We start from the raw sequence: 62,988 nt of genomic DNA, 5'->3' as shown, positions 1-62,988 counted from the left end.
TTTAGAGAGGGAGTTTTACTCTTGTCACACAGGCTGGAATGCAATAATATGATCTTGGCTCACTGCAACCTCTGCCTTCTGGGTTCAAGCTATTCTCCTGCCTCAGCCTCCCGAGTAGTGGGGATTACAGGCACCTGCCACCATGACCACTAATTTTAGTTTTATTCATAGAGATGGGGTTTCACCATGTCGGCCATGCTGGTCTCAAACTCCTGACCTCAGGTGATCCACCCACCTTGGCCTCCCAAAGTGCTGGGATTATAGGCATGAGTCACTGTGCCCAGCCCGTGCTTCAATATTTATCCAACCAATGTTGAACAATTTGATGACACTTACCTGTGAAGTCCAAACCTAGTAGTTAGTGTGTGAATCTACTCGATTAGCTTTAATTCAGTTGTTGGATGTATATTCTGTTGTTGGATTCATATTTTGGGCTGGGGTAGAGTGCCTGGTGTATGATGCTAAGTCTGATGGTAAAAACTGCTGAGGCTATGCTTGCCTACTAGTGAAAGCATTTCAGAGACTGTCAAAGCTGGAAGTGGGCCCGGCCCAGTGGCTTATGCCTGTACTCCCATCACTTTGGGAGGCTGAAGCAGGGAAATCACCTGAGGTCAGGAGTTTGAGATCAGCCTGGCCAATATGGTGAAAACCCATCTCTACTAAAACTCCAAAAATTTATCTGGACATGGTGACGGGCACCTCTAATCCCAGCTACTTGGGAGGCTGATGCGGGAGAATCACTTGAACCTAGGAGGCGAAGTTTGCAGTGAGCCAAGATGGCAACACTGCACTCCGGCCTGGATGACAGAGTGAGACTTCACCTCAAAAAAAAAAAAGAAAACTGGAAGCGGCAGAGAAATTAAGCCATTTTGTTGTTGCTGTTGCTTTGCTTTGTTTTTATTGTTCTGTTTTATAGATGAGAAAGTAAAAACTCAAAAGCTAAGTGCTATATCTTCAATCAACTAGTTAGTGACCACGCTATTTGGCAGCAAAGGTAGAAATGCTACTCAGATATAGTTTAGGGCTTAACCCAATATACCATGAAGCTAGAAACATGAAGGGAAGGAAAGTTAAAGGCTAGTAGCAGGGTTCTAGAAATATAACACAGAACTGCTAAAGTCGTTGTCCTATCTACAACGTCATAAATGGGACCAGGGAAAGATCCCCATATCTGATAACCCTTTTCTCTTATTTTTTTTCTTGGCCTGTCTCATATTTCAAGATTCAGACCTGAAACCATCTCCCTTAGGAGGTCTTTTCTCCTAGATCCATTCACACACAAATATAGTCCAAGCAGTTTTTACCAGGAGACTCAGCAAGGTACATCTGTTAGATGCTCTCCTACATAATCAAATACTGTCTGTATATTTTAATTTTTTGTCTACTTGTCCTCTCCTCCATTAATAATACCTGCTATTAATCATTGAATACCTACCATGTGCTAGACATTTTACCAGGAATTTTATGAGAGATGAGTTGAGTTCTTGAAGACCCCTCCAAATTAGCTATGAGTATTTCTATTTTTACAGGTGAAGAAACTGAGGTTTAGATTAGTGGTTTGACCAAGATCATATCTAGTAAGCAGGAGAACCAAGACAGGGAATTGCATTTGTCAGTCTCCGAATCCCAAGACATTTTTATGTGTTGTACTGAATAAATTTAGGGTCTGATGGCAGTGATAATGGATGCTAGGTTTCTGTCATCATCCATGCCATTTCCCTTCCGACCTAGGGAAGTGAGGTTGAAAAGCCAAAACCCTACATTTCTCAAGGTCTCTTGAATGTAGGATTCTGGGTATGGTATCAGGTCTGCCAAATAGAAACACTTGTGTGAGATTTGGAAGGCGCAGTGAAGTGGCGCCACCCTCCAGCTGGGAAGCAAGGCAGGAAGAGATGTGAGTGTTTAGAGGCAGTTGTGAAGGCCAAGCTCAAAAATCCAGTGTGCAGTCACCAACTTTCAGGTTGAAGAGGCAGCTCGGCAGCGACTTTGGTAGCAGCCACAGATGCTTCCTGACATCTGAAACACAGTTTATGAAGTGCCTCCTTGGACTCACTAGTCCAGGGGCCCCTGAGTAGGTGTTCATCTTGCCATCCCAGTGATTTTACAAGAATACATTCTTGTATTAAATTGCTTGACTTCAAATACCTAATGCTATATTGCCATTTCAGATATCTATCATTATATAATGAACCACTCCAAAATTCTGTGAACCAAAACAAAGGTGATTCTTGGTTTGACTGGAATCAGCAGGACAGTTCTGACTCCCATGAGTTTCTCAGGAATCATTGAGAACCTGGCAGAGACACAACAAAAGAAGAAAATTTTAGGCCAGGTTTTGGTATCAGGATGATGGTGGCCTCATAAAATGAGTTAGGGAGGATTCCCTCTTTTTCTATTGTTTGGAATAGTTTCAGAAGGAACGATACCAGCTCCTCTTTGTGCCTCTGGTAGAATTCGGCTATGAATCCATCTGGTCCTGGACTTTTATTTGGTTGGCAGGCTGTTAATCGCTGCTTCAACTTCAGAACTTGTTATTGGTCTACTCAGGTATTCGACTTCTTCCTTGTTCGGTCTTGGGAAGGTATATGTGTCCAGCAATTTATCTAGTTCTTCTAGATTTTCTAGTTTATTTGCATAGAGGTGTTTATAGTATTCTCTGATGGTAGTTTGTATTTCTGTGGGATCAGTGGTGATATCCCTTTTATCATTTTTTATTGCATCTGTTTGATTCTTCTCTCTTTTCTTCTTTATTAGTCTGGCTAGAAGTCTGTCTATTCTAATAAGTTGAAGAAGTTCTCCTCTATTCCTTGTTTGCTGAGAGTTTTTATCTTGGGGCTTTTCAAATGCCTTTTCTGCATCTGTTGATATGATCATGTGATTTTTCCTCTTTAAGTGGCTGAAGTGATGCTTATATTAATTGATCTTCAAATGTTTAACCAGCCTTGAGATGATAAAATCCTTGGAATAAATCCCACTTGGTCATGGTATATAATTCTTTTTTACATTTGGATTAGATTTTCTAATACTTTGTTGAGAAGTTTTGCATCTATATTAATGAGAGATATTGGTCTGTAGTATTCTTTTCTTGTAATGTCTTTATTTGGTTTTGACATTAGGATAATGTTAGCCTCTAGAATGAGTTAGGTTGTAGTCTCTGCTTCTGTCTTCCAAAAAAAATTTCATAAAATTGGTATAATTCCTTAAATGTTTGACAGAATTCACCAGTAAACACAATTAGGCCTGGCACTCTCAGTTTTGGAAGGTTAATTATTGATTGAATTTCCTTAATATATAGATATATAATATAAAATATAGGCCTATTCAGATTGCCTGTTTCTTCTGGTATAAATTTTGGTAGATATGTCTTTTAGGAAATTGGTCCATTTCATCTTGATTGTCAAATCTGTGGGCCTACAGTTGTTAATAGTATTCCCTTATTACTTTTTAATGTCCACAGGACCTGTAGTGATAGCTCATTTTTCATTTCTATTATTGGTAATTTGTGTCTTCTCTTTTCTCCTCAGTAAGCCTGGCTAAAGACTTACTGGTTCTATCAAAGAACCAGGTTTGGTTTTGTTGATTTTCTCAATTTTTTTTTATTTTTAATTCCATTTATTTAATTTATGGAATTGAATTGTTTTTTAAATTTCTTTTCTTCTAAGTTCATTTGTGCTTCATTTGTTCCTTTTTTTTTTCAGTTTCCTAAGGTGAGACATTAGATTATTAACTTAAAATCTTTTCTATATATTCATTAAATGTTATAAATTGCTCTCTAAGCACTACTTTTACTGCATCCCATGTATTTTGATGTCATATTTTCATTTCAATTTATGCATTCTTTTTAAAAATATGGAACATATATTAAAATTAACAGGTATTTGGGGAAAAAGTAATACACAGATAATCTAAAATATTGCAATCCCATAAAATTTATTGCCTTTTCATAGTACAAAAATACTACAAATCAATAGCAAAGATATAAATTTAAAGTCACCATATGTTTTGAAATTTAGAAATATACTTTTAAATATATTAAAAATCATAATGGAAATTAGAAAATAGGTTGAGCTGATCTATAACATATATACTTTATATAAAACCACATAACATGTCTAAATCAGCACTTTGAAGGAAATTTATATCCTTATATTCTTATGCTAATTAAAAAACCTAAAAATTAGCAAGCTCCATGCCCTTTATAAGAAATTAGAAAATAGTAGCAAAATAAACCCAAAGATAGTAGAAAGTAGATGATAATAAAAATGACAGCACAAATTATTGAAACAGAATACAAACATGCCATGGAGAGACTCAACAAAGGCAAAATGGCTTTTTTAAGAAAAAAAAGGGTAAACCTCTGGGGAGACTGATCAAAACAATAGAAGAGAAGGCACACATAATCAACAGCAGGGTTATAATAAAAGCCTATAGTAGATTATTAGAAGATATAATAAATAGAAAATCACTAATGACCAGCATAAATTTAAAAATTTGGAAGGAAACGTGTTGCAAAGGTAGAAAATTTACATGTCATGGGAAAATTCCTGGAAAAATTTAGATTATTAAAGTTGACACCATATGCAATAGAATATCACAAGGGTTCTATAATCATTAAGGTAAATTGACTGAATCTACTTTTGAAACAATATTTCAGGCCCAGTGACATTTTTGAGCAGTTCTATTTAACACTCAACGAAAAAGTAATTGCAAAATTATAGAAAATCTTCTAAAGAATTGAAAAAGGAGCTACAAACTCCAGCTCACTTTATCAGGCTAGCACAACCTTGAGAGCATATCCCAAAATGATAATATGAGTGAATACAAATTACAGTTCAATCTAACTTATGAATATATGTTAAAAATATTTATGAAATATTAGCAAACATAGCAGAGCCTGAGTCAAAAGTGTTTTTATGTTGGAAACACATAGTTGATATAGCAATTTAAACTCATTTATGCCTAGTGTTCCATTATTGGAAAGTTAAGCATGTGGGAATTATTTATATCCTACTGCTCAAGGTCATCGCCAAGGTCTGATTGCTAAAATTGAAAAAAATTGCAACCTCAGGCATAAATAGGCTAAAATCAATAGTTTTTTTTGTGACTGAATAAAGGAGAAAAAAATAATATAACCAACTCGATACTGTGAAAACATTTGATAAAATATAGATCTCATAATATAAAAACTCTTGCAAACAGAAAAAATGGAAGTTCTTATATCTGAAAAAGGGAATCTATATTTGAACCAACTAGCCACCAACAAAACAACTATTAAAAATACAACCTAATGGTGAATCAGGATTATATTGGGAGAAACAAATTTTACCAAAGTCACTACTAGTTTCATTTAATATTTTTCTTGGCATTCTAAGAGGCATTATATGGCAAAAAACAAACCAAACCAAGCATGTCTATAGGACTTATAAGAGAAGACTAGAAATTGTGATTTACAGAGAATATGATTAAGTAGTTACAAGAGCCAAAAGAATGTACTAATTACTTAATTACCAAATATTAAAATTAATGAGATATTGGCAAGTTTGCTGTATACTTAACATATAAAAATCAATAATAAAATAATAAAAATCAATTAATAATAATATACAGAAATAGAAGCAAAAAGAAAAAGTCCAAAAGATACCATTTGAAGTAGCATAAAAGGCCATGATTAAATCAAAGAAAATTTTAGTTATCTAAGGAGAAAAATATAAAACTTTTAATACCATCTAAATGCATAGAGAAATATGCAATACTTATTGATTAGAAATATCAACATCGTAATGTCAGTTGTCATCAAATTAATTACCAGTTGAAAACCAATAAAAAATGTACTAAACTTTACTTCTCTCGTATAATTTGACTTTTTAAAGGAGCTTGTGCAGTTGTATATATTTTTCCTGATCATGGAGCAATTCCAGCCAAATCCCTCAGTAGCATGAGTGGGGCTCTTCTTCAAGGCCAGCAATGAAGGAAAGGCAAAAAATTGCTGTTAGCATCTAGAATGGGATAGAAGTTATTATCTGAATAGGTCATGCTCCACAGCCTAACTAAGATATATGGTCCAATAGGCCCATTCATTATCTTCAATATGCTTGATATCTTTTCTTATTTCTGCAGTTTAGTTCAAGCCATTTCTCTGGCTTGGAATTTCCTCTAAGCTTATCTCATTTCCAACCATCATTCAAATTGCAGCTCAAGCCATCTTTTCATTTGATGTCTTTGCTGACCATTCCGACAAACACTGCTTATTTACTTGGGGTGGGCATTGGCCCTACTGCTGATTGTCTGAAGCACTCCCTCATTGTGTTAACCTTATAATAAGTGTTGCATCAGATTGAGTAATTTTAGTCTTTGTAGTGGGAATATAATTTCTCTTTGTTTCTCCCACAGCATCCTTATGTATCATCGACTCTATGGAGTAGTTATTGATAGAATATGTATTATTATTGTCAGAGTTTGACTATAACAATTTGAAAATATTTTACTTTGGGAGCTTACTTTATGTATTTTAAAGGCAGAGAAAATAACTTCTATTAATATATACAAAGAAAATCCTATGTCATTCTCATTTATTATGATTAAATAAAGTTGTAAGTTCTTTGAACAAAAAATCGGTATCAGGTACTTATATCTTTAACATAATATTCACAGTGCTGCATGCTGATGCTGTAATGTCTGTCATACAGTGTTTTGCTGATAATGTCTTTAATACCTGGTCTCAATATTTCTGACTGTATTCCCCCTGTAATACTCAAGGAATGAAAATAAAGTGTTTTGAATAATATATTATTAAGATTCGCATATTCTCAAATGGGGCATGTAACATAAAATACATATTTCTCATTATTTATATAATAATATCAAACATAATATTAATAGATGCATAATGTAGTGAACTCAATAAGCAGAAACAATATGAAATATTTATTGAATCCATTCACACAACAGATATTTATTATGAGTCAGGCAATGTTAGGCACTGGAAATTGAAAGTAAGTAAGATAACCACATACCATTCTTTCTTCTGGGATTCATTCTAGTCGAGGGAGGAAGACATTATACAAGGAATTACACAATTGACTATTAGTTACGATTTTGGCAAAGATTGTCAAAGAGAATTATGAAGTGTTATGGGAGTGTATCAGAGTGGGACCTAAACTGGTTTGCTATGGAATCAGGAGTGGCCTGTATCTTTTATTTTGTTTCTTAGGAGTCAGAAATCAGAATTTTTTACCACCTTTGCAAAATATAAACAAAGTTATCATTCAGCTGCAAAAATAGAGACATGGAAAAACTCTATTCCTAATGTTCAGATTTTAGTAATTTAAGAATTATAACCATATCACAGACTTTGAAAATTAAACGAGTAACTCATAGTATGATTTAGATATTTATCAATGTGCTTTAAAATTAAACATTTAAAACACTCTAAAATCGATAGTTTATATATTTAACTGTCAAATACCACAAGTCAGGGATGAGTATACAGAATGATAGTTTTGGAGAAACCATTGCTTCTGACCCTTTACTGCCCAAAATTCAGTTCCAGCAGATATTGCAATTATATGCAAAAAAATATTTTCAGGTATTTAGAACAACAGATCTCAAACCTTCTCCTCTACAATAGATTACTCACTGATACTCTAATTTTGAAACAAGAAAAATTACCAAGTACAAATTTGTCATGAATGAGTGATTTGTGTCTTTGTCCAACCATGTGGCTAGTGACCTCTTTTTGTTAAGGTGCAAGCCATTTGATGGCGTCCTGATGATGTGCTGTAAGTTGTAGTGAAAGAAGTCTTTCATAAAAACCTTATTTGAAACTTTTGTTTTTATGTGTGTATTAATTTTCTGTGGATGTCATACCACAGACTTAATATGGCTTCTAGTTCTAGCTAAAGACAATATCCATTTATTCCCTTTCACTTTGGAGGGTCAGATGTCCACAGCCAGTTTCACTGGGCTAAAACTGTGTTGATGCCTCTTCATCCATGTTCATGATTGGCCGTGTAGCATCTTCAAATTTTTTTTTTTTGCTACATCTTCACATCACTTTCTCCTCCTCCCTGCCTGTCTGAAATCTCCCTCTGCCTATACTTAGAAGAACACCTATGATGTCACTTGGGGACCACCTATATAGCCCATGTTAATAAGGCAGCCTCCACCAGTTCCAGGGAGGATGACACAGATATTTTTTGAGAGAGTGTATTAGTTTGTTCTCACATTGCTATTAGTAACTACCTGAGACTGGGTAGTTTATAAAGAAAAGAGGTTTAATTGACTCACGTTCCAGAGGCTGTACAGGAGTCATGGCTGGGGAGGCCTCAGGGAACTTACAATCATGGCAGAGAGCAAAGGGGAAGCAAGCTCCATCCTCATATGGTGGAGCAGAATAGAGTGAGGTGGAAAGTGCTACACACTTTCAAACAATCAGATCTCATGAGAACCCACTCACATTCACAAGAATTTCACCAGTCTTCAGTTACCTCCTGTGATTGTAAGTTTCCTGTGATTCAGTTACCTCCAACCAGGTCCCTTCCCCAACATTAGAGATTACAATTCAACATGGGATTTAGATGGGGACACAGAATCAAATCATGTCAGAGAAGGAGGGAATTTTTCAGCCTACCACAATATATCCTTTTACTTTCATTCATTATGCTTATAGCTTTGAGAGTAACCCAAGTGCTTAGATTTTATTTATTTTTCATTAGATAACATAGTCTTACTTTTTTTCCAGAATTCAATTTTGTTTCATTGAACTCCCTAGGAAGAAATGTCTTCTCCTAAACTTTACTTGGAAGAGATTTAACAGCCTGTTAACTTTTTCTTGACAGATGAATGACAGTGAAAATCACTCATCATGTTGTCATTTATGAAATGGAATTAACAGTGTAGTTTTCATAGGCTCCTACTATAAAGCTGTGACAAGGCCAAGCTCTATATTTCTCCTCACCAGAGAAGATGCAGTACTTTTGTGAAGTAGTGTCCCTTATTTATCCTTTTGTTTGAGTGTATTAAAATTATTGCATCAAGAATGAAAAAAAATATGTTAAAATGTCCGTGGCTCACCAATGCTATACTATTTTACAGTACTAAGTAACTATGTCTTTTTGGGGGATGGCTTTTATTCCATCATTTTATAAGTATAACTAACGTTTTCAGTAAATACTGTCAACTAGAATAAAATTATTATCCTGGAATAGCCAATTAGTAGCAAAAGTTGCACAAGGTAGATTGTATGGAACTTGTCAAAAAGCTGAGTAGATCTTCAATGTTTTCCCCAAAAAGGCATTTATTTGTTGAGATGTATTTAGTTTAAGACAGGAAATCCAACTCAAATAATGAAGTGGAATTTTCTGTTGTTGTTTCAGTAACTAGATGAAGGTCCAGATATAGAGCAGGTTTCAGGTTTGATTTAACTTAGTGACTCAAAGATATTAATATTCTAGTCTCCAGTCTGCTTCTGATACTGTACTTTGCCTTCCATTATATCATCTCCGATGTATCATTTCCTCTTATGTTCAAATTTAAGGTACCAAGAGGATACTGAAAACAAATTTCACAATAGATGCATACAATCATGTCTCACAAATGAGTATGAAGTTAGCTCTAGCATAATGATATGGTATGGCTCTGTGTCCCCACCCAAATTTCATCTTAAATTGTAATCTCCACATGTTGAGGGAGGGACCTGGTGATTTAACTTAGTGACTTAAAGTGAGGTGATTAGATCATGGGGGAATATTTCTCACTTGCTTTACTCATGATGGTGGGTTCTCATAAACCTGGTTATTGATAAGTGTCTGATGCTTCCCCCAAAATCCTGAAGCCATGTAACATGTGCCTTGCTTCCCCTTTACTTTCCACGTGATTATAAGTTTCCTGAGGTCCCCACAGCCATGCAGAATTGTGAGTCAATAAACATCTTTTGTTTATAAATTACCCCGTCTCAGATAGTATCTTTATAGCAGTGTGAAAACTGACGGAGAATTAGTATGGGGCATGGGGCACTGCTATAAAGATAACCTGAAAATGTGGAAGCAACTTTGGAACTGGGTAACAGGTAGAAGTTGAAACAGGAGGGCTCAGAAGAAGACAGGAAGATGTGGGAAACTTTGGAACTTCCCAGAGACTTGTTGAATGGCTTTGATCAAATGCTGACAGTCACAGGAACAATGAAGTCCAGGCTGACGTGGTCTCAAATGGAGATGAGGAACTTATGAGCAAAGAGATGAGCAAAGGTCATTATTGCTATGCTTTAGCAAAGAGACTGGTGGCATTTTTCCCCTGCCCTAGAGATCTGTGGAACTTTGAACTTGAGAGAGATGATTTTGGGTATCTGGCAGAAGAAATTTCTAAGTAGCAATGCATTTAAGAGGTGACCTGATTTATTCTGAAAGCATTCAGTTATATGTGTTTACAAAGAGATGGTTTGAAATGGGAACTTATGTTTAAAAGAGAAACAGAGCATAAATGTTGAGAGAATTTGCAGCCTGACTATGTGGTAGAAAAGAGAAATCAATCTTTCTGGGGAGGAATTTCAGCTTGCTGCAGAAATTTGCATAAGTAACAAGGAATCAAATGTTAATAGCCAAGACAATGGGGAAAATGTCTCCAGGGCATATCAGAGACCTTCACAACAAGCCCTTCCATCACAGGCCTAGAAGCCTAAGAAATAAAAAATAGCTTCATTGGCCAGGTCCAGAGCTCTGCTGCTCTGTGTAGTTTTTGGTGCTCTGTATCCCAGCAGCTCCAGCCATGACTAAAAGGGGCCAAGGTACAGCTTATGCCTTTGCTTCAGAGGATGAAATCCCCAAGTCTTAGTGGCTTCCACAAGATGCTGGTTCTGCAGGTATGCAGAAGACAACAGTTGAGCTTTGGGAGCCTTCACCTAGATTTCAGAGGATGTATTGAAATGCCTGGATGTCTAGGCAGAAGTCTGCTGCAGGGGCAGAGCCCTCATGGAGAACCTCTGCTAGGGCATTGAGGAAGGGAAATGTGGGGTTGATTCCCCATGCAGACTTCCCACTGAGTCATTGCCTACTGAAGCTGTAAGAAGAGGGTCACTGTCCTCTAGACCCCAGAAAGATATATCCAATGACAGTTTGCATGTACACCTTGAAAAGTCACAGGGACTCAGTGCCAGCCTATGAAAGCAGCCGAGGGAGCTGAACCCTGTAGAGCCACATGGGTAAAGCTGTGCACAGCCATGGGAGTCCATCCCTTGCATCAGCATGCCCTGGATGTGTGACATAGAGTCAAAGGACATTTTGGAGCTTTAAGATTTTGATGACAGCCAAGTCAGGTTTGGGACTTGCATAGGGCCTGTGGCCCCTTTGTTTTGTCCAATTTCTACCATTTGGAATGGAAATACTTACCCAATGCCTATACCCCCATTGTATCTTGGAAGTAGCTACCTTGTTTTGGTTTTTCAGGCTCATAGGTAGAAGAGACCTGCCTTGTCTCAGATAAGACTTTGGACTTGGATTTTCAAGTTATTGCTGAAATGAGTTAAGACTCTGGGGGACTGTTGGGAAGGCATAATTGGTTTTGAATTGTAAAAAGAACATGGGATTTGGAAGGGGACAGTGGCAGAATGTTATGGTTTGCCTCTGGGTTCCCATCTAAATCTCATCTCAAATTGTAATCTCCATGTGACAAGGGAGGGCCTTGGTAGGATGTGATTGAATCAATCGGGACAGTTTTCCCCTTGTTGTTCTCATGATAGTGAATGAGTTCTCACGAGATTTTGTTGTTTAATAAGTGTCTGGCATTTCTCCCCTGCCCACCTGCTGTCATGAAAGATGTGCCTTGCATCTCCTTCACCTTTGTCCATGATTATAGGTTTCCTGAGGCCATGCGGAATTGTGAGTCAATTAAATATATTTTGTTTATAAGTTACCCAATCTCAGGTAGTATCTTTAGAGCAGTGTGAAAACGGACTAATATACATACCATCCTGAATCCATAGGTAAGAATTTACGCAATTTTTAGGTTTGTGATTCTGATCTATGTAGGTCATTAACCTATAAGTTGTTTTCTATCTATGCTTTTATTTTTACTTTAAGAAGGAGTGGAAATTCTAGGTTGCAACAGGAGGGGATTTCAGGAAAATTTCTTTTTAGCCCCAAAGAATATCAGTGTTATATTTGTTTTCAAAATGCTTTACTGACAGAAATAAATTTATATCATTTATATCATAGATTTATTTCATGGGTTCACTAATATCAATTCAAAGTAATAGTTCTAAAACTTGCATTTTCCAAATGCAGCTCAGTATTCAAACAGTGAATTTACAACAAGTTTTGCAACAATTCATTGTTGCTCTTTGCATCCATTTTATGTCTTTAAAACATTTCTGCCTTATATTTGTATCTCCCTTTTTATACCCATTATTCACTTCTGCTAATTTTGTTTTTCTTCTCAGTAGTATTAAAGAAAAATACACTATTTAATGGCTTAAGAAGTGGTTGATGTATTATTAGTGTTTAAGACTAAGTTTATTAGTTATTTATTTCTGTCTGACAAATTCCCATCAAAATTCTTGGATTAAAATAGCACACATTTATATCTCAGAGTGTCTATAATTAGAAATCTACTCTTAGCTTAGCAGGGTGCCTCAGCCACAGGATATTTCCCAGTGTTACAATTAAGGTGTAGTCAATGACCGGGGTGTTATCTGAAGGCTCAGCTGTGGTTATTTGATCTGCTTCCAAACTCCATGGCTGAACTGAGGTTTTCAGTTCCTTGATGGTTATTGATTGAAAACCACCCTCAGTTCCTTGACACATGGGCCTCTCCAATGTGACTTTTTCTTGCTTTATCAAAGCCAAAAAGAGACAGCACCTGATAGCAAGCTAGACATCAATATCTTATGTTATATAATCATGGAAGTGACATTCCATCAACTTTGCTGTATTCTCTTTGTTAAGAGCAAGTCAGTAGGCCAGTTCACCCTCAAGAGGAGCGAATTATATAGCACATGGAATATGATGGTGTGTTTCTATTCTTATTAATTAACTTGTTTGCCATATTCACATAGTGCAAAGAAGTTTATAAAACATCCCAAATAACTTTTTTTTTTTTTTTTTTTTTTGAGACGGAGTTTCGCTCTCATTACCCAGGCTGGAGTGCAATGGCGCAATCTCGGCTCACCGCAGCCTCCGCCTCCCGGGTTCAGGCAATTCTCCTGCCTCAGCCTCCTGAGTAGCTGGGATTACAGGCACGTGCCACCATGCCCAGCTGATTTTTTGTATTTTTAGTAGAGACGAGGTTTCACCATGTTGGTCAGTATGGCCTCGATCTCCTGACCTCGTGATCCACCTGCCTCGGCCTCCCAAAGTGCTGGGATTACAGGCGTGAGCCACCGCGCCTGGCCCCCAAATAACTTTAAGAGATAGAGACTGTCGTTAGATTTTGGAGTAGACTTTCAATTAGACTAAAAACCAGGAAAAAGACTCTCACATTTACAAAACCTTGCATTTTATTGCTCACTTTCTGCAAAGGTATCTTTTAAATCCTTAATCAAAGAAAAAAACTAGGAAAAGGAAGTGGTAAAAATTTTGCTGCAACTATGTCCAATAGAACTTGATCACCAGTTTCCCTCTTCACCCTGGCAGTCAAGGAATGAGTGGAAATTTAAAGCATAGGATGTGCATCATGGCAAGCCTTTTTTGAACCCTGCTTGTTGCACAAACACGTACTCAACCTCTCCCTCTTTCTATCTCTCTCACATGGATGAGGAAGGTGGGTTTCCTATCCTTTGGCACAACTTCTGGAATTATCTAAAATCAAGATATTGAAAACTTATCCCACTCCTTGGTTCCACACTGCTTGGCACTGACAACTTGTCCTAAAGAGTTCTTTTAGAAAAATACAGCCTAGCAGTATTCCTACTATTATAAAATTATGTTCAAAAACTATCTCAAAAACATACACAAGCAAAAGTATTAGTGTGTAATTACAAAATTAAACATTTTTTGAGGGAAATAACTTTGATTTTATTCATCATATACACATACATTTGACTCTCTGTATCCATGTGTTCCATGACCATGAATTCAAGCAACTGTGAATAAAAAATATCTGGAAAAATGGATGGTCGCATTTGTATTGAACATTTACAGGCTTTTTCCTGCTTGTCTTTATTTCCTTAATGCAGATAACAACCATTCATATGGCATTTATATTGTATTAAAGATTATAAGTAATCTAGAGATTATTTAAAATACATGGAAGGATATGCATAGGCTACATGCAAATATTATACTTTTTGTGTAAGGGACTTGAACATCTGTGGACTTCGGTATTCATGAGGGCCCTGGAATGAATCCTCTCTAGTTACTGAGGGACAACTGTATATTTACATGCATTGGAAGGGGGACTTATAAAGATTTATGACTGTACTACTTAATCAAAGACAAAGGGGTCTTGTAATGGTCCAACGTGGCTCCCTCACTGATGTGGTTTAGCTGTGTCCCCACACAAATCTCATCTTGAATTGTAACTCCTACAATTCCCACATGTTGTGGGAGGAACCTGGTGGGCTGTGATGATTGAATTATGGGGGCAGGTTTTTCGTGTACTGTTGTGGTAGTGAATGAGTCTTAACAAGATCTGATGGCTTTAAAAGTAAGAGTTTGCGTGCGTGAACTCTCTCTGCCTGCTGCCATCCATGTAAGATGTGACTTGCTTCTTCTTGCCTTCCACCATTATTGTGAGGCTTCCCCAGCCATATGGAACTGAAAGTCCAATTGAACCTCTTTCTTTTGTAAATTTCCTAGCCTTAGGTATGTCTTTATCTGCAGTGGGAAAGTGAACTAATACAGTCACCCAACCCCAAATCATGACAGAAGCTCTGCTACTTATTAAGTATGTGGCCTTGAAAAAGTGACTTCTTCTTCAAGTCCTCTCCCACTTCCAGCTACAAAAGGAAAATCTAAACTTTTAGGATATTCATGTGACTTGAGTGATATTAAATCCATAAAGTACATAACAAAGTACTTTATCTACAAATACTATTTACTATCCCTGCTGGATATGTTGAAGTTTATGGAGGTACACACTATTTATGAAATTATTTAATATCCAGTTTTCAGATGAACTCTGCAGGCCCCATTCACTTCACTTCCCTGGGGGAAGGGTCATGATAAACATAAAGTACTCACAGTAGATGAAGATGCAAAGAGCAAGGGGGCATCATAGCATCGTCCAACTGGTTGGCTAAAGTGGAAAGACTTGAACCAGCAAAGATGTCAGCGAATATTTATGGTATAGATAGAAAAGATTTCAGAGAAAGAAAAACAGTTTACTCTGAACTTGGAAGAAGCAAAGGAGGAACAAAGAAACTCCCATTTGTCTTCTCTTCTCCACAGCCTCCTTCTTCGCAAGAAAACAAAATAAGCCTGGGGAGGAATCATAGTTTAAAGGAAGGAATGGATTTCAATTGTGTGTGTGTGTGTGTGTGTGTGTGCGCGTGTGTGTGTCTGCACGTGTGTGTAGTTGGGGAAGGTTTATATTGTGAATTTTTAGACTGGGGTGGCTTTGGGAACTTTGGATCTTTTGAACTTATGGCATGTTTGAAGTTTCTAATTTCTATATATTTCTTTCCTCATTTTGTGTTGTGGGAGGTAGACTTCGCCTGTGTGACAACAATACTTCTGGAAAGCTAAAACTACAAAAGTGGAGTCCTGAACACACATTAGGAACTGGGTGTTTGGGGCTGGCTATAGGCTTAGGAAACAGAGCTGAAAGGCCCTTCAGATTGCTGTCTTTAGTGTGCTGCTCAATCAGCTCTGCAATCTAAGACAGGAGACAGGGTTTTGGGTGGACTCTTGGTCTAGAAAAAAAAAAGCTTCCATTCATTTGACTGGAGCTTCCCTTGTAAGGAATTAGGGAAACCCAATGGTTATTTATGCATGATATTCCAAATTAATATGCTAAAATTCATTTACTAAGCTTCATTTCTCCTTTCTTCATTAATTAGTGACTTGATGATTTATTAGCTTTTGAGTACAGTGTTTTATAAAAGTGTCAAGTCTCAGAAGCAGAGACCAAAGAAAATAAAAATTCTAAAAGTGTCGAGGAGCCTGCTGAGATTTTCCAACCTAGATTAAATAATGTTGCCTAATTTGTGGAACATTCTTACTTCCCTAATAGAGGTCTCTAGTGCTGTATTTCCATATTATTATATATGATGCAATTAAATTTTGAGAATTATTAAGGAACAGATTGCTTTGAGAACTTAAAGTGCCTTCTAATAAGTGATTTGTAGCCCATTTCTGTATTGCTATTCAAGCTTTAATATTGCTCTTTCAAAACCTGAAGTACCATTGGCAAAAGCTATGAGGGATGGTCTTATTTCACACAGATAAGACAACAGTACTTCATCAAAGTGAGAAGCAAAGAACACGGGGCTAGGAGGCAGGTTTTCCTTGGGCGCTGATGCTGTTGGGCTTTGCACATTTCCTTGTCTGCATGGTGAGATTAGATCTCCAAATCAGATAACTTTGGGGCAGAAATAACAAGTGAATGAGTGAAGTTGGACTTGATGGAAGCTGTGCAATATGTGATCGCATAGCACTTTAGTGGTAGATTGGATTACTGGCTTTAATTATTTAACTATACACTTATACCCTTCTATAGGATGATTTTGAAGTCCCTCCTAGCAAAGGGGCAGCATACATTTCCCCATCCCTTGACTTTATTTCAGCCATGTGACTTGCTTTGCTCCTTTGAAAAAGGCAGTTGTGATGGTGTGCTAGTTATGAGCCTAGACATTAAGAGGGCTTGTGTGTTTCCCTTGCCCTTTTCCATTTCTGTCATTGCCATGAGAAGAAGCTGCTCAGCTAATCTGCTGGTGCTGGGAGGAGAATGAGTGACCAGGAGCCAAACCACCCCAGAGGAACCCAGCCCAGAGTAGTTGAACCCAGCTGAATCCCAGACACCTGAGCAAAACAAATGCTCAGTTTTGTATGCTGTTGAGCTTTTGAGGTTGTTTATTATGCAGCATTATCAGGACTAGAACTAATTTGCTCTGTTTTCCCTGGAGAAATTTCTTTAGCTGTAACATGAGGGTGTGAGAATAGTGCTGTTTTTGTAAACCCAGATTGCCTTCGGGGCAGAAAGGAAAGGTAGGTGTGGGAAGGGAGAAGGTGTTTGATGGAATCACATACCCTTTTAAAGGGTGTTGCTGCCACTTAACCCTAGTTAAATGTGATGGTGCAGGAATGTAAGCCCTGTGTTGCCAAACGTACCCTTTCCTTTTTTTGAGAAAAGCTATAAATCTGGCTTTTTGAATGTAGAATATTCAAAATTTAAATTTAGAAACGAATTTTAAAAATTTATGGGATACACACACACACACACACACACATCCTGCAAACTTTTTATATGTCCAGGATAAATATATATCCTTAAGGGTCATCCTTAACAGTCTCTAGATTAGAGTCTGTAGGTCCCCATCTGCTCTACCGTTCAATACTCATTAACACTCAATGCGTTTGTTGCAAGACTACTGTGCTCAAACTTATCCCAGGTGAATTTACTTTAGAATAAACGCAGCAATATTTTCACTTTAAAATGTCACAAAACATGTTTCTTTTGCCCCCAGTGGAATAGCTTACAAATATGGCCACTACATAGAAGCCAAAAGCAACACAAAAAACTTCAGGCAAATCCCCAAATCCTCAACTACCTAAGATCTTCAGCTACTTCAAAGACTTAAAAATGACAAATCAACCACCTAATTCTACATAGAAACTGACTTTTCTTCTTTTGATGAGAGATTTTTTTTCAACTTTAAAATCTATTCTTGTTTTTCATGATGCAAATTTCTAAGATGATCTATTGTTATTATATTAAGTGCTCTAAATATGAAATATAGTATGCCTAGCAGAGGTGAATAGGAATTTTTAATTCCTTTAAGTGATTTTTCTTAATAGTCATCAACTAGAAAAATGGCCTGGCATCTCTGTTAAAAGAAAGGAGACCAGGAAGCTTTCATATTATATCTTCATTAGCTACTGATTATACCAGCAAAATAAATCTCCGGATTTCCTTGACCATGGATTATAAAGTCAGGATAATTAAATGGAAGGCATATAAACTTCTCACTGGATTCTTGATTAAATTAATGATTATCAATGACTTGCAAGTAGAGACATTGTGTGTGTGTGTGTGTGTGTGTGTGTGTGTGTGTGCATCAATTTAATTTAAATAAAATGTACTTACTCCCATCCAACTGTGTATTAGATATAGGGTAAGGCATTACCCAGAACACAGAGATGGAGACTGATGTAGATTAAATAAAGACCCAATGGAGGAGACAGTACCTGGGGAGATGTTATTTTATATTTAGCACAAAGGGTTAAGGTACATTAGTTGTAATTGTTTTATACTTTATTATGCTTGGAGAAGTTATGTCATGTTCTCTGTATTTCTTGTGGTTAATGTTTTTTAGGATTCCTTAACAACAAAAAAAGGGGGAGGACATTTAACACTTGTTGGGTGTTAATAATCTGTTAGGTTAATTTGTTTAACCTGCACAATGAGCCTATGCAGTAAAAGCTTTTATTTTCATTTCACGCAATGATGAAAGGAAGGCTCAAGAGATCCAGCTGAGCTATTGCTTTTTCCCTGGAAGCCATCCTTGATTACAATCGGAGTAAATTGCCCTGTGAGCACCTAAAACCCATCACATACTTGGATGCTAGCATTTCTAATGTTTTGCAGCAATAGTTGCTTACTTTCTGTCTTTCTTTCTGAACCATGAACTCATGGAGGCTGGTGATTGGCATAAAGCGTGATCCAGTAAATAGGTGTAAATGCTCACATTTGGTCAAGGTGCATACAGCCTGCAAGTGGCAGAAACTGGAGCGACAATCATTGATATTTTTCTAAATATCAATCTCCTGCACTTTCTACTGTGCTGTCACTTCGAAAATTTAAAAAGTGGAGCACAAGCTCTAAAAATTTCTCTTCTCTGAAATGTTTTAAACTTGCCTGTGCTTCAGATAAATATCCTTAGCAGAAACTTCTGGTTAAGGCAGGATTCCCCAAACTGGCAAGGTGATAAGAATCATGCAGCTTTCCAAACCTACGTGGCAGCATAGGCTCTTGGTTCTTTGGAGAGAAAGAGAGGAGGGTTTACAGCTGAGGGAAATGAGTGTCAATGGCACCACATTCCAACTTAGCCCCAGATCCAGCAAAGTGAATGTGCACCTTGAAGAGAGGATGATCACTTTTTCAGGGTGGATGACCACCAAGGTAGAAACCAAGAGGAAAGGGGAGGTATTAGAATTGTTCCCTTACAAGACAGCCCAAGTCAGCTTTTAGAATGTCTTTGCCTAAACCGAGTACAATATTGGTATATAGACACAAACTTCTTCAGAAAATTTGGTCTTAATAGTGGCAGACAACTGGAATTCCCTCTTGGTTTTTTTCTTGGAAGCCAAGATACCAAATTGAGGCTTCTAGCAACCAACTGTGTGCTGTGTATAATGCAGACCCCAAGAGGACAGTTAATACTGACTGTTTTGTCCATTGATACATCTGCTGAACCTAGGCCATTTTTGGGCACATGGTAGGCTCACAATAAATATTTGTTAAGTGAATGAATGAATGCTTAAATGAAGGTCCAGAACTGATACATACATAAATCTCCCCTCAAAGAGCTCAGCCTACCTGTAAAGACAGACACAGCAAGACAAAACACAGCAATGTGTAAAGTGCTTTGGGAATGCACTGAAAGGAGCTATTGATTCTGAGAGGTGGAGGGATGTGTGCTGTGGGAGCCGGAGTGGGGTGGACAGGAAGCTGTGATGTGGAAGCAGGGGAAGGGAAGTAGATATGGGACACAGAAGTTCATGCAGAGTTCAGCACTAGTTCAGAGTCCCAAGGGGCTTTCCCTTGAAAGTATTTGCCCAATGGATCATTTTTTCCATCCTTTAACACATTGTTTTTTAACCTAAACAATCTAACAATATTTTATTCTGTTTGGATTTTTTCAGTAAATATGTTTTTTTTTAATAAAACACTAAAGATACTTTACATTGAAAGATATTTAGATTTAAGGAAGCTGGTTCTCTTTCACAAAGAACGTGAAAGAGAGAAAGAAAAAGAAAGACAAGAAAGAGGGGAAGGAAAAAAGGGAGAAAGAGAGAAAAAGAAAAAAAGAAAAAGAAGGAAGAAAGAAAAAGACAAAGAAAAGAGAGAAGGAAGGAAAGAAAGAAAGAGAGAGAGAAGAAAAACTTTCCTGACTGTCAGAACTGTCAGTTGCGCTCAGGTTGAAGAAGGAACTCTCTCCCCAACCTGGCAGACCACCCATTCTCTGGTTCCTGCTTTCTTTCCACCTTCAGCTCAGAATCCTCCTCATCCCCAGTGCAGCAGCTACTTCAGATGACTCTCAATTGTCAAAGAAACCATTCTCTTGAGAAGTATGTTCTACGTCCTCTGCCTGAAATGCTTCTGCTCCCTGTTCTGTTTTCCTCACTTCACCTGGCTGTTTCCTACTGAGGGGCCAGTTTATATTCCATGGTCTTCAGAAAGGCATCTCAACTGCCCAACTCAGGTTTGTCCCCCTTCTTCATGCTCTCAAAGCATTTTGTACTTCTGCTACTATATACCTGAACATGCTGCATGGAACCCTGTCTAATCTGCAAGAGGACAGGTTTTATGTGTCCTGTGCACCACTATGAATCACATACATTTTTCACTGGGCCTGTGTATCATAAGCGTTCCATCATTACTCGTGGAATGAATGGCTGAATTTGCATTTTCTCCTTTCCCATGTAGTACTTGGCATGATTTGGGCCTTTGGGCAGATGTGTCTGAATCTACAAGGCTCACTGCACAGGCTGTCACCCACGGCCCCACTGCGTATGTGTTTAACTTTAGATACAAGTATGGAAAGCATGGATTGAGTGAGAAAACCTTTGCCTAATTTAATAAAGTAATTGGAAACTCTGTGTGCACTTCAAAAAATGCATTTTTCTTCTTCTTTTGGCCTATTGCATGTGTTTTCCCTAGGATGCAAGTGACATTCTTTTTGTCTCTTAGTGGAACAAGAAACAGACTTGATACCACCACACGTTAGAGGAAATTCATTGACAGTTCAACAATTGAATCATACCTCAGTGACTTGCCTCCTTTCTTAACAAATATGATTTTGGGAAGACGTAGCACTCCGACAAAGAAAGAACTGAGGTTTTCTAGGTACCCGCCATATTTTATTTTGGGAATTCAAGTATTGGAAAGTGGTTTGGATAAGAGACTTCAAAAATACGTTACTGGCCTGCAATTTTATGAACTATTTACTAGACTGTGAAGCAGGAATCACAGCTTGGTGGCTGGTTCCAGCCACTAAAGAGAGCCTAGTTGACACCTAAAGCTCCTCTGTATGAGACAGAGATCTGATCTTGTTACTCTCAGCTGCTTGTTTCCAGGCAGCAGGTTCAGAAAATGTTCAATCTATTGAATTCAAAATCAGAAAAACATGCTGTCTCACTCGGCTCAGCCAACATTTAGATGTTGCATCTGGTGGGAATTACAGAGACCAGCAATAGCATTGCCTTTTGAAGCCCAAGAATGCAGAGGCAGGGAATAGTGAGGTTTCTTTGGGATGCGTGAGGTGACTGAAAATTAAATCTTTTAAAAGTCATTTGCCAGTTGCCTTCTTGGGCATTTATCTTGAAGAAATAAAAATTCATTTTCACAAAGAACATGTACATGAATGTTTGTAGCAGCTTTATTCATAGTAATCCCAAACGGGAAGCAACACATGTGTCCTTCTGTAGGTGAATGCTTGAATAGGCTGGAGTGCACCTGTACCACGGCACACTGCTCAGCCATTGGGAGGGATAAGCCAGTGTTGCATGTGGGAGCTTAGATGGATTTCATGGAGTTATGCTGGGTACAAAAAGTCAGTCTCAAAGGGCACATGCTGTATGATTCTATTTGTGTGACATTCTTGAAATGAACAAAATTGTGGAGATAGAGAACCGTTACAGAGAGCTGAGAAGACACTAGTGGCTGCCAGGAATTAGAGGGACAGCACTAGGGAATTTTGTGATGATGAAATAATTCTGTGTCTTGTATCTACACAGATGATAAAGTTGCATAGAGCTACACACACACACACACACACACACACACGCACACACACATCACAGCCCATGCTGTACACTAGTAACAAGTAATACTGGTAAACTCGGAATTAGCTCTGTGGATTGTGCCGACATCCATTTCCTGGTTTTGACATCCTACTGTAGCTGTACAGGATATTGTAATTTTGGGAGGCTGAGAGGAGACTTGGGAACTCTCTGCATTTTTTTTTTTTTGGCAACTTCCACTGAATCTATGATTATTTCAGAAGAAAAAGTTATAAAAATCATTTCCCCAAGTTTACTAGTTAAAAGTTCAGTGGAAGTTAAGGAAGAAGGGAAATGAAGTCCAGGGACTTACTATATATTGTTTTTTTCTTTCCTGTCTTTTATTATTATTTTTGCTCTGGATTAATTTTAGAAGTTGGAGATGTATTTAGCCTTACTTGTCATGTTGTGGGATTTGTATGCATATTCAGGTGCACACAATGCACATACAGTTAATAGTTGTTCTACTTATGCCCGAATAGAACAAATGCAAGATCCCGTGGATTGTAAAGGCGTCAGTTGGGCTTGCAGCCTTCACAGCTCTGATGCGCTGGGTGCCGGTGTATCAGAGCCACTAGCTCCCCAGGTTGTGCTTTCCTGTATCCCCGGTGCTCATCACACTGCTGGCATGTTTCATTTGGCATTTACCCCACATTGGCTTGTGTTGGTGTCTATTCTGTATGGCACGAGCCTTTTCCCTCACTGGGCTATAAGACCTCAAGGTTAAGGACGTGTTTAGCATATAATAGGTACGATGTAAATGAGATAAACAGGCGTCGTGTCTTCTGGGCATCTTTACCTTTATTGAATACTGTTTCAATTAAGATATTTTCTCATACAAGTGACAGAAAAGCCAATTCAAATTGGATTGCACTAAAAGGAAAATGTATTGCCTTGTGTGTAATTGAAACAACCAGGAGCATGTTTGGTTTCGGATCATGTTTCTCTCTATCTTTCAGTTCTCTCTTCTCCATCTTGTTCCTTTTGCAGTTAGGTTCTGACTCTGAGGTCAAAAGAAGACCACAGCTTCCTTAACCTCACTCTTTCAATCAGAAGTCCAGTTGAACTGTCTTTTTCTTACAGTTCCTATGGAAGTCCAAGTATTCACTCCTTCTCTGGCTATTCTGGGTCACGTTGCCATCCCTGAGCCAACTGCTGGGAGGGATGGTACTGGGTGGTGTGGCCCGAGGTTGCAGGCTTTTTTTCCAGGACCTGGTAGTGGAACCCACAAAAACTTTGTGAACTTTAAGTTCTGGGATACATGAACAGATTGCACAGTTTTGTTACATAGGTATACATATGCTATGGTGGTTTGCTGCATCCATCCCCCCATCATCTACATTAGGTATTTCTCCTAATGTTAGCCCTCCACAATCCCCCCACCCGCTGCTATCCCTCCTCTAGCACCCCCACCCCCTGACAGGCCCCCGTGTGTGATGTTCCCCTCCCTATGTCCATGCGTTCTCATTGTTCAACACTCACTTATGAGTGAGAATATGTGATGGTTGGTTTTCTGTTCTTGTGGCAGTTTGCTGAGTATAAAAAATAAAAATAAAAATAAAAAATAAAAAATTTCCAAAGTAGTAAAGAGCATCTTTTGCTTTTCTAAAAAAGAAAAACAAAAAACCAAAAAAACCTTGTGAACTAAAAGTTGGGAGGAAATATTCCACCAAAGCAGAAGAAATTTCCTAACCTCAGCAGAGGAGCAACAATTCTCCTTTATGAAAATTTAGAGATTCTTTTTTCTCTTTTGTGATTGACTTATATTGGGGGAACAGGAATCATGAAACTTTAGAGTGGTCATTGGAGAGCTGGCTATTGGTTTGCTTCATGCATCAACAGAATGCAAATGTAAATAAAATTATTATCTGACATGCCACAAAATGTTAAACTAGCCTGTTTTTTCCTATGACAGACTTGTTTTAGTGCTAATAAAGAAGTTTATAGTGTTGTTTTATTTTGATGGTTCAAATTGCATTGGTAGAATTTATAATCTGTGCAGTAGGATTGGGAGAATTAATTGGTTTGGGTTTATATTCAACATAGACTTCATTACCTACATTCTCCTCTGGAGGAATTTTTACTTCAGCTGTGTAATTTCCTTGCTGTAATACATTGATGGTTTGAAACATGTAAAGTGTGTAATTATGAATGATAATGGTGCTTCTCTGCAGAGCCTCTGTATTTGCACCTCCTTTTTGTTTATGGCCCTAGAACCTCTGGTGATGTTGTGGATGTTATCAGGACCTCTTGGGTATGGCAGGTTGTTGCTCTGTGCTTTCTGTGTTAGCCGCATCTTGGATGTGGTTCTTTTCCCAGTAAGAATCGTGGAATAAGCCTCCTAGCTGAAGTAGGACCTATTGTCCAACATTATGATCTGCGTATTGAAGACAAGTTTTGATTTCCCAAAGGCATTCCCTCTGTTGATCTCCTACTTTGGGTTTTTCACCAGCTTGGATGCACACCTCAGTTCTGTTTCTGGAGAAATTAATTATGTCCTGAGCTTTAAATCACTCACCTCCCCTGGTTTGTGTTCATATCTATAGTCTGTTCTTGATGTTTTTCCATAAGCTTGGCTCTCCTCACCATGACTCATCTACTTATTTGCTCATCATATCCCACTAACATGCCTAGTTCTTAGTACTTTGATTGTATTCTTTCTTTCCTTTTTTTTTCTTTCTTTTCTTTTCTTTCTTTTTCTTTCTTTCTTTCCTTCCTTCCTCCCTCCCTCCCTCCCTTCCTTCCTTCCTCCCTTCCTTCCTTCTTTCTTTTCTTTTCATACACAGTCTCACTCTATTGCCCATATTGGAGTACAGTGGTGCAATCTCTGCTCACTGCAAATTTCACCTCCTTAGTTCAAGTGATTCTTATGCCTCAGCCTCCTAAGTAGCTGGGATTAAAGGCACCCACCACCGTGCTTGGCTAATTTTTGTATTTTTATTAGAGACAGAGTTTCACCATGTTGGCCAGGCTGGCCTTGAACTCCTGACATCAAGGGATCCACCTACCTTGGCCTCCCAAAGTGCTGGAATTGAACTCTTTTTTTAATAGAGCCTCACCACTTTGGATCATGTTGCCTGGATTTCAGCTCTGACTTTCTCACTTGTTTGCCCCCATTCATTAGTTTTTCTCTGCACTCTGAGTAAAATTTTCTGTACAAACTGAGTAAAATTTTGAAAACATAAATCCAAAAACATTAATAATGTGTCTCCTTTCCCTCAGCCCACTAAGAAGCCACCAGTGAAATTCCATTGCACTTGGAATAAAGACAGACGCTTTACCAAAGCCTATGACACCCTGCAAGCCTGGATCCCGTGGACCACTTCAGCCTCAGCCCTGGCTAGATTCCTTTTATCTCCCAACACCAATCTCACCTGAACAAGGTATCGTTTAATGTCTGGGACTTGCCTTGCACAAACTGTTTGCCCTCCCTGGAACTCACTTCCTTCTTCTCTTTACCAGGATGCATCCTTCTCAGTTTCCATATCCTGGTTCCAGTACTGTTTCCTCAGGAAGGCTTCCTTGATCTCTCTGGCTGGCCCCTGTCTTCACACCCCCACTTCTCTAATTTCTCAGAGCACCATTGACTTCTCCTTCATGACAGCTGCAAAGTGCATTTTACATTTTATAATGTGATCATTTGACTAATGTGTATGTCTCCAACTATACTATGGGATGCTTTAGGGCGGAGACCATTTCTACTTTACTTACCCTGGAATTCCCAGCATCCAGCCCAGTGTTGACAGATAATAGACTCCCAGTGTATATTTATTGAAATATTTATTAACAAACAAATAGATGACTAAAGTGGGTGGATAAATGAATGAAGGTTTTGCTTCCACCAGAGTCAGCAATCCCTATGAACAGTCTTCGGCTTGGGCAGCTCTTCTTGCAAACACTTTCCTCAAGTTTGACCTTGTGCTTCCTGCCAAAGGTCAAGTTGTCAATGATGTCCTCCTGTTACCTCAGACTGAATTCTCTGAATTGAATTCTCCAAAGTAGCAGCATCTTTTTTGTCTCCACTGATGGCACTACCAATTTTGTGTTCCTTAGGACAGGAGCATTAGAATAGGGATTGCAAGTTCAGGTGTTGATAGCAGCAAAGGAGTCACGTAAGCTGGGAGAGAGGACTGTGGCAAACTGGAGACACATTTGGTCCATCAAGGGACAGCCACTCTTCAGCTCCAGTTGACAGTTGGAATGCAGTAATGTCAGCTCAGGTTTGTCAGATCTTCCAGTGATAAAAGAGAAGCCAAAATTTTAAAAAGTGATTGCTATATGAAATACCACATTTTGACATGCTGGTAAAATTCATTTAAAAAGTATTTTATAACATCAGGTAGACCAAACAAACTTGTAAATTAGACCGAGAGCCAGATGCAGGGCAGAAGCTGCCATGTTTTGACTTTTGCCAAATAAATGTCTCTGATAATCTCCTTTCCTTAATGCATGTAGTCCGCGATCCACCAAGCCCTACCAAGTCTTCTTTAAAGATGTCTCTTCAATCTGCTCTTTGCTCTTTCTCTGTCCCCAATACTTCCAACTAACATCATTATATTTCTCAGTACCTGGCCTTCATGCTTACATTATTTCTTTCTCTTAGTGTCTCATATAGATAGGTTAATGACAAACATACATGTATTAACATGTTGATTTTTTCCTATTGTCTCAAGGCTGCATAAATGCTGAATGTTGAGTATAAAAGACACAAAGAACCCCCACACTCCAAGTTCAGAGTGACACAGCAAGCCACCAGCAATTGGACCCAGTCATCTACTTATTTGTAGGGTTTACTAAAAGGGACCAATTTAAAACTGACTCCATCATTGACTTTCTTCTTACACGCAAGACAGTTTCCCAAATTCCCATATAAATAAAAAGGAATGAGAGTAGATAGGTCTTTCATTCCTGTTAGGAAGAGTGAGGTTTGTGGTGGTGGCTAGTAAGTCCTTCCCCCTGGGGAGAGGGAAGGAGTTCCCCTCCTCTAAGGCAAGAGAATAGTAGAATAGTACTCCAAGAGGTTTGGATGTCTACAAGATGGGTGATAGGACACATCATTATTCAACTGAGAGTCTGTTTTGGACTGGTCATTAACATCTGGAGATCCAGGTTGAGACTTCAAGTCGAAGCCCCATGTGAAAATGACAAAATTCAGGCCCCTTCCCAACTTCCCCATATCTTTGTCTTCCAGCCCACCCTCAGCCCTCTTCCTTCCTTCCAACTTGCAGCACTTCCTGTCCCCAAGAAACTCCCTCACCAGCCCCACTCATAAGCTATTAGAGTACTGACTCTTTATTGCCCCAAATGAGACTTTCGAAATAAGCAAAGCTGAGTGGAAAGTTACTTCATCTTACTAAGGTGTCACTAAAATACACAGTAGGAAAGGTAGGACGGATCTAGCACAATTAGAGAGCAATTACTGGGAAAAAAATGAAATCATATCATGGACAGATCACAAGTTCAAACTCTTCAGTACTCTAATTAGAGATACATAGATAGATAATTTTAACACCAAAAGACTGCTTTTCCTAGCACGATAATTTAACATACTATTTCCAAGTAAAACAAGGAAAACATCAAAGCTTTCCTTTACATACAAATAATAATAATAATAATAATAATAATAATACAGATCAAGTATCTCATCTGAAATGTAAGGCTTTCCAAAGCCTATTTTATTTTTAATAATCTTATTATACATGTCTTTTCTTGCAAACCAATTCAGACAACTTTGAAATACCAAAAAGGACATCGATTACAAATAAAAAAGGAAACCATCATTCTCAGCAAACTGACAGAAGAGCAGAAGATCAAACACCGCATGTTCTCATTCATAGGCGGGTGTTGAACAATGAGAACACATGGACACAGGGAGGGGAGCACTACACACTGGGGTGGGTTGGGGGGAAATGGGGGGGGGGGGGTGGGGGGTGGGGAGCTGGGGAGAGATAGCAAGGGGAGAAATGCCAGATGTAGGTGATGGGGAGGAAGGCAGCAAATCACACTGCCACGTGTGTACCTATGCAACAATGTTGCATGTTCTTCACATGTACCCCAAAACCTAAAATGCAATAAAATAAATAAATGGGAAAAAAAAAGTTTGAAACACTATAAATAATTTCTGTTCTGTTGTTTTGGACTTGCACTTGGATATTAGTTTATCTGTTTTGAAAAAGAAAATTAATATACATTATATATAAAAAAATGCATTTTAAAAAATAGGTTACAAAAACACTACTACGTAAAGCGAAATAAAATAAGTGGTAGATAAAAGCAATTTTATACAAATAGAGACGATTTCAGCCTGATGGATTGTTCAGGACTGTGATACTGATCGGTCCAGAATGTGGTTGGCTGGAAGGTCCCTGGAGAGCCTAACATAAAGTCTAAAGCAAGAGGTAACATCTTATGGGCCTCTGATTGACCCAGCACTATGCTAGTCACCCCTGGGAAGAAAGCAAAGTTGAATGTTTGATCAGGGATTTTGAGGAATGTAAAGTCTAGTTGGAAATACAGAGAAGCATGTGGGGGATGTGTAGATCAGGCTGGCAGTGCTCTGAAAGCACAGGATAGGACAGAGCTGTGGATGTGCCCCTTGAGCCATTCTGTCCAAAGAGCTGAATTGGACTGGATGTATTAAGAGAAGGACGCAAAGGTAGGGGCTGGGCTCTTGTGTCCTGTGCTGGCTGATAGACTGAGGAGTGCAGGGAACCAAGGAGGAAAACACTTACTGAATACCTTGGAGGTGATGTTTGTGCACCAAACTCAGATCGAAGAGCCCTTCAGGAGGGGATTTCTGGGGAAGAAATGTAGGCAGAGTAGACAGAGCAGTTTTCAGAAAGTTGATGGGTAAGTAGAAGGGGGCATCTAACTGTTATTTCAACATAAACATATTATTTTGTACATTATGAATATTCTTATTTGTATCCGCTCAGTTAGAAACTCCCATTCACACTTAAATACAGATGAATAAATCAACTAAAAATAACAGAGCCACTTCCCTGATCAAGAAAAATACTTTGTAATTAATTCAGTAAATTCTATAAATATTTCTAAAAATTCCTATGGTTTTAAAGTTTGCATATTCTTGCATACATAGCAGCTAAATTAGAGCCCCAGTTTTCCCCTGATGATTTAGTCACTTCATTCTAGTGTCTCAACACCTGAATAATTTATTCTTTACCCATAGAAATGCTTATTATCTTAATGGTAGCAAACTTCAGCGACCTCAGTAGCTACTTGTTTTCCCTGATTTATTTATTTCCCTTAGGCTCAATTGTTTATTTACTTCCTGTGGACTTTTGCTTTCATATTTCTGGTTCTCCTCCTATATCTGCTGCTCATCATTGCTTGTCCTCTATGTGCAAGTGAAGAATTGGTTGATTTTCTCAGTGGCCAATTTGGACTGCCTTGCTTTAGTACATGTATGTAGATGAGTGCTTGGTGGGCTGATTTTGAACTTTGTAAGTACAGGTCGGGCTTCATGACAACCAGATCTTGCTTTGTGGGAGACAGAGGGGAAGAGGGACATAGGAGCTGAGGATGCTACTCTGGGGTGCCCAGCAGTGCCAGCCCAGTTCCCTGCCCAGCTGACTTTGTTGTGTAGGGTAAGCGGAGGTGGGTGAATAGGCAAAGCTGTTCAACAGGTAGACTTCAGTGAGTTGCCAGGGTATAGGCCCCTTCCTTTGGCCCTCTGCTTTCTGTTAAGTTTTATCTTCATGCCCAGTGCAGAGTGGCAAACACCTCTGCCTCAGGTCCCTCCAGCAAGTCTCCTCTCTTCAACCACCTCCCTTCAATGTACTTTCAGACTTGTAGACTTTGTTGGTAGGTACTCCTCTCCTCTTTTGTTTATTATTTTATATTTATTCTTCAAGTATTTTGCTTTCTGCCCTGACATTAGTGGATGACAAAGGAGACGGGGTTGGCATGATTGCTAAGTGAGCCAAACTGTAGTATGCAGCATCCAAAGATAGTTGGTGACAGTTTGGGTAATTTTGCTGTCAGCTTTGTCTGAGATGGGCAGCACAGTTGTCTGTCTTTTTCTGATATCTTCCCACATCATGGCTTTCCCTTAACTAAATTTGTCAGTGCTTCCTTGTATATTGTTGTTTGGAGTTACACATGTTTCCAGTGTCAGTGAAAATGAGATTGCATTTCTGATTTTCATCCTCTCTCCCTTTCTCTTGCTGGCAGTAAAGGCATTGTGTGATTGGTTTCTTAGCTCTTCCATTTTAGAATTTGAATGTTCAATTTCTCTTAAATTTTGCTATGAGAAATTTTTTCTCAAATAAAATTGAAATTTCATTTTCCATGTTTTCCCATTCCCAAAAGCCTGCTAACCTGGAGGCAGACAGTTATGTATTAGGACACTTCCTTGGTTATCTCCTATCTCTGGAAAAAAATCCCTGATAATGATTTGAAACTTTCACTGCAGGTCAGCTTTGCTGAAGAAGTGTTAACTGTGTTTTTCCCTTCAGGTGTGAGAAAAACGACATTGAATTTTTAGTCTCTTTGAAAGCCTGAGCTTCCTATGAAGCACTGCTCTTTCACTGGCTGAGATTGCTTTGCTTAATCTCTCTGCTACAGCTGTCATCAGTGAAAACTGCAGATTTTTAAGGTTCCTTTAAGCTGGATTTTCAGTGTCTCTAGGGGTTGATGCCAAGGATTTAAGTTCAGATTGAGTTATCCAAAAAACTACCTATTCACTACTCTACAACTTAATTTGTTCCTTCCTTTCTTCACTTAACTAACGTCATGTCGGGAAAAGTTGAGGAGTGGGGAACTAGCAAGATATGGCCCAAGTCCATAGTCGTTGATCTTATATGTTGACTAGGTGCTTCACACACTTTAGTTATTTAATACTCACTGTAACTCTGACAGGTATGTGCAGACAGTATTGTTTCCAACTTGCAGTTCAGGCAGATGAGACTCAGTGAGCTATTATAACTCACTCTGCATCCTGTAGCCAATGCCACAGCCTGGATTTGAATCCAAGTTATTTGAGATCTTTGTGTGTTTAATTTTTTAATATAGCCCTCCAACTCTTCTATACTTGGTCCATAGATATTGCTAATTATTAGGCTGAGACTATGTAGCATATATCTCTGAAAAGCCTATTTGTCTCATTCTCCATTATTATATTAATGAAGAAGCTACTATTCAATCGTTTTAGAGAAAACTAATATATGCCACCTATACTAGTCTCCATTTTCAGAAAAATAGTGACAATGGTAAAATATACTTAGAAGGAGATTGGCTTATATCAATTCAACCAGTCGATGATTATTTTTGAATACCTAACCTGTACCAAATATTTCAGTGGAAGCTAGCTATACAATAGTAAAAGAAATAAGGTATCTGTATTAGTTTGTTCTCATGCTGCTAATAAAGACATACCCAAGACTGGGTAATTTATAACAGAAAAAGGTTTAATGGACTCACAATTCCACATGGCTGGGAAGGCCTTACAATCATGGCAGAAGGCAGAAGGCAAAGGAAGAAGAGCAAGTCACATCTTACTTGGAGGCAGGCAAAAGAACATGTGTAGAGGAACTCCCTTTATCCATGGAATACTGTGCAGTCATAAAAAAGGATAGGTTCATGTCCTTTGCAGGGACATGGATGAACCTAGAAACCATCATTCTCAGCAAACTAACACAAGAACGGAAAACCAAACACCACATGTTCTCACTCATAAGTCAATGTTGAGCAATGAGAACACATGGACACGGGGAGGGAAACATCATACACCAGGGCCGGTTGGGGTATAGGGGGATAGGGGATGGATAGCAGTGGGTGAGGGGATTGTGGAGGGGTAACATTAGGAGAAATACCTAATGTAGATGATGGGGAGATGGACGCAGTAAACAACCATGGTGTGTGTATACCTATGTAACAATCCTGCACAATCTGCACATGTACACCAGAACTTAAAATATAATAAAAAAAAAAAGAAAAAAAACCCATCAGATCCCATTAGACTTATTCACCATCATGAGAACAGCACTGGAAAGATCTGTCCCCATGATTCAATTATCTCTCTCCACGTACCTCCCAGAACGTGTGGGAATTATAAGAGCTACAATTCAAGATGAGATTTGGGTGGGGGCACAGCCAGGCCATATTAGTATATTTCTGTCCTGTTGTAGCTTATATATTGGGGGGTAGATTGCATTAAACAAATATATGCATAATTACTTATATGAGCACATTCAGATAAGTGCTATAGTGGATATGTATAGAAGGCTGTGACAGGCAAGAGATGCTTTTCTGAATGTGGAGGCACATTTGGAAGAAAGAAGGTTCACTCACGTAGATACTGTGGTTGGGGATTCACTCTTATACCAAGAAAAGGGCCAGTATGAGTTGGTGGAACAGCACTGTTCTGGACAGTTGTGGTACATGGTTTCTTGTTTGTATCAGTGCAATGGTTTGTTGATACAAATAATTTGGAAAATTCACTTGATTATAAGTTCAATGAGGCAAGAGATTCATCTCTATTGGTCACTTCTCTGTTCCCAGTATTTAGAACACTGTGTGGCACATTAGAGCTGCACAATAAATATTTGCTGAGATAATGTTCACAATATAACCAACGGTTATTGGGGTCCTTTTTCAGGTCATAGTGCCAGCTCTGTATTCAATAATTCATAAATGAGGAAGTTGTATTAGACACTCCGTTCCTAGTTACTTGCTTCTTCGTCCTGATTTTCTTCTCCTGTGCTTCTCTTATTTTCTTCTCTATTGCAGGAGGCTGGCTTGTAAAATACCGTTTCCAACCTCCTTTGCCAACTAACTTCTGGTTAGATTTGGCAGATGGGGAATTCTGGTGGAAAACTGGAGATCAGGAGAGAGCAATCAGTATATATCTCCCTTTTATTTCTACTCGCCGTGGCTTTTATGGTTGTAGTTGATATACCTTGATTGTTCTAACCCCACCAGCCAGCTCTGGGATTCAACATTATCTCCTTTCTTTGTCCCTGTGACTTAAAAGCAAAGCAGCTATCTGCAGCTGCCATACTCTGAGTTTTCTTGCCTTCTTCCATTTGCCTGGCCAGCTCTTTATACACTTACAGAAATGGCTTCTCACATGAATTTTTTCTACTGAACTGCTAATATGAATATCTTACTTTCCCTACTGGAGGCTGACTCCTTCCCTCTAAGATTTCGTCCATTTTCCAAATCCAGTAACTGCATACTTGGCTTCTCATTTGTAATGTCTTGAAGAAAGCAATTATGAGATTGCCAATGCTTGACAAGGGTTATGTCATCTCAAAACAGTGAATTATTCATATTTTTGTCTCTTACTATTAGGATAATGATAAAAACAGCCTATTACTGTTCAAACAATAATAAAATATGTAAATCTTACATATATGTAATCTTTGAATGCTTGAGAACTGATTACTCAATTAAGAAACCTCCTTCAACAAAAGGAGGCTTTGGTATAAAGTTATTTTGTAAGCTCTGCATTAAATGTTTGGAAATGATACTGATACACCGTTAGAAAAATCAGTCAAGATTTGGCTATAACTGTTTCTACTAAAGAGAAACAGAATAAAAGACGTGAGGATTTCATTGTCCAAGAGTATGTTTGGAAACTAGGTTTTAAGATATTGAGATTTACCCTTCTCTTTCAAGTATAGTGAAATATACAATATACACGCATTTTGAACCACTGCTGAAATAGTGGATTTATGTATGCTGTGAAGAGAACCAAAATAAACAATTTTTTTGAATTTCATTTTAAAGTCAGTGGAAGCAGTTCTTCTGCCTTCATCTCCCTGTGTTCTGGGATCACTTACAGGTGATTACCATATGACAGATGATTACCACCAAATGGCTAGATGCATGTGGTATTACATGGTAAAGCCCTTACATGGCTGAACCACCATTGTCATCAAACTGGAAGATTGATGAAACCATGATTCAAAGCTAGAAGTCTACTACAACTTCTTTGGTAAACATATTTTTATTTCTCTTTGCTCACCTCTGTTCATAAATGCAAATATCACTTTACACTTGTACATGGTTTCATAGAATCAACAAGTAATTGAAAAAGCATTCTTTGTCCAGTATTGCTATTCATAGTGGCATTTCTAAAGCTGGCATTCCTTCAGGCAGTGTAATTTAGCACTACAGTTGCATGTAGAGGAAATAGCCATACAAGCTTCTCTTCCTTTCTACTGTTACCCGACAACTTCGTGTAAAAGGCCACTGACAGTAAAACCTAAAATGTGCAGGTGTGGGTCACAGATTTTTGTTCTGCCTGTGTCAGCCTCATTTTTTTTTTTTTTGGTGAAGAGACAGTGAAGATGGTTTGCATTAGCTAATGTGGAAAAAGACTGGACCATACATACCAGGATGTGTACATACACCTCAATGAGGGTGACAGTGGACATCAGGATTGTCTTGTGGTTTCTTGAGGAGACTCACACAAGATTCTTGTGGAGTCATTCTTGGTTGGGAGGGTTAGAATTCATTGTGAATCATTCTTCTATGTTGAGATAATGACTGCTCAGATTATAGAGATGTTCAAAGCCTCTAAAGACTCTGTATTATAAAAATAATCTCAGTACATATGCTTTACCTTAAATTGAGCCACTGAACTTTTATTAGAGGAATTTTCAAACCTTCACAAAAGTAGAGAGGATAGAATAATGAGTTGCCACCAGTGCAATAATTAAGAGCATTTTGCCAATCTTGTTTCATCTTTCCTAATTTTTTTTTTCAGTTTTGGTGTTTTGTAAGGCAAATTTCAAGTGTCATATAATATAATCAGTAAATCACTGTTTCATTCACAGAGATCTCCTTAAAAAGTACCTAGCTTTTCTACCATTATCATACCTAACAAAGTAATATTTTAATATCTGCTAGTACATGATCCATCTCAAATTTCTCCAAACGTCTCAAAAATAGTATTTAATAATTATATATTTGAATCAGGTCTAATCAAGGTCTTTATACTACATTTACCTGAAATGTCTCTTAAGTGTATTTTAGCTTATAACAAGAGTTGCCCTCTCCTCTTATTTACTGATGGCATTTATTTGTTGAATGAACCATATTATTTGTACTAGATTACGAATTTGACTGATTGCATTTTCCTGGTGCTATTTATCCTCTTTTAACTGTTAGTTGTATCTAGAAGCTTGATTAGATTCAGGGGAAATTTTGGGGGAGGAAAAATACTTTCTGGGTTGTTCTGTGTATTTTCTGTTGCATCATGTTAAGAAAAGCAATAGGTATATTTGGAGAGTATGTTAATAGTCTCAGTGGGATTGGTGTTGGTAAACAGTTCCACTTATGAAGATTCCCTTCAAACTTCTTCCTAATATTATATCAGTAATTGTCTGGATCTTTTATTTAACTAAGTATTACAAAATGGTGGATTTTCTAAACCTATCATTTTTTTTCAGCATTTATCAGGTGATATTCTTATATACTGAAAAACTTTTCTTTGTTAACTATTTGGTTGTTGAAATGGAATTCAATGATGAGGTCAGAATAAACACTTGCTCCTTTCTCCTTTCTCACCAATCCTCAGAATGACAATCGCATGCTGGCAGCCTCCAAAGATGACCAATGAAGATTTTATTTATTTTTTATCTTCTATTAACTCATGGATTTTTAGTTATTTGATGTGTTCCAATTTATTGCAATCATTTTTCTCCTACATATACAAACTGTCCCATCTTTAGCCAGAGGAAGCCCCTTCAAGTTGAATTTTATTTCCTTTTGTAACAATACCAATAGTTGTCAAAGATGTGTATATGTTTTCTGTTCCAATCAATTGTACCAAGCTCATCTTATATATTTCCTATTCCATATGTGCAATCAACTGTTAGTTCAAGGAATCCCAAGTCCTTTTCCTGAAATGGCATCTAGAGAATAAATCCGGGGCAAAAAGAGTGCTCATTGTCACTGGGTTGTCATTGTTTCTAGGTTTTTCAGCCAACAGAGACGGGAAACACATATATTTTAGAAAAATATTAATAAGCAAAAAATGCACACTGAAAGTTCCAATACCACTTGTGAACCAGAAGAGTTCACTCAACACCTTTGATTTTACACCAGTATCTTTTTCCTCCTTTGCTCATAGCCCTAGTGCCTACTAACATCAGTGTAATTTTACCAGATTCAGTGTATAAACCACCGTACCTGTGCACATTTGACTTTATTTTTATCTGGACCAGCCTCAGGAGCTGCTTTAACTTTTCCCATGATCCAGCGTGAGTCAGGTTTATGCTGTCTTCACTGCCCCAAGAGCAAGCAAGGGTCGCATTGGATAGGATGCTTGCCTGACTTTCCTTTCACTTGTAGATTATGTCCTGGCCACATTTTATCTCCTGCTGGGCTTGTTTCTCCATCCTCTTGTCCTAGAGTTTCCCTGTTGCAGCTGAGTCATCAGATCCTGCAGGATTTGCAAATCCCCATGTAAGTGAAGGAGTATTAGCTTCCCCTCAATCACTCTGGCCAGTAAGACATAAAGAACAAATGCTTATCCCTTCCTATCACACTACCTAAAGATTCAGTAGCTTCATGACACTTTCTTAAAGATGCTCTGCAAAACCAAAAATTCAGTGTATCCTAAAGCTTTGACCAGCTTTGTAATACATTCTCATGTAGTATTGGCTCTCCCTCCTTTCTATCTGCACTTCCTTCTTCCCTCATTCTCAATTTCCTGGAATTGCACTCCCCAATAAAATGTTTACAGAAAATCTTTTGCCTTAGGATGTGTTTCCTAGGGAACCCAGCATAAAACAATTTGTCAATTACTTAATCCTGCAAAATATGTACAATCATTTCAAAATAACAATATGAAAATCACTTCTAACAAAAACCATTGAAATATCTGTGTGCAATTCCTTCTGTCCCAGAAAATGTATCCCCTAAGGCTGAATAGTCAAAATATGTTCTTCAGCTTAATTTAAAAGGATTCTTTTTTTTGTTTTCAATAGTTGTGTTGTATTTTTAAAAATTTATGAATAATAATTGCACATATTCATGGAATACATAGTGATGTTTTGAGACATATAATGTGTGGTGATCAGATCAGAGTAATTAGAATATCCATCACCTCAAACATTCGTCATTTCTTAGTGTTGGGAACATTTGATATCCTCCTTCTAGCTATTTGAAACTGTATAGTATTGTTAACTACAGTCATCCTACATTGGAATGGAACACTAGAACTTATTGATTCTATCTAGCCTGAATTTTGTATCCTTTAACAAACATCTCCCTATCCCTCCTTCCCTCTATCCTTCCCAGCTTCTAGTATCTTCAGTTCTACTTTTCCAAACGAAGAAAAATCATTATATCAGAGACATATCTGTACGTCCATGGTTATTGCAGCACTATTAACAATAGTCAAGATATGGAATCAAATTATGTGTCCAACAGATGAATGATTTAAAAAATGTGGTATACATACACCATGGAATACTATTCAGCCCCCAAAAGAATAAAATCTTGTCATTTGAGACAACATGAATGGAACTGGAGGACATTATGTTAAGTGAAATAAGCCAAGCACAGACAGTTAAATATCACATGTTCTCACTTATATGTGGAAGGCAAAATAATTGATCTCATATAAGTGAAAAGTAGAACAGAAGATATTGGAGGCTGGGAAGGGTAGGAGGAAAAGGAAGGATAGGAAGAGAATTGAAACAATTATTTATGTAGTCATGCCAACATTTTGATATTTGGTTAGTTTGATTGTCTTACATTTATTTTTTAAATTATGAAACATGTTTACATTGTTACCCTGTCAAACTATGAAAGGAGATGTATTCAAAGGAGTCATGTTTCCACCCCTGTTCTCTCCCCTCCACTTTTTAAAAGACAGAGTCTCACTCTGTCGCCCAGGCTAGAGTGCGTGGTGCCATGCAGGATCTCGACTCACTGCAGGCTCTGCCTCCTGGGTTCAAGTGATCCTTGTGCCTCAGCTTTGTGAGTAGCTGGGATTACAGGTGCATGCCACCACATTCAGCTAATTTTTGTATTTTTGGTAGAGACAGGGTTTCACCATGGTAGCCAGGCTGGTCTCGAACTTCTGGTCTCAAGTGATTCACCCACCTCAGCCTCCCAAAGTGCTGGGATTACATGTGTGAGCCACTGCACCCAGGTTTCATTCCCTTTAGAAGTCGCTTTTTCTTTGTTTTGTTTTGGCTTATTCTTTCATATTGTTCTAGTCTTTTGCTATCGGAAATAGTACTTTGACAGATACAGCCTAAGCTTTTTTTTTTTTTTCCTTGAAAGAAAGAAAGAGAAAGAGAAAGGGGGAGAGAGAACAGGAGCCATGCTCTATTGACCAGGCTGGAATGCAATCTAAAAATAGGTATTAAAAAGCTCTTTTATGCCGATAATTGTGCTTAACAGTGGAGACAGGAAGGAATATGGGAAGAAAATAACAAACAGCCAACCAATATTTCTTTTAAGTCTGTGAAATGCTATGCAAATGCTGAAGAGTGATTTACTTCCAATTATGTGGTCACTTTCAAAATACGTGTAATATGATACTGAGAAAAACGTATGTTCTGTGGACATGGGGTGAAGAATTCTATATTCACTGAGTTTACTTGTTCCAGGTCTGAGTTCAAATCATAGATGTCCGTGTTAATTTTCTATCTCATTGATCTGTCGAATATTAACAATGTGGTGTCAAAGTCTCCTGCTATTATTGTGCGGGAGCCCAAGTCTCTTTAAAAGTCATTAAGAACTTGTCTTATGTATCTGGGTGTTCCTATATTGGGTGCATATATATTTGTGATCATTGACTCCTTTTGTTGCATTGACCCTTTTACCATTACGTAATGTCCTTCTTTGTTTCTTTTAGTCTTTGTTACTATTAAAGTCTATTTTGTCAGAGACGAAAGTTACAACTCCTGTTTTCTTTTTTTTGTTTGTTTGTTTTTGCTCTCCGTTTGATTGGTAAGTCTTTCACCAACCCTTTGTTTTGAGTCTTTGTGTGTCCTTGCTTATGAGATGGATCTGGATACAGTGAACTGATGGGTTTTGACTTTTTATTCAATTTGCCTGTCTGTGTATTTGGTTGGGGCATTTAATCCATTTAAATTTAGGATTAATATTGATATTTTTGAGTTTAATATTGTCATTTAATGCTAGCTGGCTATTTTGCCCATTAGTTGATATAGATTCTTCATTATAGAGGTACTGTTTACCTTTTGGTAAGTTTTTGGGGTAACTGATACTGGTTGTGCCTTTCTGTGTATAATGCTTTTTTCAGAAGCTCTTGTAAAGCAGGCCTGGTGGTGATGAAATCTCTGAGTGCTTGCTTGTTCGTGAAAAATTTTATTTTTTCTTCATTTATGAAGCTTAATTTGGCTGGATATGAGATTCTGGGTTGAAAATTCTTTTCTTTGAGGATATTGAATATTGACCCCCACTCTCTTCTAGTTTGTAGGGTTTCAGCTGAGAGATCTGCTGTGAGTCTGATAGGCTTCCCTTTATGGGTAACCTGACCTTTCTCTCTAGCTGCCCTTAGAATTTTCTCCTTTATTTCAACCCCGGCGAATCTAACGATTGTGTGTCTTGGGGTTGGTCTACTTGAGGAATATCTTTGTGGTGTTCTCTGTATTACCTGAATTTGAGTATTTTTCTGCCTTACTAGGTTAGGAAAGTTTTCCTGAATAATATCCTGAAGAATATTTTCCAGCATGGATTCATTCTCTTCATGACATTCAGGTACACCTATCAAACGTAAATTAGGTCTTTTCACATAGTCCCATATTTCTTGGAGACTTTGCTCATTCCTTTTTGCTCTTTCTTCTCTAGTCTTGTCTTCTCGTTTCATTTCATTAAGTTGGTCTTTGACCTCTGATATCCTTTCTTCTGATCAATTCGACTGTTAAAACCTGTGCATACTTCGCGGAGTTCTCGTATTGTATTCTTCAGTTCCATTAATTCACTTATATTCCTCTCTAGATTGTCTGTTCTCGTTAGGATTTCGTCAAACCTTTTTTCAAGGTTCTTCAGTTTCTTTACATTGGGCTAGAACATGTTCTTTTAACTCACAGAAGTTTCTTATTATCCACCTTCTGAAGCCTAAATCTGTTAATGGAATGCACTCGTTCTCCATCAGGCCTTGTTCCCTTGTTGATGAGGAACTGTGATCACCTGTAGAGGGAGAGGCATTCTGATTTTGGGTATTCTCAGCCTTTTTATGCTGGTTTCTTCCCATCATTGTAAATTTATCCACCTGTCGTCTTTGTAATTACCAACTTTGAAATTAGGTCTCTGAGTGGACATCCAGCTTGTTGATTCCCAGCGCCGGAATCTGAGCAGCCCACTGCTCCGGCCAAAACAGTGGTGCTAAGATTGGTGGTGCCTTTCTGCCCGGGAATCTCTGGTCTGGCTTCCTTCTTGAGTCCTTTTTTTCAATCAGCCGAATAGGCGACTCTGCCTTTCCGGAGCTTCAAACATCGATCAAAAGGGGACCCAGTCCTGTTTACTCTGAACCAAGAACCGCTACGCCAGGGTGCTGGCAAAACCACTGCGCCAGCCACAAGAGTCGCGCTGGTGACTGGTGGGGCTCCTCCGCTGGGAATTTTTTGGTCCCTGAGCAACAAAATTTCATCTGAAAATGTGGCGTCCTCTCGTTCTCTGGGCTTTCACTGGGAGCTACAATCCTGAGCTGCTAGTAATCAGCCATCTTGCATCTCTCTCCACAGCCGAAGTTTTTATATACACTGATTTCTTGGCAAACATAATGATGGAGATAAACATACAGTGAGTAGCTACCTGAATTTTTTACCCTTTCACTCAGTCACTGCTATAGCTTACTGAGGACAAATTTGTATACAAGTGAATTCATTGTAAAATCATCGTTGAGTGATAAAAGCAAGTTGCGTATCTATCTATCTATTATTGTCTATCATCTATCTATCCTATCTATGTATCATCTATCTGTTATCTCTATGTCTATTAATCATCTATCTATCTAGAGCTGTCACAACAGGGTGACATCTCAGGACAAGAAAAAAGGGACTAGAATAGAGAATAATGATTGAAAGGGAATTGAAAATATATATGTACCTTTTTGTGTAATAAACTAATATAAAAGAGCCTGGGGCCCGAGTCAGAAACCCCATTTTTTTAATCCTCAGAATGATTTGAGTAGGGTGTATTCATGTTTGAGAAATGCAGTTGAGGAACCTATTGATCTGTTGAGTGGCTTTTCAAAATTGGGGTATATTTACGATACAATGTTTACTTACAAAAAAATACCCCAGTAAAATTATACCTCTTCCTTTTTGCTATGTATTAATGTTTCCTTTATTCAGATAAAGAGCAAAAGAGAACTCTGAAGCATAGAAGAATTTTGGTAGGAGTGGTAGAATTGTGAATGATTTTTAATGCTCCTTCTTTTTTTCACTTAATGCAACAGTTGAACAAAAACATTTAAAAATAAATGCAGATGTCCAATCTCTTGCTCCTTTGAAAGTCACCCAAACTGAAAAGAGAATAAGAAATGTAAGTACACACTTCAATTTGTCAACGAAACTGGGATATTGATAAGTATGCTCACAGTATAAGAGTAAAGAAATAAAATAGAAGCATGATAAAAATCAGACTAATTATCAACAGAAAATAAAAAAAGTATGTTATAAAGGGTGGGAGAACTAATAAAAGTAGATTGGGTTGTCCCCCAGAATCAAAAAAGTTCTGTAATTGTGGTCATTTGTATTGTAGAAGGTAAGAGTAAAGTAAGAAAATGTTTTACAGAATGGATGGAGTGTGTGACAAGACTTACTTGGATATTTAAAGAAATTAAATAAAAGCCAAGAAGACAATTTCTAAACTGAAAAAAATGATAATACTAAAAACTTATGTGACAAGCACCATTTTAAGAATTTACTTGATTTAACTCAATTAATCCTCATGTAATCGTATGAGGTATGTCGTGTTGCTATCTCTATTTTTCATGCATAAATAGCTTGTTCTGTTTTACTGCTGAATAGTATTCAATTGTTTAGATGTGTTGCAGTTTGTTAATCCATTCACCAGCTGTTTCCAGTTTTGGGCTATCATGAATAAAACTGCTATAAATATTTACATATGCTGTTCTACAGATCTACATTGATTTAAAAATCCTTGTTGAAGTTTCAAGATCCGAAAAAGGAAAGGAATTCTGGAGAGAAAGTAAAAGAATGTTTAATTAGGAGTCTAGATTTATTTTTAAGGCCTATTAAGATATTATTTCTGTAGAAATAGATTAAATGCAATAGAACAACAGAAAAGAGCCTTAAAGAGAACTACATATGTGTAGGAAATTGTTATATGTTGAGAAAGCATATAAAGCAGTGGAGAGAGTGCATGAAATGTATGTATTAGGTTTGATGCAAGCAATCGTTTTTGTTGCAACAGTGAAAAGAAAAATACTATGAATAAAACCACTGTAAACATCTACATAGAGGCTTTTCTGTGGATATGAGTTTTTACTTTCCTTAGGTAAATTTTTATGAGCATTGATTTTTATGGTAGCTGTATGGTTAACTCTATAAGAAATTGACAAACTATTTTTGAAAGTGGTTGTACCATTTGCATTTGCAGCAGTTATGTAGGAGAGTTGAGGCTCTCTTTCCTCATCAGGACTTGTTATTGATGGTTTTTCTTTTTTCTTTTATGCCATTCCAGTAAGCATGCAGTGATATTTTGTCATGGTTTTCATTTGCATTTCCCTGATGATCATTGATACTGACTCTATTTTCATGGTCACATTTATTTACCATCTGTGTGATTTTTTTTAGTGAAGTAATTTTAATTTTTGTCCATTTAAAAATTGGATTGTTTGTTTTTATTACATTTTGGGGCTACTTTATGTATTCTCTATATAAGTACTTTTGAATATATTTGTCTTTTCTTGTTTTGTGACTTGTCTTTTTATTCTCTAAATTCTTTTTTTTTTTTCCCACTAAACTCCTTTGCATTTTTTATTGTAGATTTTAAAATTCTTGGTATGACATATACAGAATCTCACTCTCTGGTTGTCCAATTATGCATACATCAGACTGTGTGCCATTGTTCCATAGCTCTTTGACTGTTATATTTCTACCTTTTGTACATGTGTTTCCTGTCTTCAAGTTCACTCATTCTTTCCTGTGTTGTATTCAGTCTACTGATAAGCCCATCTAAGGAATTCCTTATCTCTAATGTCATATCTTTCATTTTAGCATTTTTTATTTGTCATTTTATTACAGTTTCTCTCTGAAGTTCCCCACTTGTTCATACATGTTCTCCGTCTCTGGTTGTCTTGATATCTTTATTGTTTGACAATGGCTATTGTGTGTGTGTGTGTGTGTATGCACGCACGTGTGTGTGTGTGGGGGGTCATATTTTTGGAGAATGCCGAACATTACATGTAAAAGAACCCTCTATGCTAAAGTTGACACTCTTAGCCTCCATAGATAAAATAACCCTATAGATAGAGGTAAATAATAGTTACTCCTGGAAATGAGCATGTTTGTCAGTTTTGTCTATTGTATAGCGGTGTCTGGGTTTTGTTGTCACTGTAACTACTTTGACTATGCATATGTTTCAAATTCCTCTTGTAATGGACTGAAGCTATCTTGTGCTTAGTGTGAAGACTGGAGTATCAGAGCTTTTCTCCATGTCCTTTCAGCAGATCCTACACAGCTGTACCATTGAGAGGGTCAAAACTTATAACAGTAGAGTCTTGGCATGAGCATCTTTTTCTCCGTTTCTCCATTGGCTTCTCCCTTTTTCTCCCCTGCTCTGTCTGAGGAAGGACAGTTCCTCAGTTTCTGTGTCCTGTCTGTTTCTCCCCAGAAGGGCTTGAACATTTCAGCATTCAGTTCATCCAGTTGCCTTGAGATGTTAGCTCTCAAATGGGCTTCCAGAATGGTTTAGGATCTATGGATTATCCAGCCTTTTTCTTGCTGCTGTGGTGTGAGGGACAGTTTCTGGGAATTTTTTGAATTCTGTGAACCAAACAGAATTTTATTTTATTTTATTTTATTATTATTATTTTTTATTTTGAGATGGAGTCTCAGTCTGTCACCAGGCTGTGGTGCAGTGGTACGATCTTGGCTCACTGCAACCTCTGCCTCAGGTTCAAGTGATTCCCTTGCCTCAGCCTCCAGAGTAGCTGGGATTACAGGTATGCAACACCACGCCCTGCTAATTTTTGTATTTTTAGTAGAGATGGGTTTTCAACATTTTGGCCAGGATGGTCTCGATCTCCTGACCTTCTGATCCACCCTCCTCAGGCTCCCACAGTGCTGGGATTATAGGCATGAGCCACAGTGCCCAGCCCCTCAGACAGAATTTTAACCAAAAATTGGTGCCTATTTGGGGATGGAAGGGGTGGAAGGGGATGAATCAGCTAAAATATTCCTCTGCTAAGTAAATGACTAAGGATTATGCTTACAATTGATGACTCACCAGTCTGCAATGAAGACAAATAATATAATAATATAAAAAGATTTGTAAGATTCCTCTGAGAAGGAAGGTGGTGGTCATAAACTGTTGAGGAATAAGCCAATATGGGAGAGAAGCAAGTAACTTCTTTTATGTTCCAAGCTTTTGATATTACTTTTTAAATGCCTTATAGGTGTTATTTTGACCAGAATTAGTTTTTAAAAAATGTATTGAATATTTTTTTTACAGTTGAGGAAATATCTTTTTTTTCTTTTTAAATAGGGAGACATTTTGTTGATTTAGAGAAAAAGAAAATCAGTTCAATGTAGAACATCTTTGTGTTATAGAAACATTCAAAAAGAAAGGAAAAACACACAGAAAAGAAAAAAAAAACCCACAAATACCCATTACTTAGAAACAATTATGGTCAACATCTTGTAATAATCTTTCCAGAAATTCTCCATATGATTACAATTAGATGATTAAATAGATTGAGAAATTACATATATTCTGTATAAACAGTTTTCGTTTTAAAAATGATATGTACTCGAAACCAATGTATATACTAATTTACTTATGAATCCATAGTTTATTATTATACAGAAATTAAAAATGCAACCAAGAAGGGTTTGAAGTTTTCCACTAAACACCACAACTAATTTATGACAGAGTCAGGACTAGCATTCAGATTTTTTGACAGTAAGGACTCTGCTTTTTCAAACTTACTAGGTTGTTTATTGTTTGAGTTTTAGACATTACTGGTTTTTGCGAGCTATTATAATGGATTTTTACCAGTATTTTGCAAGATATATTTTCTTGAATCATATCTGGCTTTGCCACCTAATTAACCTTTAACAATATTTGATAATTTTAAGTAAGAGAAAAATGTTCTTATTGCAGACAAGGATCCAGAAATGAAGGATCTTTAAAGGTCAGACTATTGTTGTGAATGCAGAATCTGTGTATAAATAGATTTTTTTAAGTAATGGAACAAACAGTGATCCCAAACAAGCTAGATTCAAATTCATATTTATTCAAAAATTTTTACAGTGACTTTGATAAGTAAAAGTGTCCATAAATGTACCAATTAGTGGCTATCAACTAGGGAAAGCATTTCACAGAAATTTTAAAATCTTAAATAGTTTTTAGAAGTCTGTAGGACATCCTTGTCTAGTGCCAGATTTCAAAAGGAATGCTTCCAGTTTCTGCCCATTCAGTATGATATTGGCTGTGGGTTTGTCTTAAATAGCTTTTATTATTTTGAAATACTTTCTGTCGATACCTAGTTTATTGAGAGGTTTTAGCATAATGGCTGTTGAATTTTGTCAAAGGCCTTCTCTGCATCTATTGAGATAATCATGTGGTTTTTGTCTTTGGTTCTGTTTATGTGATGAATTATGTTTATAGACTTGCATATGTTGAACTAGCCTTGCCTCTCCGGGATGAAGCCTACTTGATCATGATGGATAATCTTTTTGATGTGCTTTTGCAATTGCTTTGCCAGTAGTTTGTTGAAGATTTTTGCATCTATGGTCATCATGGATATTGGCCTGAAGTTTTCTTTTTTTGTTGAGTCTCTGCTGGGTTTTGGTATCAGTATGATGTTGGTCTCATAAAATGATTTGGGAAGGATTCCCTCTTTTTGGGTTGTTTGGAATAGTTTCAGAAGGAGTGGTACCAGCTCCTCTTTGCAAGTCTGGTAGAATTCGGCTATGAATCCATCTGGACATGGGCTTTTTTTGGTTGGTAGGCTATTAAGTCCTGCCTCAATTTCAGCTCTTGTTATTGGTCTAGTCAGGATTTCAACTTCTTCGTGGTTTAGGCTTGGGAGGGTGCCAGTGTCCAGGAATTTATCAATTTCTTCCAGATTTACTGGTTTACGTGCATAGAGTTGTTTGTAGTAATCTCTGATGGTAGTTTGTATTTCTGTGGAATCGGTGGTGAGATGCCCTTTATCATTTTTGATTTTATCACTTTTCTTTTTTATTAATCTGGTTAGCGGTCTATTTTGTTGATCTTTTCAAACAAACAGCTCCTGGATTTATTGAATTTTTGAAGAGTTTTTTGTGTCTCTATCTCCTTCAGTTCTGCTCTGATCTTAGTTATTTCTTGTCTTCTGCTAGCATTTGAGTTTTTTTTAATCTTCTCCTCTAGCTCTTTCAATTTTGACAATAGGTTGTTGATTTTAGATCTTTCCTTGCTTCTCATGTGGGCAATTACTGCTATAAATTTTCCTCTAGACACTGCTTTAAATGTGTCCCAGAGATTCTAGTATATTGTGTCTTTGTTCTCGTTGGTTTTGAAGAACATGTTTATTTCTGCCTTCATTTCATTGTTTATCCAGTCGACATTCAGGAACCAGTTGTTTAGTTTCCACGAAGTTGTGCGGTTCTGAGTTAGTTTCTTAATCCTGAGTTCTAATTTGGTTGCACTGTGGTCTGAGAGACTGTTTGTTATGATTTCCATTCTTTTGCATTTGCTGAGGAGTGATTTACTTCCGATTATGTGGTCAATTAGGTATGATGTGGTGCTGAAAACAATGTACATTCTGTGGATTTGGGGTGGAGAGTTCTGTAGATGTCGATTAGATCTGCTTGGTCCAGACATGAATTCAAATCCTAGACATCCTTATTAATTTTCCGTCTCCTTGATCTCTCTAACCAATCCTATTCAATATAGTATTGAAAGTTCTAACCAGAGCAATCAGGCAAGAAAAAGAAATAAAGCATATTCAGTTAGGAAAAGAGGAAGTCAAATTGTCTCTGTTTGCAGATGACATGATTGTATATTTAGAAGACACCATTGTCTCAGCCCAAAATCTCCTTAAACTGATAAGCAACTTCAGCAAAGTCTCAGGATACAAAATCAAAGTGCAGAAATCACAAACATTCTTATACACCAATAAAAGACTAACAGAGAGCCAAACCAAGAGTGAACTCCAATTCACAATTGCTACAAAGAGAATAAAATACCTAGGAATACACCTAACAAAGGATGTAAAAGACCTCTTCAAGGAGAACTACAAACCACTGCTCAAAGAAATAAGAGAGGACACAAATAGATGGGAAAACTTCCATGCTCATGGTTAGGAAGAATCAGTATTGTGAAAATGGCCATACTGCCCAAAGTAATTTATAGATTCAATGCTATCACCATCAAGCTACCAATGACCTTCTTCACAGAACTGGAAACAACTGCCTTAAACTTCATATGGAACCAAAAGAGAGCCCACATAGCAAAGACAAGCCTAAGCAAAAAGAACAAAGCTGTAGGTATCACACTACCTGACTTCAAACTATACCACAAGGCTATGGTAATCAAAACAGCATGGTACTAGTACCAAAACAGAGATATAGACCAATGGAACAGAACAGAGGCCTCGGAGGCAACGCCACACATCTACAAACATCTGATCTTTGATGAACCTGACAAAAACAAGCAATGGGGAAAGGATTCCCTGTTTAATAAATGGTGTTGGGAAAACTGACTACCGATGTGCAGAAAGCAGAGACTGGACCCCTTCCTGACACTTTACACTAAAATTAACTCCAGATGGATTAAAGACTTAAACATAAGGCCTAACACCATAAAAACCCTAGAAGAAAACCTAGGCAAAACCATTCAGTACATAGGCATAGGCAAGGAATTCATGACTAAAACACCAAAAACCTTAAAAGCCAAAATAGACAAATGGGATCTAATCAAACTCCAGAGCTCTGTACAGCAAAAGAAACAATCCTTAGAGTGACCTGGCAACTAACAGAATGGGAAAAAACTTTTGCAATCTACCTATCTGACAAAGGGCTAATATCCAGAATCTACAAAGAACTAAAACAGATTTACAAGAAAAAAACAAACAAGCCCATTCAAAAGTGGGCAAAGGATATGAACAGACACTTTTCAAAAGAAGATATTTACAAAGCCAACAAACATATGAAAAAATGTTCAACATCACTGGTCACGAGAGTAATGCAAATCAAAACAACAATGAGACACCATCTCACACCAGTTAGAATGGAGAGCATTAAAAAATCTGGAGACAACAGATGCTGGAGAGGATGTGGAGAAATAGAAACACGTTTACACTGTTGGTGGGAGTGTAAATTAGTTCAGCCATTGTGGAAGACAGTGTGGTCATTCCTCAAGGATCTAGAAATAGAAATTCCATTTGACCCAGCAATCCCATTACTGGGTATATACCCAAAGGATTATAAATTGTTCTATTATAAAGACACATGCACACGCATGTTCATTGCGGCACTATTTACAATAGCAAAGACCTGGAACCAACCTAAATGCCCATTGACGATAGACTGGATAAGGAAAATGTGGCACATATATACCATGGAATACTATGCATCCAAAAAAACCAATGAGTTCCATCCTTTGTAGGGACATGGATGAATCTGGAAACCATCATTCTCAGCAAACTGACACAAGAACAGAAAATCAAACACAACATATTCTCACTCATAGGTGGGTGTTGAACAATGAGAACACATGGACACAGGGAGGGGAGCATCACATATTGGGGTCTGTTGGAGGGGGTAGGGGAGGGACAGTAGGGTATGGGGAGGTTGGGGAGGCATAACACGGGGAGAAATGCCAGATATAGATGACACGGGGAATGGAGGCAGCAAACCACCTTGCCATGTATGTACCTATGCAACAATCCTGTGTGATCTGCACATGTACCCCTGAACCTAAAGTACAATGAAAAAAAATTTAAAAAAAAGTCTATAGGAGGGACTCTTTAAGCATTCTAACCATAAATAGTTCTAATCAACTAAGTTATAATTAATATATATATTTCCCAAGAGAATAGAATTGAAAAAGGCTTTCTTCTTTTTAATTTTTCTTCTTAAATTTTTAAAGCAATGTATTGACAGTTAATAATAAAACTTCCACTTTGCCTTCAATTTGAAAGGCTTAACTATACTAGAAATTAATATGGGCAGAAGTATTGCTTATTCATTTATTGTTCATTATTATCTCAAAGTATTCTTTTTGTATGCTATCATTCATTTAAAATTTGAGGAAAGAATAATTGCAATGCTGAGTTAAGATATTTTGAGGAAGAAATGCCCTCTGATATTTTTATTACACATCTTGATGGTTTTGGTCTATTGATACCATATTTCATTATTTCAAACAAAATTATAACATCATCTGTAATTGGAAAAGTTCTTATTCTTGCTCCACATTTTACATCTTGATTAGGAGTTTAAACATCAGGGCCTGATTTTGGTGGTAACATCCAGCCATCTGTAAGTCAAAGGAAAAGCCATCCTAAATTGTATGGTGTAGGAAAGTCCAATGAAGATCTAAGTTTTTTCCATATTGTATTTGCAATGTTCTTTTTTTTACTCCAAATAATTTCTTAAAAAATTTTATGATATCTGGATTCCTTTCATTTGCTGATGCCTTATTGAGTGATTCAGCACAAGCATGTTGATACTTTCTTTTGGGAGGTTTGGAGACTTCGTCACCTCAGATGTAGATGGTCAGTTTTAGGTAGGGTGACAAACTAGTCCCAGTTTGCTCGAGATTGTTTTAATTTTAGACCTGAAAGTCCTGCATCATGGAAACCCACTAAGTCCCTGGTGAACTGGAATATTTGGTTACCCCACTTTGAGGTGGCATAGCTCATTTTTATGTGGAATATCTAGCATGCTTAGTGAAATTAGAATAGAATTTTTTTAAGGCTGTGTTTCTGATGACTCATTTTACTAATACATAGCTGACACTTGAGTAACATGGGTTTGAACTGCGTGGGTTCAATTATATGTGAATTTTCTTCTGCTTTGTCACCCCTGAGACAGCAAGACCAACCCCTCCTCTTCCTATTTAGATTCCTCAACATGAAGATGACGAGGATGAAGACATTTGTGATGATCTTCTTTTATTTAATGAATAGTAAATTTAATGTATTTTCTCTTGCTTACGATTTTCCTCATAATATTTTCTCTAGCTTACTTTATTGTAAGAAAACAATATATAATACATACAATATATAAAATAGGTGTTAATCTACGGTTTATGTTATCAGTATGGCTTCTGTTCAACAGTAGGCTATTAATAGTTAAGCTTTTAGAGAGTCAAAAGTTACAGGATGCTTTTTGACTGTGTTGGAGGTTGGCACTCAGCCTCCACGTTGTTTGAACATGGGTTAACTGTACTTAGCAACGATGTGAATGAATGGATCTTTCCCCAAAATATCACCTTTCCCCTACCCATTGACTAAAGATTATGGATATTTCCTTTGTTACACAATGGTTCATTCCTTGCCGATAGATACACATTTCAAAAAGTTTCACTTTGGCTGCTTAACTTTATTCACTAGAATTAATGATGTTCAGGTCTTTTCTTAAGGTTAAGTGGTAGGAAATATAGGGTTCTATGAAAATATGGCACTGAACTACAAATTTATGTGTATTTCTAGTTCATGAATTAGTTGCATTCAAGCAAACAATTGCTTAGAAGATTGACATTTTGCATTTTGATTAAAATATCTTACTTCTTAAACAATTTTATAAAACGTCAATGTTATCATCAGCTCTTTCTGTAGAACCATAGTGCTATTTTAAATTCTTACCCATAATTGCTAGGATACATTAAAGTAAAATTCATATTCTGGTAAAATATCAGACTATTGTATGATTAAATTACAGGTGTCGGCTGGGTGTGGGAGCTCATGCTTATAATCCCAGCATTTTGGGAGGCAGAGGAGGGTGCATTATTTGAGCTCAAGAGTTTGAGACCAGCCTGGGCAACATGGTGAAACCCTGTCTCTATTAAAAAAAAATACAAAAAATAGCTGGGTGTGGTGGCACACGCATGTAGTCTCAGCTATTTGGGAGGCTGAGCCTGTGGAGGTCAGGCTGTTTTGAGTCATGATCACGCTGCTGCACTCCATCCTGGGTGACAGAGTGAGACTTTGTCTCAAAAAAAATTACAAGTGTTTGTGCCTACTGTCTTCACTGCTTATTTTCGTTTAACCACTACCTTCTAATTTATTTAATGATATATCCCATAATTATGGTTTGTTCTCAAGTTAAGATTTTCTTTTAAATGCTAGCATAAATTATTGACACATGTATAAATATCTGAGCACAAATACAAAGTAGAATAATAGAAAGTCTTACAATGACATGTTAGTGATTATTGATGCTATTCATGCCATTGAGCTCTCAGGAACAGGATTGGTACCACAGGGTTCTGCAAATTCCTATACTTCTTAGTCTTCGTTTTCCTTCCTACTTTTATTTCTATTTTTTATTAGCAGATAGCATGAATCTCTGTCCTTGTTGAAATGCACATTCATTTTCTTGTTAGTGCATAGGAAATAGTGAATGCTGTTACAGAGAAGTAATATTTTGTTTTTGCATGCTTTCTGTTCTGTCATAATCACCTATTACACAGTTGTTTTGAAATTTTGGATAATTCCAGTGAGCTTACTCTCAGATTTCTAGTTTCTGGCTCACTTCCTTGACTGTCCCCATAAGCATATTCCATACCCTTATCCCTCTGTTCAAGTCTCCAGGCATTTGCCTGTCTCATCTCCAGCACGTCCTTGCCCAGTCCCAGCCAAGGACACTGCTTCCTGTGTTACAGAGAAAGCAGACCCTTTCAGGCATACATTGCCTTGAATATCAGCCTCTCCCTCCACAAATGGATTACTATTTACACTGTTGCTTCCTTATCATTTCAGATTTTAAAAATGCCACCTCACCAGTCCCATCTCCTGAATCTCTCTGAGCAGAATTTTGTGGCTTACTTCTGCACCCTTAGGACCCGTCACCATGCTCAGGGTATGCTGTAGTCAGTAATTTCATGGAATGAGTGAGTGAATACTAGGCAGTGTTAAGAGAATACTAGACATGAACAATCAATAGTAAAATGAAGATAAAATTTATTTTGACCCCTAAGCAGATACATTAAAGTAGTTCTTAGAGTGTTGCAGGTACTTAATCAAATGAGAAAATTGCATTTGGTCTTGAAATCATAATTCCACAAACAATTCTCTGTCCCCAGGTACACTCCTATCTCAAGTAAGTGGGATTTCTATCCCTTCAAATCAATTTCAGAGAGATTTAGGGAATTGTTTTAATTTTTATGGAACTAAGATTAATTTAAGAAAATGTAGTTTAGAGATACTTTCAAATGTGATTGAAGATTTTGATTTCCACTGGTTTTGCTATGATATCACATGGAATTAAATTGGTCACATTACATTACCTAACATTTGCATATGATAACATTTTTTAAGAAATTGAAACATGTTTCCTATGTTGAGAAAGAAAGGGAATTCTTAAGTTGTATTTAAAATTTATTCAACTGATGCTAGTAAACTAGAAAATTTTCTATAGCACATTGTTTTTCTAAATGAAAATAGCTTTGCTAAATTATAAAATAATGTGTTTATAAAAAATCATATGCATTCATAAGTGAATTGGATAATTCAGAAAAGTGAGTATGGCTACCCATAGATGATCACTATTACTGTTTCTATATATTGTCTACACACATTTTTGAATATTTTACAAAAGTGAATTCATACTATGTTTGGTATTTAATAAATTTCATTTTTTTAAACAATGTGCTATGAGCAGCTTTCCATGCTAATAAGGGTAATTCCATAACCTCACTTTTAATGGCTCCAAAGCATTCAAATGATGAAAGTACAAAAATGTATTCAAACAATTTCTTATGATTGGACCATAATGTTTTAAAGATTATACTACTCATGTAAAAATGCCAAATGCATTTCATCAATATATTATATCAAAATGCATTTATTTTTCTACACATTTGATAATTTTATCAGGCTAAATACCTAAAAGCAGAATTGCACATTCAAAGGACATATACATATTTAAGGATCTATATCTATGTGTGTTTGTGCTTGTGTGTGTGTGTGCAAGTAGCCAAGGTATGGTTATTTCATCCAGCTGATTGGTCAAATCAAAGAATGGCATATTATGCATTTTTGGCCAATGAACATAAGGGAATTTTGCCAGGCATCTTAGAATTATATTTTCACTATGAAAACTATCTATGAACTAGAACTTTTCTTTGGTCTCCAGTCTCCAGTGTTGATGTCTGAAACTAGGATAGCTTGAGGCTTGTGAGGAAGTCAGCTAGTGAGAAAAGACAGAAAGGCACAGCGATAAAGATGGGAAGATTCTAATGATGGCAATAAGCTAGTGAATTCACCAACCCTGGACTCACCCTGCCTCCGTAGTTTTGCTGTTTAGTTAAAGAAAATCTTTTAGCATAAGGGAGAATTCTCAAAGTGAGAATATGAGGGGTTCTTGAGACCCTTTTAGAAAGTCCATGCATTCAAAACTATTTTCAAATTATTCTATAATAACATTTGCCCTTTTTACTCTCATTCTTCAGCGTACACAGTGGTATTTTTCAGAGGCTAGGTGATGTGTAATTTGACAATAAATTGAATACAGAAGCAGATGCTAGAATCCAGTTGTCTTCTATAAACTAGATATTAAAAGATTAGTAAAAATGTAAAATGATTTCACTTTTCTCATTAAAGTTTTGAGAAAAATTTTAAAGAATAAATTATTTATGTTAATATGTGATAATTTATTTTGTTATTTTTAAATGAATAAGTATATTCTTAAAAATTTATTATTTTTATTTCTGGTATAGTAAATATTAATAGAAAAAATCCAAATAAACAAAAGGTTTTTAGAAACCTCAAACATTTTTAAGAATTTGTGGGATTCTCTTTGTTTGTTTAGGCCGCCAAAACAAAATACCATAAGCTAGGTTGCTATAAACAACAGAATTTATCTCACAGTTCTGGAGTCTGAGAAGTCCAAAGTGAAGGTTCTGGCAGATTTGGAACCACTTTCTGGTTCATAGATGGCACTTTCCTGCTGTGTCCGCACATGGCGGAAGGGGCAAGGTAGTTCTTTGGGTTCTCTTTTAAAAGGTCATTAATCTCATTCATTAGGGCTCTTCCCTAATGACCTAATCAATTATCAAAGGCCCCATCTCCAAGTACATATTGGAGATTAGGTTTCAACATATGACTTTTAGGGGGACATAAATATTCAGATTACAGAAGGAATCCTGACACGAAAGTTTTTGGCCTAAACCAATGTCATTTCATTGTCTTTTGGTGTGAATAAGACAACACTGTTGTTGTTGTTGTTTTTAAATAAACTATGTTATTTGACAATAAATAGTTATTATTTTTGAGGGAGGTAGTGGCGATAAGCTATCACTTTTGCCAGAAAGATTTTAGAATTTTAATTTATCCTTAAAGGATATTAACTAGCTCAGAAATGTCCCCATGTTGTAAAATGACTAGGCATATTTTTCTCTGTCTTTTCTTCTTCATTTTTTTCCCATTAATTTTGCATGGGATACAGAAATCCTTTTCATCCACAAATGTTCTTTTTTCCTTTTGAAGTTTTCTTTTTTTTCTTTTAACTTACTGCCTGTCACCTTTTTTTGACTCTTGAGTCTTTCTCTACATTTTCTCTTCTCTTTTCTCATATCGTTGTTTCCTCTGCTCTGTTTCATCTTCATTCTGGGAAAATTGCTTGTCTTGTCTCTACAATATTAATTACATTGAAGACAGTATCAGTTCTGCTTCAATTTAGTTTATCATTCCTATATTTTGTCTTTAGTATTCTTGGAATATTTCTTTATCCTTTCCATCTACCTAACTGTGCTGTCTTGTTTTCCTTCCTATCCGCTGAATTTTTTTTCTTGTAAGGACAATTTCTTGTGGTATTATATGGAGGAGATCAACTTCTAATGGATTGTTCAGTGCCAATGTTACTTTTTTTTTTTTACGTCATTTTTTTCCTCTAGATGCCTATTTTCTTAATATGCCCCATTTTCATCTTAGTATCATTAAACAAAGAAAAATCCGTACACACTTGTGTCTGAGAGATCAAGGAGGTTGCACATAATTGGCTCCTTTTCTCCTCATAGTGTGATTTTTATCTGCTTCTCAGTTTACAGCTGGAATTGGGGGGAGGCTGGTGCACTTGCCTTTACTGCTAACGAAACCAAAATAACATTTACTTCTGCTCTGAATCATAGTCCTCTTTTATCTCCATAGTGTAGTCCTCTGGAACTCTGGGTTGGATTTGAAGCGTCCTCTATTCTAGAACATTCTAGAAACATTCCCTGTGGTCAGTGACATACCCTCACTGAAGCATTTCACCTTTAGGGGTGACTGCATCAGTGTTATTTTTCTTTGCTTTCAGACCCAAACTTTGGAGGAAACCATATTCTTTGTTGGCAATATAGTTTGTAAATGGAGCATGCCTTATTTTTCCATTTGCAGTTCTCACACAAAAATCACCTTTAACAGTGAAGTATCCTCCTCAATGATATCACATTACCAAGACGTTTTTATTTTCTTGGAGAAATATTTATCTTTGAATGACATCAATATTGAAATTGTTTAGGCTTAGTTACTTTCACGATGCCCATCTGTTTTCTTTAAATGTATAAAATTACAAAAAAAATCTATTAGGTGAATAGGCAAGAAAGCAGCAACTTTTACTGCTAATAAGATCAGAGCTGGAGAGTTATAGCACTAGTTTGTTTGTCCTGCCCAAGTTTCTTTCTAGTTGTATTTATTGATTTACTTGTATTATTTTTAGATTTTCACATGATTCATTCCGAATAATTGATGTTCAAATAATTTTAATTCAGTAAAATAGGTAATTTAAAATTTATGTTTTAAACACAAGCATTAAATGTTAAGAACAATATCACTTTTTTGGTCAAAATAATGATTTGATTTCAGTGCAAAAACCAATTTCATTGCTGAGTACTGTTTTTTTTTTCTAGGAAAAATTTCACCTTGATATATTAATATGGAATAAGATTAGTTCATGAGAAGTGTTAGCGTGGAAGATATTTTGAAAGATGCCTTAATAGCGCCATCGGCTTCTGGTTAAAGGAGAGACTGAATTTCAAAGAATAATTAGTAGCTTTTACTATGTAGTATTAGAGTGTCCTTGGGGCACTTTTTAAAACCTTGTTTTCTTTCTAAAGAGGCGCAAAATATCTTCACTAAATTGAAGAGTAACTTTTATTCTTTTACTCGCTGGATATTTTACTCACTGTATGGATTGTTACATGCTAAGAAATGTAGAAGATGTAAAGAAAAATAATGTAAAGCTTGTTCAGTTTGGAAGTTTGATTAGTTATCACAGTATCTAGCATTTCTTGTTCACATTCATGATCATTCTACTGGTGGTGTTATATTTCATGTGCAGAATCTCTGCAAACTGAATCAGCTTCAACAACTCCCTGATAAACTCTTAATGAAAAAAGTCAGACTCCATGACCCACAGAACCCCGAGGACATATTCCAGGACTCAGGTTTTACATGTGAAAAGTGTGTTTGCAGCACAAATTCAGTGCCAACTTGTTAGATATTGAGAAAATACTTTTACATGAAATTTTCATTAAAGTGGTATCCCAGTTAGAAGTGAATGTGTAGCACTATAGGGAATTTTGTTTTTCTTGACACAATAATACCATTCATCACCTCATGCATTTATCATTTCTTTGTGTTAGGAACACTCCAGTTCCATCCTCTTAGTTTTTTTTTTTTTAATTTGTTTTTGTCTGATGGAATCTTGCTCTGTCACCTAGGCTGGAGTGCAGTGGTGTGATTATGGCTCACTGCAACCTCCACCTCTGGGTGCAAGCAATTCTCCTGCCTCAGCCTCCTTGAGTAGCTGAGGTTACAGGTGCATGCCACCATACCCGGCTAATTTGTGCATTTTTAGTAGAGATAGGGTTTCACCATGTTGGTCAGGCTAGTCTCGAACTCCTGACCTTGTGATCTGCCTGCCTCAGCCTCCCAAAGTGCTGGGATTACAGGGGTGAGCCATGGCACCTGGCCCTCTTATTTTTAAATATTCAATAAATTATGGTTGACTACAGTCACCCCATTGTGCTATCAAATAGTAGATCTTATTCATTCTATCTAATTATATTTTTATATCCATTAACCATCCCCACTTTTTCCCTCCTCCAAAGTACCCTTCCCAGCCTTTGGTAACCGTCGTTCTAATCTGTATCTACATGAGTTCAGTTGTTTTAATGTTTAGCTCCCACATATCAGTGAGAACTCACAAAATTTGTCTTTCTGTGCCTGGCTTATTTTACTCAACTTAATGTCTTTAAGTTCCATCCATGTTCTTGCAAATGAGAAAATTTTATTCTTTTGTATGGCTAAATATTCTATTGTGTATATGTACCCTATTTTCTTTATCCATTTATCTGTGGATGGACAGTTAGGCTACTGTAGATCATTGACCTTTGAAAAACAATATTTGAATAAACGCCAATGAGGCCTATCAATCAATTTAATTTTAGTTTCTTACTTTGGAACTAACTCAAGCTATTTTTTAAACATTTAAATTTACTGACAATTTATTTAACTAGAATATCGTAAAATTTTCCTGAAATTGGGGATTATCTTTCTTTTTAATGTAAAAATTATGTCTCACTCTGATGTAAACATAAGAATTTCAGTTTCCTTTCAACTATTATTGGAAAATTACAAAGGTTGCTTTCATATCATGTTTGTGGCCTGTGGTGCTGAAAGTTGTATTTTCAGGTGCTCTTGTTCTGTCTGGTAGCATCTGGCCATCTCATTGCTATATCTTCCTAGTGATCTAGTCTTCTCTGCACTCCTCTTCCTATCCCTGTATGGTTATAACAACCTCTTTTTAAACCTTAAGGTTACATTAATGTAAGACCAGTATGATATTATTGGATGATTAGCCTTTACTGACTACCAGAGGGTGGCAAGGGGCAAGACATTACACTATTGAATGGGAAAATCAGTAAAATTAGATATCAGATACCATTGTTTCTGAAACCCAACAGCCGAACTTCATCATAGAAAGACCATTAATTTCATCTGTCTCGACCCTCTTGGCCAAGGGTCTCTGGTCGCTGAGGCAGGTCCTTATTCAGAGCTGCCTTCCTTTTCTGTTTCATCTACTCACCCCTTTCAGTGCCGAGGACTCCCGACCCTCCAGCTCACTCACAGGAAGATGCCAAATCATTTTTACAAATGATTTTAAATTAACAGCTTGAGTACAAAAGGATACTCTTCTCCTTTTCTTTGAACGTCATTCTACAGAGCAGTTTAGTTATCTCTCTTCTCACTTCTGCATTCCAGGCTCTGCTGCAGGGCCTGCTTTCTATAGCTGCAGTGCCCGTTCCCTGGGAAACCCTGCCTCTCCTTTCAATGCGGAAATGGTAGCTGTCAGCATGTGCACCTGCACGCATTGCACTCATGCACATTCTCCATTTGAATTCATGTCACTCTTTACATTTTGTGGACTATATGCTTTCAGTATGCTGCATGCTTTCACATTATTTAACCATACTCTTGTAAGTGTTATGCATTGAAAACAGATTTAAAAAGACAAATTTTTAACAGTTTGGAAAGTTTGAGCACCTTGCCCCCTAAAAATCCTCTTACGTGTGAGAGCCCAGAACTAATTTTTCTCAGTCTGATGCCAAGCCTGTGCCCTGCTGCTATACTAAACTTCATCTCATGAATTTTTTTCTGTAGAATGGTGAAAAGATAGAGTAACACCCAGTAAAGTACAGTGTCACAGGTACTGAATGTTCTTAACAAAATAAAATAATTGTGACTTCATTTTCAAAATGTTTGTATGAAATTATAGAAATACATGGTCGGAATTTCTACCCATATAAAGGAACATTTTTGTTTCAAAGGCTATTGAAATCTGATATCTGTCACATCTGTGATCCAGAAGTCCCTAAGGCTGAGATTATCCAACAGTGGTACAATGAAATAGATGTTTCATTGTTTATGAAATGCTCAGTATAAGTCCTGGCAGTCAATGCCAGGTTTGCTGAGATGGTGCATCATGGTGTCTCTCCCAAACTGCCAAAAATATGACAACTATTAATTCTCAGTACCCCTGAGAAGCAAGCAATTTACAGTATAGAAATCAAACTCATAAAGGAAATGTTCAGAATCTAGGAGTTAATAAGACTGAAGTCTGTTAGGCAAGCCGAATTTAATTTTTGACTTCTGCTACAATAGGGAGAATTCTGCTTGTGTAACCCCTCTTGAATCCTGCACTATACCCTGTGTTACAATCACAACAGCCTCGTGGAACACTGTCATCATCTGCAGAAATATACAAATGCTGGATTTTAAATTATTTACCATAATGTGTTCAGAATAGTAACTATAATTAGCTCATGTCTACTGAGCTTGAATATAAATTGCAGTTTTTTGGATAATAAATTTTGTAGTCACATAAGCTAGTACACTGTCCAAAATATAAAATGTACCATGAGAAGAGTAAATTAACAACTTTTCAATCTAATTTTTAATAGATTTCCAGATAATTCTGTTACACCTTAAATTTTTCTATTTGGTCAACTACACAAGGAGAAACTAGGGGGAAAAAAGTCCTGTAGAATAGTGGAAAATTCATTAAAATTCTCTGAATAATTTACTCATAGACACAACTTTTCATAGCATAATGGTGAAACCAGCACTCACCGATGTAATCCCATGATAACTCAATTAAAATTTTTTAACTCAGTTAAAAATTTTTCTAATTAACATCTGCTAGAAAATGTAAAATAAAAAAATTAGTAATTGCCTAGAATTCTCAAGTATGCACTTAGTTGCACACACATTCCTCACTGACATTTTTTTTTTCTTTTTGTGGATTAGAATGGGTTGGTTTACTGAATCACAAAGCAATAACAAGAATTGCTTTCTCATCTGGTCTGGCATATGAGAAAACCACAACACAATGCATGCACTGACCCTGCAGGTGTGCGGGCTGCACCATAACAAAGAAACATTATTCCCTGGACTCTTTCTAGTGGTATCATTGTTTGTGCTGAGACACAAAGAAGTAAACAAATGCCAAATGCTGGCTTTGCTTCTGTGCTTCTCTCACTGGGGAGCTTGAATTGGGTCAGAGAGGAGTCAAATGGGAGGGAGTTTGTAGGCCAATTTTAGCTGTCAGCTGATATACTGAAAAGAAGGAAAAGAGAAAATAAGTAGAAACAGTGGCTCAAGGTTATGATAAATCTATAGCTAGAAATTTCTGTTAATTTCTTTAAAAATTTATTTTCTATGTAAATTGGATTGCTTTAATAATAATGACTGGGAAGCCAAGGCTGTGATTTTTCTTTTAATTATAAGGAAGCTTTGTTTTGAGTTCTGCTGCCTATGAGCAGTTCATATTTCAGATGTGGTTGACAACCCCATGGGCTTTATTGCCTCATTTGAAAAGTTGTAAAACAGCAGCCGCACTTCCCTCAAGACTCTCTCTTCTAGAGTGGTGAGCCCAACAGAATGTCAATTGAAATGCTTAAATTTAATCATTTAATTCTATATTAGGCCATCTGGTTAGCAGAATTTAATATTTCATTGTTGAGAAGCCAAGAAAATATGAGGGCCATTGTGACGCTGTTTGATTACAGTTTTGCAAATACTTTGAATGGTGCTGTTGATTTTATAGATGTTTATGTTTGGCTTCTGTATTCTATTCTCTTTATAGAATTCTGGAGATTATAAAGTCCAAAGAATCTTGTAGTATATAAATTATATTTCTAAGTATCACTCTTCAGTGGCTACAGATAAGGTCATATTTTCAATAATATTCAAATCATGAAAACTGGAGGCCACACATGACCTCAAGAAATCTTCACCCTTCACATTGCCAGCAAGATATTTCTATGAGTTTCTTTGGGGCTGTCTTACATGTGTTTAACTCCATCCCTGTTACCATCATATGTTCTTGTTACATTGTAGGTCATCCATGGTTCCTCCCAACCTCAGCATAGTCAACCCAGTGGTTGAAAGGGTAGCCAGGGAGTAACCCTTGAATTGTCTTGTCCCCTCACTCCCAGTTCAATCCACCACTAATCTCTATTGACTCCTGTACTCCTTTCTTATCCCTGTTACTTCAACCATTTCAGGATGCTTTAGTCAATTCCGAGCAGCTGGTATCCACCTCTCAAAGCCTGAAGTCTTCACTCCATAGAAGGCCACTGTGCCTGGACTTAAAATAGTTGGAAATCCTGAGAAATGAACTCCCTGTGGCCCCCCACCAATATCCTCAACCAAGGAGGCTCAGGACTTGTACACAAATACTTCCTATCCCTGATACATCCAGTAGAATAATTCTGAAATGTGTGTTTTCCAGAGTTTCCCATGAGAGTAAGCTCTGGTTACCTACTGTAGTAGTTGGCTTGATATACACCATTACTGACTGACTTCCTTTCCTTGTCTTACTTTCCCACTCACCTAACAGCATACCCATGCCTCCCAAATAAAATACTTACATTTGAATCTTTGTCTTAGAATATACTTTCAGGATAACATAAACTAGGAAAACCTCACATTCAAGAACGATCCCTAATTTGTTTTCCCGTTCAATCTTTTTTGGTATCCCTCTGGTCATTGCTCTTACAGGAACAAGAACCTCCAAAAGAGAGACTTTAGGACTATCTGAAGTCCCTGAAAGTCATTGTCTTCAGAGCTGGTTGTGTAGGTCCATTCTATTCCTTCACAAGGTTTTCAAAGTGCCTAGTAATGAGTTCCTAAAAAGTTGACGAAAAGGGAGAGCTCGAAGAGCAAAGAAGAGGATTCTTCTGTTCAGGTCAGGCATGGCTCAGGTTCAAGTTTATTCTTGGAGTATTAATCTGAATGTTCTAGTTAGTCAATGGTATCAACTACAGATAATGAAGTTTGGTGCCCCCACTTTCCAATATGTTTAGGATTATTCTGTTTTCTAATTGCAGAGGCCAGTCTTTAATTAATTCCAAATATCCTCCAGGAGTACCTGAACAAAAATGCTTTTACTCTTTCACCACTTAGGTCTGAAACCCACCTTTTATTGTTTGCCATTATATATAAACTAGAAAAGAGAATTAAAAATTATCTCAACGATGAATCCAGCTATATATGTCTACCAAAGAATTTTACTAAGAAATTTGTTTTTAACATACATATGTAAGTAAACATACGCATTAGTCTGTTTTCATGCTGCTGATAAAAGACATACCTGAGACTGGATAATTTACAAAGAAAAAGAAGTTTAAAGGACTCACAGTTCCACGTGGCTGGGGAGACCTCACAATTATGATAGAAGATGAAAGTGATGTCTTACATGGTGGCAGGCAAGAGAGAAATGTAAGTCAAGTGAAAGGGGAAACCCCTTACAAAATCATTGCATCTCGTGAGACTTACTCACTACCACAAGAATATGGATAGGGAAAATGTGGCACATATACACCATGGAATATTATGCAGCCATCAAAAACGATGAGTTAGGGTCCTTTGTAGGGACATGGATGAATCTGGAAACCATCATTCTCAGCAAACTGACAGAAGAGCAGAAGATCAAAC

The 62,988-nt window shown here is 37.2% G+C and overlaps 1 long non-coding RNA gene across 1 annotated transcript; it reads left to right on the top strand.

Moving 5' to 3' along the window:
- Positions 1 to 8,252: 8,252 nt before the first annotated feature.
- Positions 8,253 to 19,148, top strand: LOC119471338. Its single transcript, XR_005200368.1, has 3 exons — positions 8,253 to 8,382; positions 16,915 to 16,920; positions 19,134 to 19,148. It is a non-coding gene; the product is annotated as an uncharacterized LOC119471338 (long non-coding RNA).
- The last annotated feature ends 43,840 nt before the right edge of the window (positions 19,149 to 62,988 follow it).

This window comes from Cebus imitator, unplaced genomic scaffold (assembly GCF_001604975.1).
Source record: "Cebus imitator isolate Cc_AM_T3 unplaced genomic scaffold, Cebus_imitator-1.0 Scaffold57, whole genome shotgun sequence".
NCBI classification, from domain to species: Eukaryota; Metazoa; Chordata; class Mammalia; order Primates; family Cebidae; genus Cebus; species Cebus imitator.
Note: the sequence above shows the minus strand (reverse complement) of the source record. Positions and strands in the feature narration are given on the sequence as shown.